Here is a 68,931-nt window from a genome sequence, read left to right on the forward strand (position 1 = left end):
TGGCTTCACTGGTGAATTCTACTGAACATTTAAAGAAGAATTAGTACCAAACGCTCCCGATTATCAAAGGAGAAGGGAACATGTCCCCACTCATTGTGCATGGTGGGAATCACTTACACCCATTCTCGTACAGGTGTCTCTGCCTGCCTCTCCCGAGATGGACCTCCTCATAGGTCTCATTACCCCTTTGCCCCCAGCTACTCTATGCCAGCTGGGGACAGGTGGGCGGAAATTCTCCTTGACTTTATATTTGACCTATAATTTTCTTAAAACTTTTTATTCTGAACTTGTTTCAGACTTACTTGAACTGGAGACACAGCTGAGCTATCAGCAAGCCCCGACTCGCCCGGATGTCTGGAGTTCATCCGCTGTGGGAAGTCCCCACCTCCCTTTGTGCCCTGCAGGAGGCTCGGGCAGGCATGTGGGCCCTGGTGGACAGGGGCGGGGGTTGGGCTGGCTCCTGGTCAAGCCCCAGGCCCTTCCTTACCGAGCTGCCCATTGTAGCAGCCTCCCAGAAGCACGTGGGAATCCTTGGGGTTGTACTCCAAGGTGACAAGAGGAGAGGACGGCTTCAGGACAATTTCAGGCTTGTTGGGGTTTTCTGTAAGACAAAGAAAAAATGGTCCTACTGGGTCTAGAAAGCAAAGGACAGAGTCAAACAGTTGAACCCTTCTAGAGGTAGGAGGTAGGAAGGACAGGGGTCGGGGGTGGGGGGAAGACTGGAAACCCCTCCTGGCTGCCACCTCTAGGCCCCGGTGACCAGCATCTGGCACTCTTCACCCTAGGGGCTCTTCTAGTGGTTTTATTTCTGGTAATCAGGAGCGTGTGTGTGTGTCCATTTTGTGGGTTTGGTAGAAAACCAGGTGTGACCACAAGGTTTTTTACTTAAAGCCAACTCTCCCTGACTTCTCCAAGCCAGTTTCTTTGTCTGTATGGGGGGGGGCTAATGGTGGAGTCGGCCCCCAGGTTGCCGTAAGCATTTGTTGGGTTGCTCAAGAGTGTCATGTGCTCAGTTCTGAGCTTGGCACCTACTCCTACTCGTAACAACTAACGTGTATTTTCACGCTGGGGACAGTGAAGGGACATCTGACAGCGTGTAGCCCCCCATTGCCGGCTCCCTGCCAGGCTCGCGCTCTTGGAGTGAGTCCTTTTGTCAACAAGGGTGTTGCTCCCAAGTGGACCCACAGCCCCTCCCGGCCATGGGTGAAGGACAAATGCCAGGAAAGGTGGGACAAAGGTGAGTCTGTCTGAATTGGGATTTGATGGGGTCTAGTCTTGAATGCCCTGATAGAGGATCTGGAAACAAAGGGAGTTTCCTGCTTCTGATATGGCTCCTGTTTGGCTGCACCTGACCCCAGACAGGGAAGGGATGAGCGGCTTCCTGGGGTCCCTGGTCCTTCCCTGTGAGGGACCAGCCCTGTGAGAGTCCCAGGCCTGTGGCTTCTACCTTCCACTCCTGTGCTCTCCTGGCCTCTGCCTGCCCCCCCCTCAGCTTTCCCGGCCACCCGGACCCCTCTGCTTCTCACCCAGGTCCCAGATGTACGACTCGTGGCTCATGCCCTCAGGTGCCCGTTGAAAATTCAAGCAAGAATATGCCACGGCCAACTTTCTGTTGCCATCAGGGTGCCAGGAGAGATGTGTGGCTGACCGCTTGATCTCCTGGGGATCCCTTTACGGAAGAGCAAGAGGCAGAAGACTAGAATGGAAGTGGAAGACTCCCCACACCTCTTTACCTCTTATTTACTCAATTATTTCTTTATGAAAACTTTTTTCATCTTTCTTTCTTTCTTTCTTTCTTTCTTTCTTTCTTTCTTTCTTTCTTTCTTTCTTTCAGAGAGAGAGAGCAGGGGAGAGGGAGAGAGAGAGAATCCCAAGCAGGCTCCATGATCAGTGCAGAGCCTGACATGGGGCTCAATCTCATGACCCTGAGATCATGAGCTGAGCCCAAACCAAGAGTCAGACACTCAACCGACTGAGCCACCCAGATGCCCCACAGAGAAATTTAGTTTAAGAACAAAGTTTAGAGGACTCCCTTAATAAAAAATCCACTCTCACTAGCCATAAACAGAAGGCAATGATGACCACTAAATCCATGGAAATAAAACATATTAAATTCCAGTCCGATATTTCCATTTGCTGAAACTTTTGAGCCTGAGGCCTGATTTCCCATTGCTATTGACATAAAAGGGAAAAGAGAGGATCCAGCAATCTTGCTCCTCGGTATTTGCCCAAAAGAGTTGCAAACTTTTGTCCACACAAAATCTTGCATGTGAATGTTTCCAGCAGCTTTGTTCATAATCGCCCAGACTTGGAACCAACCAAGACACCCTTCAGCAGGTGAATGGATAAATAAGCCAGGGTCCATGCAGACAAGGGAATATTACTCAGCATTAAAAAGAAATGAGCTATCAAGCCACGAAAAGACAGGGTGGAAACGCAACGCACATCATTAAGTGAAGGAAACCAGTCTGTAAAAGGCCACAAAACTGTATGATTCCAACTACGTGACATTCTGGAAAAGGCAAAAGCATGGAGACAGTAAAGAGATCAAGCGTTGGCCAAGGGTTTGGAGGTAGGGAGGGATGAGTAGGTGGAGCACGGGACTTTGAGGGCAGTGAAACTATTCTGTATGATACATTTGTCAAAACCCACGGAATGTACAACACAAGGAGTGAGCCCTAATGTAAACTATGGACTTTGGGGTGCTACAGGCTGAGTCCCCCCAGGTCCCCGCAGGTTCATATGTGGAAACCTAATCTCCAAGGGGATGGTATTAGGGGGGTGGCTGTAGGAGGTAATTCGGTCCTAAGCCATTCAGAATGAGATTAGCACCTGATAAAGGGCTCCAGAGAACTCCCTCACCCCTTCTGCCATGTGAGTTCCCAGTGAGAAAATGGCCGCCTGTGAACCAGGAAGTGGGTCTTCACCAGACACAGAACCCAACCACCCTGATCTGGGACTTCCAGCCTTCAGAGCTGCTGTGAGAAAGAAACTTCTTCTGTTTATAAGCCTGCCAGGTGATTGTGCTGTATCAGAACGCTGGTTCATGACGGTGACAAAGGCCCCACCCTGGGCGGGGGTGTTGATGGTGGGGAGGATGTGGGGGTGCGGGGCGGACGGGCAGATGAGAACTCACTGTACTTTCTAATCACTTTTGCTGTGGGCCTAAAACTGCTCTGAAAAATAAACTCTTAATTAAAAAAAAAAAAGAGGGAAGGAAGGGGAATGAGCAAGAAGTAGAAAAGGCCCAATCTGAGACTTTGTCCTTGAAGAAATCAGAAGGAATGAAGGAAAGTGGGAATCCGAATAACTTTCTCACCCCCTGATTCCCCCACTTCACTCCTCCCAGGAGCACTGTTAGAGTGAGAGGAGTGCAGCCTGGAATCCAGGAGACCAGAGTCCCATCCTTGATTGGGTCACCCACCCACTGTGTGTCCTGAGCACCGTCCCCTCCCTGGGGTCAGTCCCCTCATCTGTCAAACGTAGAGGTTGGATGGGATGATGTCTAACCCACCATCCTGCTAAGATATCCCTGTGGAAGGTCAGACCCCAGCAGGGCGGGGGCAGCAGGAAGGGCAGCCCCGCCCCGGCCCCTCTCCTGGCAGCCCTTGGTCTTGCTCCACACACTGCGATTCAGCCCTGGATCACAAAAGGGTCCTTCCTAGTTGTGTTGGGACGGGGTCAAGTACTGCCCAGGACCCTCAGCAGGTCATGGTAGCACAATGAATCCCCCAGAGTTGGCATTTGAGGCTAGCCACTCACAAAATCGCAGGTGTATATAATATATATTATGTATATGGATGTATTTTATATATATATATTATATATATAATATATATATAACATATATATATATAATATATATATACATTTTTTTAAACAAAAAATAGAGCTACCCTATGTACTGTTCTGCACCTTGTTTGCTCTGGTTTGGTTTCACAAACTAAATCTTGTCCCAGAACAGGCTGGCGCCTTCATTCTGACAGCTGCGTGGCATTCCACGGTGTGGGCCTACCAGAATTGTTAGGAGTCCCCTACCGATGCATTTAGCTTGCTTCCGGTCTCTGGCTAGCACACGCCCCGCTGCAGTGAATGTCCACACACACAGTGATTCCACACACGCTATGGGAGAAAGCCCTGTTGTCAAAGCACTGTCCTTGGAGGTTACTACCAGGTACGCTCCCGTGAGTGTGGGACGAGGGTCCTGTTTGTCCACAGTGTTGCTGGGGCACGGATGTCCCACACTTTGTACTCATTCTGCCCTGCATGAATCGACCCGGCTTGCACACAGCTTTGCAAATTCCCTTAGTCTTTCCCTTGCCGTCTGCCCTCCTTTTCCATCAACCAGACCTGCCCCCGAGGTAAGCACCAGTGGGCTGCTGGCTGTTCTATTGCTCTGCTCCTTACCAAGCTCGGAGCACGGAGGGCATTGCACCCACGGCATGGGGTGATCGGCAAGGGGTGACCTTTAGAAGCTTGCAGCTGTAGGGGCGACAGAGATTGGCCAGACATCTGCCTAGCTAGAGAGGTACCTGAAAACGTTGATGGTTTTAGCTGAAGGGGCCTCCTCCGTCACCTCCACCGCATCCTCGTCGTCAAAATACTCCTGGTAGATGTCAATGGCATTATTCTGTTTAATGCAGTGCTCCATGATCTGCGGAGGACAGAGCGGGAGTTCTTGGCAGGAAAGGGAGGTTCCTGCAGCCTGACCAGGACTGAGACAGAGTCTGGGAGGGACAAGACCTGTTCAGCGGTCTTTCCCATCCTTCCAGCCCTTGCATTCTCCATGGGGGCACCATCATCTCCAAGGGGTTTCGTGAAAATTGGTTTTGGGGGGTAAAATAATATTACTTGTTATGTATAAAGCACAGATATATATACAGTACATAAACAATGTACATATGGTATTAAAATTTCATGGGGAAGGCAATTAGGAAAAAATGTCTAAAAAGGTTCATTGGGGGACAACAATGAAACAAAGGTGAAGAAACACTTTCCAGCCAAACAGAACTAGTAATCACTCCATATACAGCACCCATCTTCTGGTTCTGCCACCCAGAGGGCCCTCTCCATTTTTCCAGATGTCCAACAAGGAAAACCAAGCTTATGTGCCTCCTCTTCCAGGAAGCCTTCCCTGATCCCTTTAGCATGATATCAAATCTTCTTCCTTATAGAAAAAAATAGCAAGTCATCCCTCATTTTACAGCATGTTTTTCTACATTATACGGAGATATCTCTGTATTTGTCTTTGACCTCCAGTGGATTATAAACTCTGGGGCAGGATGTATATGAACTTTTGCAATTTTTTTTTTTTTGCAACTCATTTTTGCAGTCTCTGCTGTGCCTGGCAGAGGCTTGAAGCTCAGTCCAAATGTGCTGAATGAATGAATGAATGAATGATCCCTATTGGCAGGTGGCTTTTGGGAGGGGTTCTTTGGGGGTCCTCTTTGCTTAAGGGGAGCACTTGTCAGACTCCTCCTAAAGCCTGCCCAGCCCTTGCACCTTCCTGTCTTCCCCTTTGGTCTGCTGTTGTGGAGTGGTCTGCCTGTTTCCGGGTAGAAGGTTCCTGAAGGTAGTCAGTACTCTTGCCCGAGTAGCCACAGGAGCCGAGCACAGCGCCAGGCACGCCCAGGGCTTCACATGAGGCAGGGAGCTGGCGTGATGGCTGGAGCTGAAGGAGGCCTTACCGAGCCGAGCTGCATGATGGCATTGATGTAGTTCTCGTCCTTCTCCACCTTCTTGCGGAACCGGATCGTCTGCTCCAGCTCCAGGGGGTTCACATCCTTGGGCCAGCCCCCCTCAACATGATTAATCCCCCGGGTCTCCATCTCAAACCGCTCCGTGTTGGCCTGAACCAAGAGCCAAGGGTGAGAACATGCCTGCCCCATGTGTAAACACGGGGCCATTTCCGCCAACCAGGATCTTGGGGCCCCCGCCCCCGGGCTCCAAACACTTGGGGATGGACCGATGAGGTGTCCTGGCCAAAGCCACAATACTGTCAGGTTCCAGCAAGGAACTTTCTGGTCCTCAGGTGGTCACAGGTAGCCACGGAAGTGACACCCTACAGAGCTAGCAGCTTTGCGGCTGATGCCAGGGACCCTGGAAAATCCAGGTCTGACTTTATCTAAACCCTAATGGACCAGAGGAGCCCACACATCTGTTCTGTGCGATCCCAAAGAAAAAGCAGCGAAGGAGCCTGCTCTGGCTTACCGTGTACAATGTCACGGGCAGTGACACATGGAAATGATGGAGGGTGGGGATTGCTCTGCCCGTTCTCTGCGGCAGGGCGGATGGTAGATACAGGTGTAGTTTATCCCTTAAACTTGTCACTTTGACTCCTTTCTATTTTCGCCCCATTTTAAAAATTGTGGTAAAATACATATAAAATTTACCATTTTAACCACTGAAAAATGTATGATTCTGTGGCATTAAGGACCTTCCCGACGTTGTGCCACCATCACCACCATCTAGTTCCAGAACTTTCTCATCACCCCAAAACCCAGGAAGCAGTCACTCTCCTCCTCCTTTCCTTCCTAAGCCAGGGCTCGCAAAAGCGACAAGTCTGCACAGGGTGGAGAGGCCATCCTGTTTAGTTGGCTGCTCCGTGGACGGCATCACCCTGGTCCCTGTGACAGCAATGAGCCCTGGGAAAGCAAGGAACTCAGTGCGTTTGAACCGTGAGTTACCCACCCACAAAGCGTTTTTGGCCAAATCAAGTGTGATTTTCACGGGGCTGATTTGGGACCTGACCAAGTGGCTTCTCTCCTTCAAACTAGTTTTCTCTCTGCAGCGTCTGGCATAATCGAGGCGGCTCACACACCCACTTAGACAGGCAGGGAGCTCACACTGTACCATGAGGCTCTGTTCTCCTATCATGGAGGCCCCTCTGACAGAACTTTCCACAGCCCCCTTTCCTTTCCACAAGCTGGGCAGGTGCTTGTAGATCCGAATCCCCACTCCCTCAATTTACCTCTCCCAGCTGTACCACATGCCTGCGACGAATCTAGTAAGAGTCTTCGGGGTGAGACCAGAGCCCACGGGAGAGCGAGCATCCCGAGTCATATTCACCTGCCCAGGGAAGGGCTGGTGCGGCGTCTTTTCCTGCCCCTGGGCACCGTGGTGGGTCATGGGGCCATTCTGCCCTCATACTGGCAGCATCTGTACTGGGCCACTCTCACTGGCTTCCAGTCACCCAGATGAGTCACCCAGGCCCACCCTGCCCGACCACACCTCCACCGGCCCGGGCCCCGGGGCAGGGCCCCACCTCGTGTTCCGACATGCTGGTGGAGCACTGGACGCCCGTGTCCACCGGGTTCCGCTCTACAAACTGCTCGGCCAGCTCAGGGTTGGGCGGGATGTCGATGTTCAGCTCGGCCTGGCGGTCCGAGAAGTTGCATTGCTTCCCGAACTCGCTTCGCTTCTTGACGTACACGTACACGATCTCCATGGTTCCGGTGGCTGTGGGGAGCAGAGGGAGGGTGTGCGGTCAGGGGCCCCCACCTGGCTGCTTCCCGGTCCCCACAGGCCTCACCGGGGGTGCCTCCAGGTTGGTTGACGGGAGGGGTCCTAGGGGATTTGTTCAGAAGCCACATCTGCATTTTAAAAAATCATCTACCGAGGGGCTCCTGGGTGGCTCAGTCATTAAGCGTCTGCCTTCAGCTCAGGGCGTGATCCTGGCGTTATGGGATCGAGCCCCACATCAGGCTCCTCTGCTATGAGCCTGCTTCTTCCTCTCCCACTCCCCCTGCTTGTGTTCCCTCTCTTGCTGGCTGTCTCTCTCTCTCAAATGAATAAATAAAATCTTTAAAAATAAATAAATAAAATAAAAATAAAAAAATAAAAAATCATCTACCGAGTAATGACTATGTGCATTATCTTGTTCCGTTCTTGCATCTGCCCTCCGAGGTGGACAATAACATCGCCATTTCACTTCGGAGGAATCTCATACTTCGAGATGCCCTGCCCAGGACCATATGGCTAATAAGATGTCCAGCCTCTCTGCCTGACTCCATGGCTCTTACTCACCAAATGATAGTGTTCACCGAGCTAATATGTTATTAGGAGGCTGGAAGAAATCTTGAGGCAATTATGTTGGACTAAATCCCATGCCATGAACTGGACCTGGTCATATAGCACACAGATTTGAGAGCCTCAGGCCTCTCTGGGAACTCCCACCCAACCAACCACCTGATTGTCCCCAACTCCCTTCCCAGAGTTCCAGGTTACTGGACCCGACCCTCCACCACTCCCAGGGCCCCCACTGGAGCCTCTTCTGTCTACATCACTCCAACCACGATGGGGCTGGGAGTCTGCTGGAGAAGATGAGAGAGCCAGCCCACCTCCCAACAGGCAGAATAGTTGGGCCTTTGAAAGACTGGTCACAAAGGGCACAGTGGGGAATTGGAAAGCAGGCTGGGCTGGGCGCTGACTTCAAGTTCTGGTCCTGCTATCCCCCAGCTGCTTGACCGTGGCCGGGCCACTCGGTCGGTCACTCCCACACCTGACCACTCAGGCTCTGAGCTGCTGAAACGCAAGGCTTTGGCACACAGAAGGGTTTTCTCATGGATGCTAACTGGAAGCCTTAGAAACGCAGTGGGCAGTTCCCACAGATTGCTCTTCTCTCCACTGACCCCGGTCACGCCAGGAGACTCTGTGATCTGAGAGCTCCATTCTGGCCGGCTATGAGGTCTTTCTATAATACTGTACTATGGAGGTGAGCAGAGCCGCCCCTTTGCTGGCCATTCCTAACTCTCAGAAAGTGCATCTTTGATGGCAAGTCCCCCAGGGCTTGGACTGTGGGTCTGTGAGACTCCTGGGCCTGCACAGAGCCCTTGGATGAGCGGGTGGGAGCCGTGGGAAGACGGCTGGACAGGAGCCTTGCTGTGGTCAGATTTACAACCGAAGGTCTTTGGTCACCCAGAGTTTAGGGTGCTTGCCTGTGAGCAGGGGTTGTTACCTTTGAACGGAAAGGGGAGCTGGTGGGAACGTACTTGGAGGACATGGGTCCTGCTTTCAGTAAAAACCACGAACAAATGTCCAAACTTAGGAAACAGATGAAAATGCAACACAGGTGATAAAGGAGTCCTTCATTTTACCAAGCAACGTTGTACTGGGGTTTTTGCCCAAAATGCCCTCCAGGGCACCCAACTTTATTTTTAAAAATAAAGAAATTTAATGACATGGACTTTTCTAGGAATTCATAGATTTTGTGAATGCCAGATTTCATGCCCTGTATTTATTCTTATAGTTTCCATTCTTTCACTTACTCATTCAGCAAACATTTACTTGAAGCTGAATAATCAGGAAGGCGTGGTACTGGCCTAAGGACGGACGTGTATATCAATGGAATGGCATCAAGAGTTCAGAAATAAACCTTTATATTTATGGCCAACTGATTTCTGAAAAAGGTACTAAGGGAGCTCAATGGAGAAATGATGGTCTCTTCAACAACTGGATGTTCACACAGGACGGAGTGACCATGGACCCCCTACCTCACACCACACACACACACAGATTAATGCAAAATGGATAACAGGCATTAATGTAAGAGCTAAAACTATAAAACTAAGGGGGAAGAACACAGAGGGAATCGTCGTGACCCTGATAGGGCAGATTCCTTAGATATGGCATCAGAAGCATGGTCCATAAAAACAAAAACAAGAATAAATTGGACTTCATTCAAATTAAAAACTCTGTATCTCAAAAGATAACATTGGGGCACCTGAGGGGCTCAGTGGGTTAAGCGTCTGACTCTTGGTTTTGCCTCAGATCACGATCTCTGGGTCATGAGATTAAGTCCATGTTGGGCTGCACACTGGGAGTGGAGCCTGCTTAAGATTCCGTCTCTGCCCCTCCCACCCCCAGCTCACAAACGCACGCTCGCTCTCTCTCTAAAAAAAAAAAAAAAAAAAAAAAAAAAAACGAAAAACATAACATTAAGAATATGAAAAGACAAGCCACGGACTTGGAGAAAATACCTGTAAATCGTGTCTGATAAAGCACTTGCTTCCGGAATATATAGACACCTGTGGGGTTCCCGGCGCTGTGAACAGCAGTTTGCAGGTGTCCTGGCTGCACGCCCCCCACAGCCCCCCAGATGCAATTCTCATTTTGCATATGAAGAAACCAATGCCCCAGAGAGCTTAAACACCTTGTCAAAGGTCACAGCTCTCAAGCTGAGGCAGAGCCAGGGCCCAGGCCCGTCTGGCTCTAAAGCGGTGATTCTTCACCTTGGCTACATGTCTAGAAACTCCTGGAGGGCTTCATGAAATCACAGCACTCAGGCTGAACTGCAGACTAACGAAATTAGAGTCTCCCTGCGGGATTTTTCGAACTCCCCAGGTAGTTCCAGCGTGCAGGCAAGGCTGAGAACCACTGACTTAAAGTAAGGGTTCTTGATATCTCAGCCAGCGTGTCTCAAACCTGGGATGTTCATTCACAGAATGGAGATTCCCAGGCCCCCTCTTGCAAATGCTATGTGTCTGGGGCGCGGCCTGGCAATTTGTGTTTTTCCTGATCCCCCTCGATGAATATTACGACCAGACACCTGTCTAATCTTCCTCCCTTCACCTCCAAAGCTGCAAGGAACCAGACCAGGGCGCCCTGGCTGCGGGCCCCTGGGATATAGGGCCAAGAGCTGTATGACAGCCCAGAAGCACGTGCCTGAGGTGGCCTTGGCCTTGGAGCAGCTGAGGCAGGGGCGGGGGAGAGAGGGTGGGAGGGTTAACCGCTAGGTCCCTTTGCATCCACAGCCATTGTTGCTGAAGACAGCACCGCCCCACCCACTCCCAGCCCCAGAACAGCTGGACCTGAATCAGACTTGCAGAAAACAGGATTTTCGTTCTTTCTCACGGTTTGGAAACTCTCCTGTACCAGGAGAGGTAGAAGCGACGGCTTGGACAGCAGAGGGTGCGAAGAGAAGCACGACTTACAGGAGGTGGTCCTAATGTGTTCATTCTACACGGGCAAGCGTTGAGGGGCCACAGGGCAGCTCCGGGGTCCCCCCAGTCACGGGCTGCCTGTCTCTCCCTCTGTGAAAAGACAATTGCTGAAAAAGCCAGCTCTTTGGAGACACAAGGAGGCCTAAGAGTGTGAGGAAACTCCAGGGGAACAAAAATAGCCTCTTTAGCCCAGACCATATTTTAAACAGCTTTGCTTTCCTTCTTGATGCTTCCCATGGCCAAGGCAGGAGCGAGAACAGAGGCATTGTTTTCTATCTGCAGGCAGACAGAGGGGACATTTAAAGGCTGGCCCGGTGACGGGAAGACAGCTCATTCAGGGACCCAGAGCAGGCTCTTTCTCACAAGCTGGTGGGGCCCGAAGATGAATAGCGAGGTCAGCGCGGGGGTCTCAGGTCTCTCCCCGCTTGGTGAGACAAGCACCACTGGCTGGGCTTCCCCAGGCTGTGCTGTCTGTCTGCAAAGGGAGCTTCCGGGGGATGGGGGCAGGGGCGGTACTGCTGCCCTTTGGGAGTTTGGGGAGGGGGTACCCCACCCGTGGGAACCTAGAGACCCAGGGGCACGCAGGACTCTGTGGGGAGACTCAGACACAAGAACACAGGGCGCTGGAGACCTGCTGGTCCGAACATCAGAACGCCAACTGTCTCCCATGTCTCGGGACGGTCGGAGTGGAACCTTCACCAGTGACCAGCACTCCTCTTGTGCAACGACAATGAGCAAAGTGATTTCTGGAAAGAACCTCCCTGACTTAAGAGCAAGTGTGTTTTCCAAGCGTGGGGCAGGGCTGAGGGAGTGGTGGGGTTGAGCAGCTCAGTTTGGGAGCTTAGTAGGGAGGCAAGAGGACGGTGGCTGCTTTCCCTCCGTGCTGGACTCCACCTAACATAGAGACAAGAACATCGTCCTCTTCCTCGTGGTCCCTGTGCCACGGGACTGATGGTCTCTGCGCAGGCACCTGGCTGGGCAGAGGGATGTGGGTGGAGAGCTTCCTTCCCTCTTTCTTATGTTCTTGTGCACCTTCCAGAACATGGGGTCCTAAGGGCCTCACTCACCTTCAAGTGAGGCAGATTTCCCTAGGAATCTACCCCGCCCCCTACCAGGGAACCCTATCAGGGCAACACGAGGCACACTGGGCTCAACCTGGGGTGGCTCCAAGAACGTGGAGGATGAGGACAGGCAGAGGTGGGAGGAGGTCCCCAGGACCCAAGGGTGTTGCACTGGCGTTTACCTGTTCTCCCCACTACAACGCTCTCACCTGAGGGCAGACTATGGACTTTTCACTCACCCCTGTCCCCAGTGCCTGGTGCAGGAAGGAGCCCAACACTCCCTCTGTCACATGCTCTAGGGCTCTCCCCTAGAACTCTCTCCCCCCTCCTCTTCCATTTCTGATCAGAAAAACAAAGCACAGCTAGGTAAAGATGTGAGAGGGGGGAGCACCGGGTCTGAAAGCCAAGAACACACTTCTGTGGTTCCAGAGATTGTGATAAACTTTGAACGTGTTGCAGGAAGGTGAAACTAAACGTGTGACCTTGAGCGTGGTATCCCAATGGGCATACGAATGGCCCCCTGGGGTTAAGGAGCATATAACGCCATGCATTTAGGGGAACTGCCGCCTAGCCGGTGATCAATCATTATGAATTCCCTTCCCTCCCATCTTATCAGAAAGCCCACCTCCCGCCACCCCAGCCCAGACTGTACTTTCCAGCCAGCCAGCTGTGAACCCTTTAGAGGTCTCCCGCCCCCCGCCCCTTCAGGAGGCTGGTGGATCAGGACCAGACTGACTGGGAGCACGGGGTGTAGGAGGCTAGGTGACCAGAACCTGCAGGGCCCTGTGACTCGGGAGTACTGAGGGCAGCAGCACGGATAGGGCGGGGACACCAGACACCCATCGTCTGGCCGAGCTATCCCAGAAGGCTGCCCCCACGAGAAGCTTCTTGAACCGTCGCTGATTATTACCCTCGGCGGCTTCACTCTCCTCTCCTCTTCAGCCTCCGACTCCTCCCGGCCCGCGCCCTTACCCTCGGTCCTCTCCTGTCACCACCGCCGGGCCGCAAGGGAAGCACCTGAGCCCGGGGCCCCTACCGCCAGCGCTTCTCAAACGGCTCAGACTCGCGGAGTTTACCTGTTGCCTAGCAACCCTGGCCGGGCCAGGACGCGGGGCGGGCCGGAGGGCGCCCCGGAGCACGTGACCGCCCATGCCGCAGCATCTGGTGGAGGTCCCCAGAGTTAGGAGAAAATTTTACCAAATGAGTCAAACACCGGTGCTAATAAACGTTTGTGGGATCTCTGCCAAGGTGCTTGTCCAAGTCTACAAAAATGCGTTGAGCAAGATCCTGAGAAAATGCAAATTATTGTAGTCAGCGCCTCGGAAGTCCTGCGCCCTGGGTGGTGATGCCCGCTCTGCTATTTCTTTGCCTGTGGTCTGGCAGGTTGTCTTACTGCTCCTTCCTTCGGGTTTCTCACCCACTCAATGGGAATTAAAACCCCCAGTCTCCCCTGTGCTACCATATCCCCTGCACATTGCGTAAGAACCACGCCTGACTGCACAACCAGGATAGACACTCCTGGACAGCAGGGGTGGGTGTTTCCACAGCTTGGCTGGTGGTTGGCACATTGTAACCATGTATTAAGTGTTCACTGAATGCATGAATGAATAAAACGAAGTTCTTCCTTGGGTTAAAGCAATGAAGCAAGATAATATAAGCTGGACGCAGGGGGTTGGGGGCTAGTGCACTTGGGTTTGAATCCTGGCTGGGCCATTTACTAATCATATGACCTTGGGAGAGTTACTTTCTTTTTCTAAGACTCAACCTTGTTCATCTACAAAGTGGGGGGACAGTGACAAAATTGGGAGGCCCGACTGAGACAACACGCCGAGTGCCCAGGCTCGTGCTGATGGCAGCGTCTGCACCAAACATAAGCTAGCCCCGGACTTCCCACCTCAGGGCAGCAGGCTAACCAAGTTCAGGGATGGGCGCTGAAGATCTGGACTGGGGTAGGCAGGGGACGTGTCAGCCAAAAAGTGGGATTGGGGGTTGAGACTGGTCCTGAAAAATGGTGATGAGTTGCAGGGGAAGGAGCGGGGAGAGCATTCCAGAGTGGGGGGAGGGCATGGAGTGTGCGAGGGAGGGGTGGTTGCGATGGAAAAAGACATTTTGGGGAGGTGGATGGATCATGGTGGCAGGAGCTGACAGTCCCTGTAGGGGAGGAAATGAGAGAGGAATTTGCAAAGGTCAGCTGGGGCCAGTTGGTGGGGGCGTCCTGAGAGGCAGGTGAAGGCACCTGGACAGCTTCCCGTGGGTTTTTGGAGCTGTAAAATTACGGGAAGAAAGCAAACGTTCCCCCACTCTGGTTCCCCAACTTCTCCATTAATGCGTCTTCACTGCTACCCATCTGCCTTTAACTGGCCAGGTACAACAAAATCCCCAAGATGGCACTTTGTGCAACCATACTAACAAGCCCCAAAGTGACGGCTGCCACCAACAACCCCCCTTGGCTCAAGCTCCCACCAGTGCCTCCAAGCAAAGGGCTCTCCTGGGGTGGGCGCTGAGCGGGGAGGTGGGGGCTGGGTGCAGGAGGGTCTGAAAGCCCCACGGAACTGGCTCTGTGCAGTCAGAGGCGAATCAGACCCAAACAAAGCGTCCAGAAGAAAGAGATCAGCTCCCCAGGGGAGCATTGGCTGGTTGGGACTAGAAACATAGACATCCTCCTCCCCCTCCCCCGAGCCCTGGAAAGCGAAGACCCTCCACGCACACATTATTCCCCGGGTGGGGACGTGGGGCAGTGGGTAGGGAAGAACGGGGAAGCGGGAAAAGTTGAAGGAATCCTTCAGCTACCTTTCTCGTACTATTGCCGTGATTCCTCACAGGTTCCCCACCCCCACCTGCTCTCACAAGGCCTGCATGCTTGCAACGGCCTTGGGCAGCTCTGTTCTCTGGCAAAACAGCCATCACCCTTGGGCAGGCCCATGTCAGCTGCCCTGGGAAGCCAGCATGAGGTCATATAATTAGGAGTATGCCCAGGCATCCGGATAAAAACAGTTTCTAGTGTCTCTCTGATCTCTGCCCAACCACAGGGGAACTGGCTACTGAGACTCTTTGCTGAGAGCAGCCCTCAGCCCTGGCCATCCCCCAGGCCAGGCCACGATCCATTGCACTGCTGTCCACCCCCTCCTATTCTTTTTCCAATTCTTTTCTATTGTGGTAAAATACACATAACACACAATCAATCGCCGTAACCTTATTTAAGAGCCCAGGTCAGTGGCATGAAGTATATTCACACTGCTGTGCTGCCATCACCACCATCCATCTCCAGAACTTTTCCGTCTTGCATAACTGAAACTCTATACCCATTAAACAATAACTCCTCATTTGCCCGTCCCCCAGCTCCTGGCACCCACAGTCCTTCTTTCTGCCTCTATGATTTTGACTACGCTTCATACCTCATATAAGGGGAATCACACATTGTCTTTTTGTGACTGGCTTATTTCACGTAACGTAATGTCTTCAAGGTTCATCCGTGTGGTAGCCTGTGTCAGAATTTGCTTCCTTTTTAGACCAAACAACATTCCATTGTCCGTGTAGATGGCGTTTTGTTTATTCACTCGTCCACTGATGGACACTAGGGTTGTTTCCACTTTTTATGATTGTGAATAATGGTGCGGGGAACATGAATGTACAAACATCTCTTCGAGACTGCTTTCGATTCTTTTGGGAAGTAGAATTGCTGAATTCTATGGTAATTCTATTGACTTCATAGAATTTCTTGAGTTTTCATGTTTTGAAGAGCCCCCATACTGTTTTCTACAGCAGCTGCCCCTTTTTGCCTTCCCACCCATACCGCACAGGGGTTCCAATTTGTTCACATCCTTTCCAACCGTTGTTCTTTTCTGTTTTTCGATAGTAGCCCTCTTAATGGATGTGAGCCAATGTTTCGCCATAGCTTTGATTTGCATTTCCCCAGCGATGAGTGATGGTGAGCATCTTTTCACGTGCTTGTTGGCCATCTGTATGTCTTCTTTGGAGACGTCTACTCAAGTCCTTCGTCCAGTTTTGAATCAAGTTTTATTTTGTTATTGTTGAGTTCTCTATAGGTTCTGAATATTAATCCCTTATCAGATACATGATTTGCAAATATTTTCTCCCATTTTGTGGTTTGTCTTTTTGCTCTGTCAGTGAGTTTTGATGCCAATTTAACCATTTTCATGAATCCAACTTGTCTATTTTTTCTTTGTCTGTGCCTTTAGGGTCAAGCTCCAGAAATCATTGCCAAATCCAATGTAGTGAAGATTTTACCCTATGCTTTCTTCTAAGGGATTCATAGCTTTAGGTCCTACATTAAGGTCTTTGTGCATTTTCAGTTATTTTTTGTATTTCCTATTAGGTAAGGGACCAACTTAACTCTTTTCCGTGTGGATATCCAGTTTTTCCAGCACCATTTGTTGAAAAGACTGCCCTTTCCCCATTGAATGGTCTTGACCCTCTTGTCGAAAATCATTTGACCATGCATGTGACGCTTTATTTCTGGACTCTGTTTTACTCCATTGGTCTCTATGTCTGATGTCATGTCAGCATTACTCTCTCTTTTTTTTTTTAAGATTTTATTTATTTATTCAACAGAGATAGAGACAGCCAGCGAGAGAGGGAACACAAGCAGGGGGAGTGGGAGAGGAAGAAGCAGGCTCATAGCGGAGGAGCCTGATGTGGGGCTTGATCCCATAATGCCGGGATCACACCCTGAACCGAAGGCAGACGCTTAACCGCTGTGCCACCCAGGCGCCCCAGTATTACTCTCTTTTAATTATTGTGGCTTTGTAGTAAGTTTTGAAATCGGAAGTTTGAGTCCTCCAGGTGTGTTCTTCTTTTTCAAGATTCTTTTACCTATTTGGGGCCCAAGGAGATTCCATATCGATTTTATGATGGTTTTTTTCTATTTCTGCAAAAAATGGTATTTTTCAATAGGGGATGTGTTGGATCTATAGATCACCTTGGGTAGCATTGACATCTTAACGATATTAACTCTCCCAATCCATGAACATGGATGTCTTTCCATTTATTTACTTCTCTAATTTCTTTCAGCAATGTTTTGTGGATTTCATTGTACAAGACTTTTGTGTCTTTGGTTAACTCATAAGAGGTTTTTGGGAGACTATTGTAAATAGAATAATTCTTTTGAATTTCCTTTTCAGATTGTTCACTGTTAGTTTTGATTTACAGAGAAGCTGTAAAGATGGTACAAAGAGTTCCCATACGCCCCTGCCGTGGTTGGAATGTTTATGTCCTCCTCAAATTTATATGTTGAAATCCTAATGCTCGAGGTGATAGTGTTCAGAGGTGGGGCCTTTGGGAGGTGATTAGTCATGAGGATGGAGCTGTTGTGAATGGGATTAGTGTTCTTATAAAAGAGACCCCACGGAACTCCCTAGCCCCTTCCACCATGTGAGAACACAGAGACGAGGCACCATGTATGAACCAGGAAGCCTTGCCTCTTTGTAAACTCTATCAAGTCAAGGGCCACAATCGTCTTAGATGCTTCCGTAGTCCCAGAATTTAGAGAAGGTGATGTGCCAGGCCAGGGGCCGGCAAACTATAAATTACAAGAGATAGTAAATATTTTACGCTCCATGTTAAGAAGAAAATCAAAGACATTTTGTAGCTACTTATATGATAAGGGAGAAAACAATCCCCACACATTTTTGATTAACAAAATTCAAAATATTATATTTTGAATATTATATAATCTTTCTGTCATACAGGTCTATTACTGAGAAGAATGGAATTCTTTGGGGGGGCAACACTTTATTTAACTGAGGTTCAGAGTTAGTATTCTCTACTGTCAAAGTCAGTTACAAATATTTGATTTTTTTTTAAAGATTTTATTTATTTATTCGACAGAGAGAGAGAGAGCCAGTGAGAGAGGGAACACAAGCAGGGGGAGTGGGAGAGGAAGAAGCAGGCTCCCAGCGGAGGAGCCCGATGCGGGACTCGATCCCAGAACGCCGGAATCATGCCCTGAATCATGCCCTGAGCCGAAGGCAGGCGTTTAACCGCTGTGCCACCCAGGCGCCCCACAAATATTTGATTTTTTAAAAATCCATTAAAGAATATAAAAGCTATACTCAGCGGCCATACAAGGCAGCAGGTCAGACGAGGCTCACAGGCAGTGGTTTGCTGGCCCCTGTGCTAAGCAATCAATGCATTTTTGAAGGTGGAAAGTAGAAATTTGAAAGGGAGAAGAAAGGAAGGTAAAGGCTCCTGATCTGGGTGTATCTGTCCGTGGGCGCACAGGGCCCCTCGAGTGTTGCCACATCAGCAGTTTAGAGCCAAAAGGCAGCGGTATTGCCCCTGCTGCTTTGAAATATGAGACCTTGAAGCTTTGGAAGAGGGAAAATGCACAGCACAGCATAGTTTAGGACCACTGGAGATGAGTCAGCTTGGGAGTGGGGACCACTCTGTCACTGCCCCACATGGCTGAGGTGGCCCTGAATGACAGCCTCAGACACACACCCCTGTTCCTGGCAGAGGCTCTGCTGCTTACAGAGGGGGCCTGATGGAGTTCATTACTTTGCCCCTGGGAGTGGGTTCCTGGGTCTGGGGTCGAGGCTGTTCAGAGATGTTCAGACACGGTAAGACTGGCAGGTGGACGACTGCATGTTTGGCAGAAAGGCCTATTCCCCCCACTCCTTTCCCTCGAGTGAGAGACTGGTGCACCCAAGACGGGAACGCAGGCCTCGGGATGACACACGTGGGACCCACACCGCCCTCGAGCTTGTGCACGCTCCCACGTGGCCTCCTTCCTATTTCACGCAGGGCCCACCTACAACTCGGTTTTCTCTGCAGATCCTAAAGACAACGAATGCCCCCGAAGTGAATCTCATTTGAGTATTGAAATGCAATTACCTTTCAGAAAATCAGATTTGGAGGGGGAGGCGCCTGGGTGGCTCAGTTGGTTGAGCATCTGTCTGGCTGTTGATTTTGGCTCAGGTCCTAAGATCGAGCCCCACGTCAGGCTCTGCACTCTAGGAGGCGGAGAGGGGGCTCTGCTTGAGATTCTCTCTCTCTCTCTCTCCTACTCTCTCTGCCCCTTCTCTCCTCTACAATAAATAGACAGATCTTAAAGAAAAAATCAGATTGGTTTCTGCGTGGCTCCAAGCCTTTTTCCCACTGCTCTCGGTCTCCTGAGATGAGGGAGAAAGGCGCCTGTGCTGCCAGGTGGGGTTGGGGGGAACATCACTACTTCAGAAATACCCTCATTCTGATGCTCGGCTTTGAGGGGTGAGCAGCTCTGAGCCTGGCATGTTCTGCTGTACCGCCCTCTGTATCAAGCCTCAAGTGCTCCCAAAGGATCCAGGAGCTGCTTCCTTCAGGAAGTTCCTGGAAACATGGTCCATTCTGGGAGCCTAGGCTGCCGCACCCTGTTAAAGTTAACAGGGCGAAGGACCACAGGCACAGAGCGTCTCGGGTGCCCCTGCCCGGAGAGGCGCCCCATGGAGACAGGGTTTAGGTACAGAGCGCAAAGCTGGGGTAGCCGTCAGCCCCACCTGGGGAACGTGGCCTGCCACGTGACTGCCGCCCGAACCCCACAGAATTGTCCAGAGGAACCTGGCTTGGGCTCTGGGTGAGACACCTGGGCTCTGCCACTTGCGCCAAGGCCTGTCTTTTAGTCCTTGCCCTAAATCACTGAGATCCGCGGAGAAGCCCTCCCGCCCGTGACCCAGCCGGCAGGGAGCGTGCGGCACCCTCGTTACGGCCGCGGTGGACGAAGTTAGACGGAGCACGCGATTTAGTACAAGTAGTTTATTTCTCCCCAGGCGAGGGCCCGCATGTGTTGAGCAGAGGCGAGCCCACCTGGCTCCTTCAGGAACCACCCAAAAGATTCTAGTTTAGTTTACATGCATTAAAAACGCTACAGTTGCCAACAGCCAAATGTTAAGAAGCAACATCTTGACGTCGCGGGGTTCCTATCTGCATGCGACGTGACCATACAGAGACGTGTTTATGGTACACGGTACTTCTAGGTTAAAGCAGGTGAGGCAAGAGTCCGGGCTGCCCTGGGGCCCTGTTCTGTCACAGAGGCTTGGCTGGGCGCTGAGAGCCGCCCTGCTGTCGGCGTTCTGATGGGAAAGTGGCTCATCGAAGATGGAAATGGAGCCCTTGTTCCCAGCCAGGTCACCCCGTGTCCCTGGCTTTGGGTGTGCAAGGCTGCGGGGGCGTCAGTGTTGTGCCCTCTGAGTTGACAGGAGACTAGAAGCACCAGAGACCCTAAGCCTGGATTCTCAGCAGGCAGGATGGTGGGTCATTATTCCCTCCTGGCCAACGAGCTCCTTCTCATGGAGCAGGGGCAGCTCAGGGGCCCAGGACAACAGGATGGGTACAGGGTTGGGGGGGGGGTGAGGGAAGAGGCCTGTCTCAGGTCAAGACACGACCGTCCCACTTGGCTAAAACCTTTAAGACAAACTTGCTTGAAGACAAAAGGGAGGGGAGGTTCACCTGGGCAGTCCCCAGAACAGGGGAGTGCGTTCAGCTGTCCCTTTTAGCTTCTCTTCTGTCTTAAAGGGCCTCCCTCCTTGAATGGGATGAAGCCACATCCCCGTCAAGCAGCAGCCTGGGACAGCAGGTCTTACTGACTTTGCTTAAAAATCCTCCCTTCCTCCAGATCTTCAAAGAACTGGCTGACGCCAGCAAAACCTGCAGAAGAACGGTACGCAACCCAGGCGTAAGGAACGAGCCCCAAATCCCTTGTAAAAACTGGATGTGCTAGGAGTTGCAAATCTTTGGATAATCAAAATGTTGAAAACACTGGGGGTGGGGGTGGGGCAAGAGTTAGTGTCGCTTTCAAAGTGTCTATTAATACCTGAGACTGTCCCTATCTGTCGTGAACAAACTCACAGCATCGATTCTGGAATGGAGGAGAGAGGCAGGGGAGAGTGGCAGATGGTGGGTGGACTGTCACCCACACTCCCACCGGGTCCCCCTGCGGAAGCCTGCCGGGGATGTGGCTGTGGCTCCCCCAGCCCTGGAGCCACCCCCTGCACGGCTCTCCAACACCTTTGGCGCGGCCGAGCACCCGGGGGCGTTGCCAGCGTGGACAGGAGGGCAGAAGAGGGAGAGGCCGGCCCGAGTCACGGGTCTTCTGTCTGCCTGGGCCTTGGGTCAGGAAATCTCAGCCGAGCTCAGGCTGATTCTCCCTGATGCCATCTGCAGGCATAGCAGCCCGCTGATCCCGTAGTCCTGCACCCAGCCTCCAGACGCCTTTGGTTTCTAGTAAAGAAACGCAGCTTGTGTTGGCATTCGTTAAAAACCAAAACGGATCAAGGAGGCAGGAACCTTTGCGGCGAGTGTGTTAGGCTGGAAACTCATTCCCGTAGTGTCTCAGGTGTTCATCCGCCACGGACAGGTAGGTGGCCCTCATGCTGGGAGAATACTGTGGGAGACAGGGGGAGGGTACGGTCAGAACAGGGTCACACGGTACAGCTAAACCAGACGCTGTGCTCGCAAAGGTGCGCGAGCTTCTCGGGGAGTGGGAGCGGGGCTAGTTTTTGTCACAGGCATTGTGGAGACGCTAGAGGGGCTTGGGCAGGCTTTGTCGCTGGTGATGCCTCCAGCCCTGGGGCCATCAGGACGCCTGGCTCCCAGCCTCAAATGCAAGATGCACACACAGACCAGCCACCTTCCCCCTGCTATGACTGCTGCGACCCCTCCAGGGCACACCGACGCCGGGGATAGCGTCAGGGTGCACCAGTGCACTCGTGAGTGGGCTGACGGCACAGGGCCCTAGATTCAGAGACCCTCGTTCAAATCCCAGTAACGCAGCTTACATCCCATGACCTGGGCTGAGGCTCTCCAACTTCTGTGAGCCTCCGTTTCCCCATCCACAGGAGGGACCCGGGAGCCCTCAGCAGTCACAGGGAAGGATGGAATGCTATCAGACAGGTGACACCCCTCACACGGCGGTTCTCAAACTTGGCTGTGCATTACAGACACCTGGGAGTCTAAAAAAATCCTGATGCCCAGGCCATTCCCACCAGTATTTTTTTTCCATTGGGGTAAAACCCACATCACATAAAATTCAGCATCTTGAAGTGCCACCAGCATTGTTTTAAAGCTCTTCCAAATGCAGCCAAGTCGGAGAAACAGTTACCTAATGCCAAGTTCTCGACAGATGTTAGCCAGCTGCTGCTTTGGAGGGAGATAGGGCTCCCCACATCACATCTCATATCCCAGGACCTGCTTCTACATTTCTCTCTCTCTCTCTTTTTAAAGATCTTATATATTTATTTGCCAGAGAGAGCGAGAGAGCACAGCGGTAGAGGGAGAGGGAGAAGCAGGCTCCCCACCGAGCAGGGAACCCGATGCGGGGCTTGATCCCAGGACCCTGGAATCATGACCTGAGCCGAAGGCAGACGCTTAACCATCTGAGCCCCCCACGCGTCCCTGCTTCTGCATTTGAACGGGCTCCGGATGCTGCTGGTCTGCTGACATGGAGCAGCAGGGGTCAGCAGGACCCTAAGTGTCTCCTGGCTCCAGGGAAGGTTTGGGGGGGGTTCAGGTCCAGGCCGTTTATACCAGAGGGGGAACACATGCTCCCAGCCAGTGGGCGCTCAGGGGTGGAGATGGTTGCTGGCACTCTTTAACCCAGCGGTTCTTAACCAGGCGTGATTTTGTCCCCAAGGGACATTTGGCCATGTCTGAAGGCATTTGTGGTTATCACAACTGGGGAGCAGGGAGCGGGGGGGGGGTGTTATCAAGGGGGTAGAGGCCAGGGATACAGCTAAACATCCCAGGGAGCCCAGGACAGGCCCCTCCTCCAGTATGACCTGGCCCACCATAGTGTGGCGGGTGAGGAAGCCTGGTTTTCCATGGGGCTTCCCAGACCTGTAGCCTCTGCTTTGCTCGTGAACACGTGAGAAATGCAAAGCCCCGGGTCCCACCCCAGATTTCCCCGAGTCACAAACGGGGCGGGGGGTGGCCTGTGTTGCAACAAGTCCTCCAGGTGATTCTGATGCACACCCGCGTGGAGCATCTCCTTGAAGCGCTATTTCCAAACGTCCTTGATGAGGAGGGTCCTCTGGCTGCTTGATACACTTAGAACTTCCCAGGAGCCTTCCTGGCATCATCCGCTTCGGGGGTTCTGGAGTGAAGTCCTGGTGTTGGTATTTTTAACAATTGCCCGGGTCATTTTTGTCCATCAAGTCTAGGACATGGTGCTGGAGTGGACATGAGGGGTTCCTCAAAGGTAGACCTGGGCGAAGGCACGTTTCCAGCCAATGGAACAGGCCGTTCATTCTGACTGCCTTGCTTGCTATCAGCCCCTGGAGTGAAATCCCCGTGTCTGTCCCAGAAACGGGGCTGGCAGAGGGAGGGATCCATCCAATCGTTTCACACTTGCCACTTGCCCAGTACCGATGAATGTTTAGAGCAGGCGCAGGGGGACAGCAGGGAGTGGCCAGCCGTGCTGTTGTTGGGGTGGAAGTCTGCACGCTTATGCTGGGGGTTCCTTGGTCAGCAGCATCCACCGATGCCTCTTCGTGCCCCTTGCACGGCAGGAGGTGGGGGGGGGTCCACCCCAGGGTAGGTAGAGCTGGGTGGGGCAGGGCAGCCAACTTGGCCAAAGCCATGAGAGTCCCTGAGCAGGTCCTAACTCCAGGGAGGAAAGTGACCTCTGTCCTTGAGCCTTGCAGATAAGGCCAGCTCTCGATGATCTCTGCTAATGGCAGAGAGAGTGGCCTGGATCTTTCAGAACAGACGGTAATCCAAAAATCATTTTTACTTGGCATCACTGTGCACGGAGTAATTCCTCATTCACAGCAGATTTCCCCCTAATTATGTTTTGCTCAGATTTTTAAAATCAATCTGCATTCCTGGGTCTATAGCAGCTGGGGGGAGGAAAAGGAATCCAGGAGGCTTCTGGGTAGAGAAAGTCAAGTTGGGATTTAAGAGGTACCTACTGAGAACTGCCAGCTCCGACCAGCCCCCTGTCCCTTCCTGAGGACCCCAGGAAGCAAGGGCTAGTCCTGGGTCTCGGGCTGTGTGTAAGACAGCAGGTGAGGTGCTCTGGGCAAAAACAGTAAGGTGGGATCATGGCGGGAAAGATGGGGGGCTGGTCAGAGCAGGGGCTCTCAACCACGGCGCTGAGGACATTTGGGGCTGGATTATTCTTTCTGGTCAGGCTGTCCTGTGTGCGGTAGGATGCTGAGCTCTGGCCCCGGCCCCCATCCACTAGATGCCCGTAGCACCGGCCCCCCAATTGTGACAACCAAAACTGCTTACAGACAGGCCAAGGGTCACCTGGGGGCCAAACTGCCCTTGAGTGGGAACCCGCTCAAAGGTGTGGCTCGAAGGCCACCTGCCTGAGCCCCCCCTGCAGGTTGCGCACCTGCTGATGACAGAGGCTGGGTCTCCGCCTCTTTCCCGGGAGCACCACATGTGTTCGGTGCTGACTCACTGGATTTGTGTGCCTTGTTCTCGGGGCCCAGGCATGTGTCACTGACCCCATGTCCTGGAGTCCAGCCCTTCCAGTGCAGCAGCCGGACGGCCCCTTCCAAACCCCCAAATTCAAACGCCTTGTCCAGCCAGGGGGAGGCAGGGGCGCCCCCCCCGACAGACACCTGGCTCCAGAACTCTGTTGCGTACCCATCCCCACCGCAGACGTCCGACCTTGTTTTCCACCCCCACCCCATGCCCATTTCATATAAATACCGTAGCTTGTGGAGAAGGTGGGCGTAAGGACGAAGGGGGTAAAATCAGCATCTCCCTCTTAGAGTACCAGCGGCCTCCCCCCGTTTACAGCGACCAAGATTCCAACGCTCGCCACCATCGTGAGGTGTGTGCTCTTACCATCCCCATTCCACAGGTGGGGAAACCGAGGCACACAGAGGCGAAGCGCTTGTCCAAGGTCACAGAGGTACTAAGCCACGAGCTGGGTGTGAACCCAGGCATTTGGCACGGGAGTCTGTGTCCACATTCTACTGTCTCTACTTGCAGTCCTGTCCCCTGGGACAGGACAGAGCCTTTTCTCTCCAATGCCGCCCCCTCACGCCACCGGCTCCTGCCCCAACGCAGCGTCCCGATTCCCTGGCTGCAGGTGGGCGTGGGCACATTCCTAGGGACGGCAAGAGCCGGGCAGGCTTGAGGGAGGCTGATGTCCCAGCCACCACAGGGGCTCCATGTTGCAGCCCAGGGTGAAGGGGTAACGCCATCGAGAACCTAACAATTTCTCTGGAGCAAAAAGGGACGCTCTCTTCTTAGAATATTTCGTTTAGCAAACTTATTACTGTAAATTATTTCTCAGTCCCTTTGAGATGTATATAAACCTTTTTAAAGGCTAAATTGGGCTCTTGCCAGCTTTACAATCCAGGAATGTTTTCTTAAGGGTCTGGGAGGCATGTCATTGGAAGGTAAGCATCGAGGAGGACTGCCCCTATCACTGTGGCAATTAGGGACACTGATGGCCACCCTAATTAGCAGGTACTTAGGATGGCCTGGTGTGACAAAGGTGCTGTGGAGTCTTGCTTGGGGGCAGGCTGCCCTGGGGTGAGGGCGAGCTTTCTGTCTCTGCAGTGTCTTCAGCGGACTGCCTGTGCTGTGCGTGGCAGTCTGGTCCCATAACTAAACTGTTTCATCTTTTTCTCCCTTTGTGGAGCGGAGTCACCGGATTGGCAGGAGGTCTTATCTTTAATCATTTCTCTACAAGGGCCACAGCTGTGATTTTGCCCGGAGAGCCCAGGTTACCGTGGGAGGAGGGGAGCCTCTTCCGATGAGGGGCACGTTCTCATAGCGTGGGTTCCCGCCGAAGAGCATGGCCTGGTTCCTGCGGGCGGAGGGGAGAGCTCAGCAGGGGGAGGCCTGGGGGTGGGGTGCTCGGGTTTCTAAAGGAGGGGCCCGGGGGTGTGTATGTGCAAGCCGGGGGATGCACACGGGCCACGGAGGGAGTATGGGTAGGAATTATCAGGGAAAGAGCGCTCGGGGAGGCCCGGGGGGGGGGGGGGAAGCAGCCGCTGGGGGGCGAGGGGCCAGTGTGGGCTGGAGAAATGCAGCTCCTGGGCCCTGCGATCTGCCCTGAGGGTCTGTGGTGAAAGGCTTGGCATCTACAGGGGTTCTTCCTCCAGCAGAGGTGATGGGGTGGCTAGATGCACCCCAGAGGCCTTCCCCCCAGGTGCCCTGGGGCTGCAGTGGGGGGATCACTGCTGGCCTTTGATGCCTTCCTCCCAACCCGGCTCTCTGGACCCTAACATTCTGTCCTTGGATCTAGCTCCCTGGGAGGGGGCAGGTGGGGGCAGACCCGGGGAGCCCCGCCGTACATGTACTCGGAGACCGGGGCGTTGGAGATGGTCTGAGCCGGGGGCTGCAGGCTGGTCTGGCTGCCCAGGCCGCTGCTGTAGCTACAGAAGCTGCGGAGCTGCCCCCGGGGCGGGTTGTGAGCGGCGATGCGTCGGGCCTGGGGGTTGAAAGGGTCGTCGCTGTCGATGTCATCATAGTCTCTGTCCCTAGAACCACACACAGGACAGAGTCGGCTGTGAGGGCCGAGGCTCGGAGGCAGCGGGATCCTGGCCTGCTTCCCAGTCTTTGCTCCCAGGACTCTCTGGCCACATGGGTCCCCTTCAGGTTCCTCTGCCCTGTCTCACTCAGATCACTCCACCAGTTCCCAACTTCATGCCCACCTCCTCCAGGCAGCCCACTGTGCTGACCCCATGACAATGACCCTCCCTGCTCTGCTTCCTTTTGTCTGGTCTATCCATAGGCATTGAAACACCATCTCATCTCTACGTCCTCATAGAGAATGCAGGTGCCCCACTAACAGTGCTACAACCTATCCTTGGTATTCTGGGGGTGCCCCTCCAGCACCCAGAGCCCTCCTTATCTCACACCACAAAGTCCTGCAGAGGAAGAGAGGACAAGCAAGAGATGCCTGGTTGTGGTATGACACTGTCACCATCCTCAGCAACGCCCCTTGGAACCTCTTTTTGGGAGCCTATCTGGACTCTCAGGGAAGCTTCTGCAGCAATCCATCCAGCCTCTTGGGGCTGAATACCCGTGCCCCCTGCTGCCATCGTTCATCCCAGATTGTCACCCCTGGGCTCAGTCTCAGAGCAGAGCTTCCTGCAAGCTCTTCCAGGAAGCCCCCGGGCAGCCCACCTGGTAGTAAAGTGCTTCCAGGCCCTCGGCCCCGCGCAGATCATGGTGGAGAAGGCCAGGGCAGCCAGGAGGGAGAAGAGGCCGAGGTAGAGCAACCCCTCGATGCCATCGTAGCAGACGCCAGCAAGGGCGTCCAGGTAGTCCTGCAGGAGGAGGAGGGACACGTGGCTGGAAGGCAGGTCGGGGCACAGCCTGGGGTCCGAGCGGGTCTCCGGCGGCTCATCTCCCCAGGCCAGGGCTGGGGATCGCCTACCTTTCCCCACCCCGAGCACTTTGTACGGCCCATGAAGGGTCCACACTCTTGGGCCCAACAGAAGGGGTTCTTGGGTTCACTCCATAAGCAGGTGCTGACCATCTACTGTGTGCTAGGCACGCGAGGGTCAGCTCTGAGCGAGACAGACACAGCTGCGGGGTGGGGAAGCCAGACGCAGGGGCACTTACCCTAAGACCAGCATGGCAAGAAGGAGTGGGTTGTGCCTTGCGCAGATGAGGGAAGGGGACAAGCGGGGCATGTTCAGGAGAGAAAAAAGGCTGCAGGAGACAGGAGGGAGTGGTGGCAGGCCACGCTAGGCCTCGGGCCTTGCAGGCACGTGAGGAGTTTGCATTTGATCAGAAGGTGATGGGATATGATGGAAGGGATGTGACCCAGCTGGCTTTTCCAAAGACCACTGTGGCTGCTGTGAATGAAAGGTCATGGGAGGTTAAGGGGCAAGAGAAGGGGGGGCAGTCAGGAGGCCATGGCTGTCACCCAGGGGAGCGAGGTGGTGCTCGGATCATGGTAGAGGTGGGGGAAAGAGAGAGAAGTGGACGGATTCAGGATACATTTGAGAGTCTAGACGCTAGGATTTGCCGAAGGATTGGATGTGGGTGGTGCGGAGGGAGCGAGGGTACGTGTTCTTGGCTCCGAAGTCAGAGTGCCAGGGTCCGAAGCCCTTGACTTGACGGCTCTGGAACCTTCGGTGAGCCACTTCATAGATCTATACCTATCTACCTATCTATCTATCTATCTATCTATCTATCTATCTATCTATCTAGTCATCCATCCATCCATCCATCCATCCATCCATCCATCCACCCACCCACACGTGCACACAGTTTCCTTACCTATAAAACTGCCTGGGAAATAACATGTATTTCACAATATTAACAGCGACACCTAATATAAACTGCACAGAACAAGGTGAACACTTGTTCTCAACAAATGGCAGCTGGGATCATCCTACGACCCTTCGTGCTAAATCCGCATGGGCTGTGAGAAGTGTCCACGTGCACTGGCTTACTGCTTGGGGGGAGGGGGGCGCACATATTTCCAGAATGTTCCCTGCATTTGAGGCTGTCTGGTATTCCAAGTTCTTGGAGAGGTGACCCTGGCAATGAGCAGGGGATGTCCACTCGCAGCCAGGGAGATGGACGGGTTGACCAGATGGCCGGGAGTCTGGACACCGGAAAATAGCCTCCGTCATGTAGGTCAGGGTCTCCCTCAGTGTTCTAGAGCTAACCTGATCCAATCCTCCTATCCCAGCCCCCATCCCCTGCTACCTTTCACTGACTCTCCCTGTCTTAGCTACTTGGGAGAATCAAGAAGCCAGACACCCGTTCCGCCTTCCTGTTGTCCGGCTTCAACGTCATGCCGGGGCCCGCAGGGAGCCCCGACAGTCACTCTCCTAGCCCCTACTGGCTGCTCTCTGGGAAAGTGTGGCCTGCCGGGGTGCCCCCCGACCCCCACCACCCCCGTCCCGCTTGCCACCCAGGCCCACGCCGGCACCTTGTGCAGCCCTCGGCAATCCAGCATGGCCGTCAGCTGGTGGAGGCCGGACTCCGACGAGTTTAGCAGGAGCTGGATTCCGAGCAGGTCCTTCTGAAGCAGCAAGAGGCAAACACGCAGAGAGGCCGAGAGGCCGACAGTGTGGCTAAAACCACAGGCAGCAGCGTGTGCAAAGAGGCCAGGGAGCGCGCTCCACAGCCCGGCTCTGTGAAGCCCCGGGGTTCAGGAGGGGTGAGGTGCGGGCAGGGGGAGGGATGTCAGGGTCCAGCTGGGGCGCCCCCTCTTCCAGCACAGATGCTGTGGGAGGCAGCCGCCTTACCTCGGCCGTGGGGAAGAGGGGCACGGCGAACTGCAGCAGGCCGGCCACCTGGAGCTGCATGGTGGTGAGCGAGCGCTGGAAGATGGTCAGCGCCTGGCCGGGAGAGACCGCAGCCCGGCCTTGAGGCTCCGCTTCCCGCGGGAGCTGCTCCCCCGCAGCCCTGCCCCGATTCCTGCCCTGCCCCGCGTCTCTTGGGCTTTCTGAGCGCTGCACAGTCCTCTTGCTTCCTGCTACTCCGAGTGTGGTCCCCAGACTAGCAGCGTGGGCCTCCCAGTGAAGGGACAAGCACCCAGCTACCTACATGTGCCAGGACTTGGGGTCCGGGGGGGGCGAGCTGACTGAGGGGGCTCGGGCAGGGTGGGCGTACCTGCTGGAAGGGGCTGCTTCCGCTCTGACCACAGTGTAGGTAGTAACGGGTCACGTCTGCAAGGCAAAGGCATCAGCATCAGGCGGGAGCTCACAAGTGACCAGGCCCTCACCGCCCTCCGGGGCCAGGCCAGTCCTCAAACTCCCCAAGGAGGGCGCTTCTAACAGACGGCCCAGAGGTCCAGCCGGACCTAAAGTGTGGGGGCTGGGGGTGGGGGTGGGGGCAGGTGACGACAGGGCTGAAAGGTCCGGCCAGCCGTGGGCCTGGTCTGAGTATCCGGAGCGCTCCGACAGCCGAGGCCCCGAGGGTTCGTTACCTGTGCGGATCTGGCCCTCGGTGACATTCAGGATGAAGGTGTCAGGAGCTGAGCAGAAGTCGCCGGTGCCCTGAGCCACGGAGAGACGGGGAGGGGTGGAAGAAAGTTCTGACACCAGGGCCCTGCGTGGAGCTGGTGCCCTCAGGCCCAGCCACTTGGACCTCTCCGCTCAGTCCTCCCTGGGCTGGAATCCTGGTTCTGCCCCTTCCAGGCTCTGTCACTTTGGACAAGTGACTTACTCCTGTGCTCAGCTGCCTCCTTCACAGCACGGAGAGAAAAACACGACCCACCTTGCGGACTGATCTACGCCAAACACGCGGAAAGGTGACTGGCGGAGGGCAGGCTCTCTGCAGCATTAGCTCTTATGCTAGTCCTTTTTTTGTTTGTTTTTTGTTTTTCTGTTTTGTTTTGTTTATAATAATTTTTATTATGTTATGTTAGTCACCATACAGTATATCCTTAGTTTTTGATGTAGTGTTCCATGATTCATTATTTGTCTTACGCTTTTCCTGAATGCTGCTTCTGGGACGGACCTCGGGGGCCCCAGCGCCCGCACCATGCGTGTCGGGGAGTTACTGCACCATGGCCTTTGTTCATCTCGGTTCTATTTTAGGCCTTGTTGTTATCAAGCCCTACATGTTTTCAGGGTGCCAATCTATGAAGCATCCCCCACACTCTCTTCCTAAAGAATTATGTTAGGGCCACCTGGGTGGCTCAGTCAGTGAAGCAACTGCCTTCGGCTCAGGTCATGATCCCAGGGTCCTGGGATCAAGTCCTGCATGGAGCTCCTTGCTCAGCAGGGAGCTCCGACAAATAAATAAATCTTTAAAAAACCCCACTATCAACAACAAAAGAATTACGCTAGCATTGAATCCATCTCTGAGCTTGTGGGTACAGGTCCTGCTCAGGAGGAGCTGGGGGACTGGGAAGAGTGGGGGGGCTGCGAGTTAGGGGACACAGGCTCCGGGCTCTGCTACTGATCAGCTGGAGGGCCTGGACCCCACAGCATGACCTGGAGAAGTGACCGCTAAGGGCCTATGAGCTGTGTGGGAGCAGAAGCCCACCCTCGGACTGGTGGCAGCAAGGACCCATCCTCTGAGTCAGGCCCTTCTCAGGTCCAGCCTGGGGGTCCAGGGGGGCCACCTGGTAAAGGAGGCCTCCCATCTTTCAGAACAGCCAGGGGAAGCTCCGGTCCTCCAACCTGTTCCTCGGGGCTCCCCAAGCAGGGGACCCCTCCCCAGGGCCCTGCAGCACAGCTGGTGCCCCGTCCTCTTTTGGGAGCGGCGGCCTCAGGCTCCACGCTGGAGCTTCACGCGTTCATTCCCTGAGTCAATTAATATTTATTTAGCACCTACTGGATGCCACGTGCTGTTCTCGGCATGAGATACAGGTGCGAGCTGTATCATGGTGCTTATGGTCTGGAACATGTGTGTATGGGGGGTTGGGCAATAAGATGCCCCTCTAGACCCAGAGCTCCCACAGAGCCACATCTGTATACGCACGCACGCATATCCACACGCACGCACACAACCACATGCTCAGGACCGCGGGAGAATTGCTCTACATGCAAATCACTAACATACATCAATCAGACTGATTCATTAGCATAAATCAGAGCCACAGGACCAGCAGGCCTCCCCCTGTCGCTGCAGTGGTGAAGAGGGAGGAGCCAGATCTGAGTGGGGGAATGGGAGGTCTTGGGAAAATAAAGAGGGAGGCTGCCATCTTGGCCTGGGTCACCCCCCAAAAAGTTTGGGATCCGAAGAGGGACAGGAGGTCCCTGTCAGAGAGGTTCCCCAGGGATGCTGCCTCCCACCCCACTCAGGCCAGGTCTGCCCTTCAGACCCTTCAGTGAGGATCGAACTTTCCTGTTCATGGAGACAAAGGCCTGTATGTGCACTACTCACACAGTGGGGATGGGGACGGGGGAAGGGGCAGGGGACACTGAGCACAGGAGGAGAAGCCCAGTGTCAGCCAGCTGAGGCAGCTCCGGAGAGCTGGTGACCCTCTGAAGGTGTCCCCCTGTGCCCCTCACATAACGACATAAACGCATGGCAAACCGATGCAGTTGCTGCTTATTGAACATTCCCTATATGCCTCCCGGGGTCAACCGACCCACCTGATCCACCCACAGTCCTCTGGGCAAGCGCGGCACTTCTCCCCATTTTACACTCGAGGAAACTGAGGTCCGGAGAGCGTCAGAACTTTCCCAGGGGCCTCCCGTTGGGAAGGGGCGAGGTGGGGGGACACGGACCAGGCAGGAAGTTCCAGAAGCCACCTGCCTCCTCCCCCACCCTGACTCAGTGAGGTGGGCCCGGCCTCCGCCTGGGTGGCTGGATTTGCAGGGAGCACTCTGCTCCGTTGCCCCAGTGTGCCTGGATGACCCCTCCCCACTGTCGCCGGCCTCCACTGTCCCCTTCCTTCTTCTCTGGAGCTTTCTTTCCTCTCTGCCCTCAGCTCCTCACCCGGTCAGGGCAGTCAAGCGGGTAGGCAGCACGGCTGGGGTGGCCAAAGCCCAGAGCTCAGCTCCGCAAACTCCTACTACTCAGAGCAGAGCTCCTTCCTCGAGGAGGTCCTCTCTCAGGGACGGGGAGGGATGCGGAGGGAGGGAGGGACTCCGCGTCTGTCCTCGGGCCCCTCTGCACTCGCACTCGAAGGGAGTAGGCCTCCCAGGGCAGGGGCAGCAGGACCACACAAAAGCTCCCACAACAGGCTGTGCCGGCCTGCCTCCCGCCCCACTCGTCCTCACCCCACTTGCCATTAAAATGCAGCACGCTCCACAGCCCTCTCAAAGCGGCATTCAGCTCCCGCACAGCCCTCTCTCACACAGGCCTGACTCAACAATTAGGGAAATGGCCTTCCTCGCCAGCGCGCTGGCAGCCCAGGGCACCCAGCTGGGAGACTAAATCGCCTCTGGGCTCCCTGAACACTGAAGCCAGGGGAGAGGGAGAAGCCCCCACGGGGAGGGAGCTGTCTCCCAAAGGGCCGCTCAAGGTGGCAAGCTGGAAGCCTCCCCTGCTTCCAGAAGGCAGAGGCTGCGCAAGGGGCAGGAGAGCCCCCCGAAAGCTTGCCTTGTGCAAGCTTCCCCGTGCTCACACTGGTCCCCAGAGGGGAGGCCGCCGGCCAGGCAGCTGTGCGTGTGGCTGTGGCCGGCAGCCGCTCCCTTGGACGACATAGCCGCTCAGCTCCCGATGACATCAGGATGCTTTGCAGCGTGACCCGGGCCCTCCTACCCTGCCCTTCCCTGCAGCTGCAGGGGCCCCAGCCCCTGGGACGTAGGCTCCTGCCTGTCTAGTTCTCCCTCGTGCCCAAAGCGGACACCGTGTGGCGGGCGGAGGGAACGAGACAGGAGACACCCACCCCATCTCCCTCCCAGACAAGCTCTGCCAAAGGCTGCTGTGAGCCAAGCAGTGCCAGGGTCTGTCCATCCTGTGGGCACATGGAGGCAGACTGCCCCAGGCCAGAGGGACGAGCCAGCCGCCCAGTCCCTGCGCGAGGTGTGAGTCTGGGCAGGGGGCTTCAGGTGGGGCCCTTGTTCGTTCTTTTATCCCCAATAGCTAAGGCAGCACAGATGCAGGCCTGAATCAGTCTGGGGTCCCCTGAAATCCCCTGGTAAATCCTGCCCCCCCACTCACTCACGCACTCACTCACGCACACTCACCCACACCTCCCTGGTATCCATTCACACGGGTCACGGTGAGCTGCCTACAGACCGAGACGATGTCAAGAGCGAACATCATTGTGAACATCACGGCCTCCTGGTTTCTGGATCCTTGGACACCTGCCGCGGCCGAGCGCCGCAGAGACAGAGGCAGCTGAATGCACGGCTCGTGCACCGCTCGCCTGAGCGTTAGGTCTATTAACGACCAAACATACCTACGCAGGCAGCTTCCAAGGCAAAGGGACGGAAGGCAAGCTCAATGCCACAGCCACATTCCCGATGCCCAGGGAAGCTGGCCAAAGAGGGTGCTTCCGAAGCCCGAGGCTTCTCCAGCCTGACGTTTAGACCCCGCCCATCCCCATCAGAGCCAGTTAGTTCTTCACACCGGCCTTACAAGCAGCGGCTGGGAATGGGCCAATGGGGTGGGAAAGGGATCAGGGATCAGGCGTCTTATCTCGGCTTCGCCCCTACAGCCTCTACCTTTCTCTGGGTCTCGGTCCCCATAGGAAGGGCAAGGGGGCTGGTGCGGACGATCCAAGCCCTTTCGGTTCTGAGATTCTAGTTAGGGACAGAGACCGGAAGCTGGCCCTGCCCTGGGGGCTCTGGACAGGACACATGCACGTGCCACCAGAAAGACGGTCCTGGTCGGACCACCCCCACCCCCACCCCCAACTCACCACTGCTGCAGCACTGTCAGCGGCCAGAGATGTCCAGCTGAGGAACAGGCCCAGCGCCCCACAGCACAGCATCCTAGGAGAGAGGCACGCCAGTGGGTCCAGGCGCAGGCTGGCAGGTGGGAACCCTGTGAGGGCTGTCACCCCACCAACCTCCAGTGCCTTCCTCCGAGCCACCAGCCTGTCCCCTGTTGCCCCTGACCCTCCTGCAGTGGCCCCTCATATCAGCCTGCTGACTGTTGGGCGAGAGGTATGGAGCCCAGTGCCTGCAGCATGGGGCCCTGGGCCAAAGAGACACAGCACGAGCTATGAGGGGGGTTGATTAGAGACCCCAGAGGCTCTAATGCTTGGGCCACATTCCTTCAGCTGCTTAGCAGTCGGGCCCGGGGACGGTGGGGACACACGGAGGCAAGCCCAGTCCTTGCTAGGTATCCAGATGGTAAGTCAGCAGCTTCCGTCTCCCTCGGCTGGGGGCTGAGGAGGGGTCAGATGGCAGCTTCTGGGCCGCTGCCCCCCCCCATGCCCTCCAAGCCTGGCCAGGCCCCTGTCTTTCTCTGATGGTGACGTTGTCACGCTGTCACCCCCCACACTTGTCTGGCTGTCCAGCCCGCAGGCAGGGATACTCACGAGGCCAAGAGACACCTGGAACGCCTGGCCAGTGCCAGGCAGGCGACGAGGCAGATGACCAGGTCCAGGATAAAGAGCAGGAGGTAGGAAAGCCATCTGTGTGGACGGGGAGGGACGGTCACGGGAGGGGGAGGCGTCACCCCACTGGGTGCCCAGCGGGGAAGCCTACACAGCAGCCCCCTGCTCTGGACGGGAAGAACCAGTGTGCACGGCAGATGGGCTCTTCAGGGGCTCCCAGGGCTGCACCCCCAATTCTGCCTGAAGAAAGGGGTCACACTCCCCCACCCAGGCCGAGGGTCTAAACCAGCACTGCTGCCGAGAACTTGCTGCAGTGCCAGGCATGTTTGAGATCTCTGCACTGCCCTCTGTATCTGCCCTGCCCACGCGTGGCTCGGGAGAGCGGACATACAGCTCGTGCAACAGGGGAGACCTAGGTCTCGTCTCAGCTGCTTTTGAGTCATTTAAATCCCACTGCCACGTGTGGCTAGTGGCCGCACGCTGGATAGGGCAGGTCTACGTGGTCTCTCTGCAGCCTCCCCGCTGGATAGGGCAGGTCTACGTGGTCTCTCTGCAGCCTCCCCCAGGCACCTCTTTGGACCCTCCCGCTGCTTCGAGAACGCTCACTAGCATCAGATCAGGCCTGACACTTGCGTCCACAGATCGAAGAGAGCCCCTCAGACTGCCCCTTCTGTGATGAAGGCTCAGCCTGGCCGCCCTGAGGCCCCCCGTCTCGCCCTCCCAGCTGCCTGGGAGCCACTGCTTAGGACACGTAGGTTCCCTTCAGCAACATTTGTGCCGGGCACGGGGTGCCTGCATGTGGGGGGGAGGGGCTCATTCCCAGACCAGCAGGGAGCTCAGGTGGGGCAAGGGAGCCCCGGGCCACCCCTCACTCCTCAGGCCTTGCTGCAAACTCCCCCCCTCCCCGCAAAGGCAGTCACACACCAGCTGGCAGACCCTGCCAAGCTGTCTCCCTCCTTTGGGCCTCAGTTTCCAAACCTTTACCGCTGGAACCTTCTCAGGGTTGGGTGAAAAGTTAAATGTTCACTGAATGCCAAGGTTAATAAGGCATGCCATTGAGGGATCTCAAAGTCCCTGCGTTCCTGCTTCTCCAAAGCATGGCTGAGGAATCCAGCGCGCCTGAATTCCAAAGGCAGGGATCCCATCCCAACCAAAGCCCCGGGAGTTCCCTTCTCTTCCACACGGGATCCCGGGGCAGGGGGGGCTTACAACTGAGCGCCAGCCTCGCCTAGCAGCCACTGCCTCGCAGCCCTGTGGTGCAGGACTGGTGGACACAGGAGGCAGCGGGACAGACAAAATGGACTGCTCCAAGGCCTCGAAGAAGAACGTCTTTGGATCATTATGATTTCTCTTGATGCAAGAGCCAAATAAACTCACAGACCCCTCCTCTCCAGCAATGCTTCAATAACACCATCAGGAGGGTGAGAAGGAGTTTGGAGTGGGGGTGGGGGCAGGGGGGCGCTGGAAGAAAATATGAGGCTCCCAGAGAGAGACGGCATGCTGAAGCCCCCCTGGCAGCCAAGCAAGGTTCTTCCCGCCTTTGTGAGTGGAGGCTGAATGCCAAGAAAGGGGGCTAATGAAGACCCCCAACTCCCTGCCCAGAGCTGGGGCTTGGGGAAAGTGCAGGGCCCTCCCTCCACCAAGGAGCCAGTTTTCCTAGAATCCGAGTCACGGCAGGAAGGGATCTCAGGAACGTCTAGTGCTAGGACCCCATTCTGTAGATTAGGAAACAGGCCCGTGGGAGGAGAGCCTGGCCCAGGAATTCTGGACTCTCCCCCCGTCTGTGAATCTTCCTGCAGGAGACATGGCCAGGCACCAGGCACCTCTCAAAATCCCGGTTTCTTGTTTCAGACCTAAAGGTTTCTTATTACCTCTCTCCCTGCTGTGCACACCAGCAGGGAATCAGGTTAGGATTGCCTCTCACTCACTCTCCAGGATCCCCATTGTGTTTCAATGCGTTTTCTCTGCATCCACACCTTGAGTTGTGAGGAGTTCCTGGAAACAGCTCTGCGAGGCGGATGTGTTTTCCCAGGAGCCCAGCGATGACCTGGGTTGTGTTTCTCACCAAGAACTTGGCTCCAGGAGGAGCGGCGCGGGCCCTTACTCCCCAAGCTCTCCTGGGTCCGGCCTCGGCAGGCGCCTTGGCCACACCCCTTAGGAACCTCTCAGAGAGGCTTGGCTTTTTATTGCTTCCAATACTTAGCCGGGCCTTGTATCAAAGTGCTAAAAACGATGAGCTTAGCTGGATGGCTCTGCTGTAGAATCATCTGGAAGGCAAAGATGGGGAGTCTGTTCCGAGGAGCCCCTAAGGCTGGTTAGCGCGAAAATGAGGCCTCTCTCTGTTCCAGGACAGCCCAGGGGAGAGAAGGAGCCGGCAAACAGCAGAGGGAGGAAGGCAGCGAGCACCACTGGTTTTCAGGGGCCTCTGGTGCTAACATCCTTGGACTAAGACTTTTCTGCCTCAGCCTGAACAAGGGAGATGGGGACGCTGCCGGGGGTGGGGGTGGGGGGTCAGAGGACACCCCTCGGTCACCCACACTGAAACAGCTGATACTGAAACAGCTGATATGCTCTGTCACCACCCTTCCTCCCATTTTTAATAAAGTCACCTTAAAAATAAGTCCCTTTTGATACGTAAACTCTGACTTAGTTCATCTGTTGGTGTCTAAGGCCCATGGGAGGCCCTTGAGTGTACCGAGTCCTGCTCCAGGTCCACTCACAGAGGAAGGCAGGTCAACACGGACACCCACTTTCCACCTGCCCCTGACCCCTGGGGAGCAAGGTTCTGAATGCTCAATGAACGGCCCTCAAATCATAGGACTAATCAGATGCCACTATTTTAGGTCACGAGTCCCAGCCTGTCCTCAGAGTCGGGAGTTTGTGTTGCTGGGGAGAAACGCAGTTCTGAACGTGAGCAAAAAAAAAAAAAAAAAAAATCTGGTGGGAAGCTGGATCCCTGACACCCTGGGCATGCAGGGGCTGGACGGGTTGCAGAGACGGGGAGCGGGGAGCCCCAGGCAGAGCTGGGGGCAGACTTCGTGCGCTTCCCTTGCCAAGGTCCGGCTTTCTCCTACCCGGGGGGAAGGGAGAGCCCTGGACGGGTTGGGGTCCCACCAGAAGCATTTCCTCTGTGTCCTTATTAGTCAGCCTGGGGTGGGGTTTTCTCATAAAGGAGAAGTAAATCCAGAAAACCAGAGTGAATTGTGCAATGGGGCGGGTAAAGGCTCCGACCTTTGCTAATGGCTTGAAGGGGAACCGATGCATTTGGAGGAGGGGGCAGATCCAAAGAGCTGATACTTTCTTTTCGGGACTCATTTATCCGTTACTCTCCAGGGCGCCCCTCCCTCCATGCGAGGCACTGGGCCCTGGTGGCAGAGGGACCTGCGCTTCATGAGTGTAAGTCCCCCTTCGGCCGCGAGCCCCCCAAAGCCCAGACTGCCACCTCCTTCCTTGGCTCTTCACCAAGGAAGGCATGACCTTCACTAGATCCTGCACACGGAGGGAGGCAGCCGGTCCCTGGTCAGCTGGCCTGTGTCCAGAGCCTTCACCTGGAATGGGGTCTGGGGAATGGGGAGGCAGGGGAGACGTACACGGACTCCCAAAGGTTACAGAGGTATGAGTTTGTATTGCTGAGTATGGCAAAGGTGGGGTGGTGCCCTTCCGCCCTCCATCCCTTAGGCTAAGAGGTTGCCATCAGGAAAAGCTCCATGCAGGCAAATAGGCCATCATCCCCCTGCACCCCTGTGGCTGAGTGCAGGTGCAGGGAATCCCGCCCCACAAACCCTGGCAGGCGAAGAACCTATAAACCACTGGCATCTTCCCCAGCACCAGCCACGGATGATGCTGGTCCTGGAGGGCTTCCTGGAGGCCAGCTTCAGCCTCTTGCCCTGGACCTTGGCACGTCACCGCTCCTTTGCCCCTTTCTGGGTCTCTGGGGCCTGCCTGCCTAAGGAGGCCGTTCTACGCACACGCACCCTCCTCTGATCCCAGGAGGGGCCCATTAAGGCCTTCTGGAGGCCCCCCCCCGCCTGGGCCCCGAGATGCAGGCTGCGACGGAGGACGCTGGCACCACCCCCACCGGCCCCCCTGCGGCCCCTCACCTGTAGTACTCCACGTAGCCCGTCTGGTCGGCCAGCTCAGTCAGCTCTGCGGTGACCTCCCTCCACACCGGCAGCCCCGAGAGCTGGACGATGATGTTACCGGCCATCTGCTGCACGAACTTCAGTGTCTGGATGTAATCACCCCGGGCGGCAAAGATCTCACTGAGCCGGGCCAGGTGCTGCTCGAGGTCCACCTTCATCTTCTGGGTGGTTCTGGACACCTGCGGGGGGGCCGGGGTTGTGAATCTGGCCTTCCGGGGTGAGGAAGCCAGGGAGGGACATGTCCTGACTCTAACTCTGGAGGAGAAGGCCTACAGGCCGCAGGAGGACAGAGGCCCTGCCGTCCCCCCTCCCTCACATCCCTGCATCGGTGGGGGGTGGGGGGAGGTGGGGCAGGCCCGATTTGGTCTTCACCAGGACCCAGGCTCCCAGGTGGGGAAACAAAGAGGAGAATCCGTTTTGCTTCCTCGAGGATTCCCTTCATTTAAACACCTTGGATTAGAAAGTCTTTTTCAGCTGAGGGATAGAACGTTGAAGGGAAAAGCTCCTCTGTTGCTACCTGACCTTTTGTTCCCACAATGGGATTTCTAAACGCCTCCGGAGAGAAAGGCTCTGTTTGTGGACCTAGCAACAGCTCCGGGCCCCCGGAGCCGGCTCAGCCGAACAATGACACTTTGAAATGACACAGACGGACGGATCCTGCCTCGGAAGAGCCTGGACGTGCGGCAGGAGGCGATCGGTGCCGGCTCTGGGGGCTCACACTGCCCCCCAGCCCTGCACGGCCGTCCTGCCAGGTGGATGGCCAGGTTCCCTCCCTTGGCTGGGCCGCAAGGGCCTGGAGCTGAGTGCCCGCCAAAGGAAGCAACTTTCTTTCCAAAGGTACAGAGGGAAGGATGATGGCCGCCACTGTCCTTGGCTTTCCAACAAGGAGCCCAAGGAGGGCCTGGCCCTGGAAAGGTGCTTCTAAACAGCCCAGACGCAGGGTCCCCACCGAACCCAGGGACGCAGCCTGGGAACCCCAAGCTCGCCCCTCCAAGCCTGCTCTGAGCCTGTGTGTTGGGGGGGGGGGGGAGAAAGGCTCTGTTGTCACCACTGTCACACCAAACCGACCGGCACTACCGGCTGGAAGGGGGAGAAGTGTGTGCTGACCCTCCCCCGGGTCTGGAAGGAAGATAAGGTGCCCCGGGGAGGGGCGGGAGACTCCCACAGGCAGCCCCGCGAGAGAGGCGGGTGAGATGACACTCCTGGTGGCCGAAGCTGCTGCGTTAGGGAGACTCGAGGGCAACTTTGTGGCCTTTCACATCTGTGCTCCTCTGCGGGCGCCCGGTTCCAGAGAGGAGAATGGCCCTCTTTGTTCCGTTTCGCTTTGTTTTTTCAATGTCAGCAGCTTGTGCCATTTTCCGGCTTGTGCTCGGTTCTTACAAGCTGGGGAAGGACTGATACTCTCGCTTGGGCCTCTTCTAGCTTCACACGGAAAAAAAAGACATCAAAGCAGATTCTCCAGCACCCCAATCAACTCTCCTTTCGGTTCAATAAGACCCACGTAGAAGTGCTCTGTAACCATTGGTCCAGAAGGAAGGCCCATAACCAAGTGCTGAGATCGGGAGCTTTTTATACCCCTGCATTATATACGACCAACTTTAGAGCGAAGGGCCGCCAACCGCGATCTGTAAACTTCTTCTGCAAGACGACTTCTCCTTCCCTAGCTCTACAATTTTTAACTTCTTCATTTCTTAAATCTCTCCTGGAGAAAAACGAAAGCCAATAAACATCTGCTTGGCCCTCTTTTCCCTCCTGACATCCTCCCAAAGGAAACAACAAAAAAAATGAAAACCACGACCTTGACCTACTTACAGCCCCCTGTTCCCCACTCCACCGCGGTCCTCAGAGGGTTACACGGAGCTCTCAAGAGACAGGGCGGCCCCGGAGATGGGGCAGAGTTCTCCCATCGGGGAAGAGCTCTGTGCCCAAGAGGGACAGCTCGGCAACTCAGGCTGGGGTGGGAGTGGGGCGAGCACGCAGGGGTGGAAGCTCTCGTCCCCACAGGATGGAAGAGTGGTCCTCCCGTGCGGTCCCTGGACCAGCATAGCAGCAGGGCGAACGGTGCAAATTCCCAGCCCTGTCCCAGACCTACAGAACCAGAAACTCCGGGGAGGGCCCAGCGATCTTGCTTATCAAGCGCTCCGGGGGATTCAGATACACGAAAACCTCCAGGCGGGGAGGAAGCGTCTCCACTTAGTGAGGTTCCTAGAAGGGCAGCCACACCAGGGGACAAAGGGGTGGAGCCTCCACCGGTCTGGGGAGGGCCCCCATCTCAGACCCTGAAGGGAAGGGCTAAGACCAGGACACCTGGGTTCGGGTTCTTGCTCAGAACACACGAGCTTCCAGCCCTGTGACAGGAGTGCAACCTCCCCGTGCCCCAGATGCCTCACCCAAGGGCTGCCCACAGGCTTCCTGCTGGCTCTCGCACGAGAGTCCCAAGGAGCCACACTGGCCACGGGAACGTGTGGCTCCGATCTGAGGCAGCCAAGCTCCTGGGGCCCTTCAAGCTAAGACCGTGAGTAAGTCACTCACTGGAGCCCAGGCCCCCTTCACTGAAGGAGACGAGGTGGATGGGGGACACTGCACCAGGCAAAGGACCCACCCGGCACTTCCAGTGACCCCAAGTCAAAGTGTGCAGCTGATCCGGAACCCTGCCAGGCGTGCCTGAGCCTCGAGTGGCGGCCCCACCCACGGGAGCCCTCAGGGTATAAGGGTGCAGGTGTGGGGCTTCTAGTCCTGAAGGGGACCCCTGAAGGGTCCACCTTGCTCTGACCTGTCCCCCGAGTCCTGCCCTCCCCACGCCCCACCAGCCCAAGCCTCCTGTCTCCTTCACGGGGATTAGAGGAACAGCTGTAAGGAGAGTAATTATAATAAGGACACGTCATAGTCACCCCCACTTGGGGGGACTTTGCAGATTACCAGGCACTTTCACCGACATCATCTCATCAAACATTCATTTCTCTGGTGTTTGGCCTTGACCCCTGGGATCTGGGGAGCCCTCCAAAATCTGCTGCCTCTCTTGCAGCCCTGGGAACCCAGAGTGTTGGGTGTCTACCCCGAGGCCCAAACCAGCCTCCCAGGTCCCAGCAAGGGCCCAGAGCCCTGCCTCTCTGCCGGAGAAAATGCCTGCTCACCCAGAGGAGGCAGACCATGGTCATCGTCAGGATGGAGGCAGCCCCTAGCTGTCTGGACCATCACAAAACCCTGGGACTCCTGTCCTTGACTTTCAGAAATGGTGCAGAGACGAAGAAAGGCTGACATCCAGGGACACACACAGAACCCTTCCCTTGAGGAACATGAGGGAGTTTGGAGACGTGGGACTTGCTTTGCCATGTCCAGACCTGGCCTGGAGCACTGAGCTCTCGGGGCGGATGGGCCAGCCTGAGGGCTCGTTCTAGCCGTTTCCCTGTACATTCTCACCCCACGGGATGGGACACGAAGAACTCACACTTTCCCACGAGGATGGCTCTGGGGTTCTCCCTCTCCTCAGTCCTTGGGACAGACAAGGGCCATTCCTTATGGTGGTCACAAGTCAAGCAGTGCAGGTCACGGCTCTGGGGTTTCCCAGGCAGGGGACTCTCTTTTCAGGGCTCGGTTCCTCCTCTAGGGGGTCTGGTGCTGGTGGGTGGAAGGAGAGCGGGAGGCAGAGCCTAGAGGCCTGAGCCCCTTCCCTGCCAGGGCAGAGGCGGGGCAGGGGGCCCAGAGGGTGAGGTCTCCCCATGCCTCCAGGGCTGGTCAGGCCATATTCGACCTCCAGGCTGCCCTCAGCCCCCATCCCAGCCACCCCCACCTTGCCCCTCAGAGCTGCCTCAGCCCAGTGTCTGCATGACTCAGTCTCCCAGCGATGGGTACCAGCGGGCAAGTGCTGCAGGACAGGTGGACCCTGGTCTAGCCTGTGACCCTCTGCTCCCCAGAAGGGCTCCCATTGGCAGCCTTCCTGGGTCCTGAGGAGCAGCAGGGCTGTCTCTTTAAGGTGTGCCCTCCCACCCCCACCCCAGGGCTGCTGAGGGATTAAGGCCTTAGAGGAGCTTAGGGAAAAGGAGGGGGCAATGAGGTTGAATCCTCTTCCAGAATCCTCTTCTAGCAAGCACCAGGGCAATGTCCAAATGCTCTGGCTGGGGCTGGATTTTGTGGTTGAGGCTGCCTGATGACACAAACCGGCCATTTGTTGAGGTCATACCCCCCCACCCCCCGCCCCCCGCTGGCGACCTGGTCCAGAGGGGACGGGGAACAGTGTGGATGTCCAAGGACCTGCTTCCCTGAAAACTACCCTTTGCCTTTTCCATGGGAGCCCGACTCCTGCGGGCATGGGGTTTACCTGGAAACTGGCCAAAAACACCTGCCACTTATGGCCAAGGTGACAAGCACCTGGGGGCCAAGGGGCCAAGGTCGGTGTTTGGGAAAACCCTGCTTGGTCTCTCACTCAGGCCAGATGCCCAGCAGAGCAGCTCCTGCCCTAAAGGCCCACACCCCCTCTGGCCAGCCGGCACAATCCTCCACCCTGGGCCGCCAGCCAGAAGCCGGAGCCCGGACGACACCTCGCCACACCATCCCTCGGGCTGCTTCACTTGGTTTTGAAGAGTTTCACACCTTGCCATCTTCCGGACCCCATGAGACTCCATATGTAGCAGTGAGGTGAACAGAACACCCCGTGGGGCTGATTTTCCACGTTCGGGCTCCCCTGGCACAAATGGGGAAGAGCTTAGCCCTCCGGAAGTCCACAGGGCTGGATTCCATGGCCGCCCCCAGGTCCCCCCAGGACCCCGTCAGCCTTTCTCCTTTGGTCCTCACCCCTGTCCTCACCACCCCTCCCTGCCCAAAGAGCAGAAATCGCCTGTTTACTCCCAGCAGGACCAACTGCAGCCCCAAGGGGAGTCCAGCCCCCCCACCCCGGGGCCAAGCTGGCTGGGATGTGACTGGGGCCCTTGTTCCGAGCACACTGACCTCACGGGCTGTGCCCGGCCCGGCCCGCTGCTGCCCGGGAGCCTTACCAGTTCGTCTATCCCGGAGAAGGTGTGGTTCGCGTTGTCCAAGGAGTAGATCAGCTGGTACACCCCATCGTTGGTCTCGCTGTTTCCATAGAAACCAACACCCACCGCGGCACTACAGGCAAGACCCCAAAGTTAGAAGTGACACGCAGAAGAGAAAGTTGTTTGTTGTGTTTGTTTTTAAATACAGTGCTTTTTAGAGCAGTTTTATTTTATTTTTTTATTTTAAGTGGGCTCCAGGCTGGTCTTGAACTTACAGCCCTGAGATCAAGACCTGAGCTGAGATGAAGAGTCGGATGCTTCAGTGACTGAGCCACGCAGACGCCCCTAGGGCAGTTTCAGATTCACAGCAAAGTTGGGCAGAGGGACAGAGATCTCCCATACCCCCCTGCCGCCCTAAAACAGCCGCCGCCACTCCCACCATCTCTCACCACACCGGTAAATCTGGCACATTCGGTCCATGGATAGACCTGCACCGACACGACACTATCCCCGAGTCCCTGGTTCACCCCAAGGATCACCCTTGGTCTGGCACATTCTGTGGGTTTGGGCAAATGTATGGCACTTATCTCTCCACCACTGGAGTATCCTGCAGAATAGTGTCACTGCCCTAAAACCTCCACCTGTCCCTCCCTCCCGCCCGCCCCCACAACCCCTGATCCTTACTGTCTCCATAGTTTTGCCTCTCCCAGAATGTCATATGGCTGGAGCCTCTTGAGACTGGTGTTTTTCCTGAGTGATATGTGTTGAAGGTTCCTCCATGTCTTTTCATGGCTAAATAGTTCATTTCTCTTCGGCGCTGAATAATGTTCCATTGTCTGGATGGACCCCAGTGTATTTACCCATTCGCCTCCTGAAGGGCGTCTTGGTTGCCTCCAGGTTTTGGTGATTATGAATACAGCTGCTATAAATGTCCACGGAAAGTGGGTTTTTGACTAAGGAGCTCTTTCCTGGCGGTATGGGAGGGGAGGGAGTTCGGGCAGGTGCCCCAGGGGCTGGGGGTGAAGGTTCATGGCCACCTTGGCCTTGGCCTGGCTGACCAGCTACAGCACATTTCCTCTGGGCCGGGAACACTACTACCGTATTCTAGTCCAGCAGCTCGAAGGGGGCAAGACCGCTGGCCGGGCCTTTGGGATTCTGCCGCAGTGGCCTAGGACCTGTACCTTCACCAGCTCCCCAGGTGACTGTCATGGGGAGGCTCGGGGACCATCAAGGTCTCTCCTGAAACCTCTAGGAGCCAGGACTCCCCTCCATTCTCTACCCTTTCCCCCTGCTTCCCCACAGCACCCAGGAGGTGGCCTGCCATACTGAAAACTTCCAGCTGGTAGAAAGTTCCTTCCTCCATGGAGCTGAAGCCTACCTCCTAGTGTTTGACTGTCCTTGGGGGCAGCCCGAAATAAGCCTCCAAGTCTGCGGGATGCCCCTCGGATCTCGGAATGTGGCTCCGTGTCCCTCCTCCCTTCTGCTCTCCAAGTCACATGAGTGCCCTGCAGACCCCGGTCCCCGTCATCGCTGTCCCCCAGGTTCAACCCCCCCCTCCAACCGGTCACTGTCACTCCAGCCGAGGCCCCCATGGCCAGGTGTCCATCCAGCTCCGAGTGCTGGGGGCTAAGCCCTGGCACCCCCTCTCCGCCCCGCTAACCCCGTGGTCTACAACACCCCTGGGTTTCCTCGCAGGAGCCGCCGCCAAGCCCAGCCTCTCCTCCTTCCTGCGGCGCTGCACTGATTTTTATTTTGTTTTAAGCAAAAGCAGAACTTTTAAATCTATCCCCGTGAAACTGCATCGAGCTGGTTTTCGTCCAACATTCCAGGCTGGACGAGTCATCTCGGATCTCGCCTACATCATCCGCTGTATTTCATCTGACGTGCACCACCGGGGGGCGGGGGGGGCGCATCTGGAGGTTCGCTAAGCCGCCCCCTGACTCTTCACCCAGAACACTAACTTCGGTGGGGGGGAGAGACACATGCACACGTGCACACACTTGCACGTCTTCTTTTCTTGTTCAAGAGGAAGGATCTAGGATGGAACCCCTGGGAGATTTGAGAGAAACTTCCTCCTAGGGTGGGCTCGGCCCCCAGCTCAGTGTTTCTCAGGAAGTGGTCCGTGGACCCGGGGACAGGGTCACCCGCAGTGCCTGTTACAAGTGCAGGTAAGGGGCGCCACCGCCCCCCCCCCCCCGGCGCCCACTGGAGCCCTGTGCTCTGAGCATGTGCATTTATTTTAAAACAAGGCTCCTCTGTGCTTCTTGTGTGTAACAGAGACATGCGCACACGACGGCTACGGTCTGGTGTCCCGCTGTGTACTCTGTGCATTCAACCAGAAGGTTCCACTGGCTTTGAATCCACTTAACGGCACCACCGTCCAGTCGGTGTTTCTCCACAGCACCCACGGTAACCACACGTCCAGCTGAGATGCTCGTAAGTGAGATCCAAGGTAGTCCTATGATCTTCTATTTAGTGACTTTATTATTATTTTTAAATTGCTATTATGCTCTGAAAACTGCCTCTTGTTTGCTCCTTGTGTTTATAACCTTCTCTAGTTTTCTGCATTGCGATCTAGTGTCTTCTGAGGATTTGGCATCAAGCCGAATCATTTCCATCCCTCGCCCTGTTTTTGAGACCGGAGGTATTCTCATTTTCCGCCTTCCCCTAGTCTGGATTTCTCGGAGCTGGCCCAGGAGGGCACCTCCTTCCAAGACCAGAAATCGCCCTGGCTGTTTAATGAGGGCCTCCCAGCTCCCTCCGGGCGTCATCGGTCCTGCCTGGGCCACACAGACCATTCTGCTTGAGGGAAAAGACAGAATATCTTTCCCAGGTATAAAATTCTGTCTCCCGAACACAGGGATACAAGAAGCTCTCCTCTGACCCCTTTGGCCATTTGGGGAAACCGCTATTGGGACTTTCTTCTATGGATCGAATCTCCCCTCTCCTCCTGGATCCTTACTATCAGAGCTGAACGCGATCTCTCCCTCCTGACCACCCCCTCCCCATCTCACCTGGTCTCCCTCTACTTCTGCCTTTTCTACTTCCCTTCCCTGACTCTCCCACTCAACTCATTCTGATCTGAGCACAACTCCAATGAAGGTGACTGGCGACCATTCCACTTACCGCCGATCTCCAAGACCCTTGTAGCACCCCCCATCCCAGACCCCTCCCCTGTTTTCTCTGTTCCAGCCACACTGGCTTCTTTCAGTTCCTTAAAATGTCCTGTGCTCCTTCCTGCCACAGGGCTTTTGCACATACTCCTCTTGCTTCTGCCTGAACTATCTCCTCTTACCTTGCCCCCACCTTTGCTTGGTCACCCTGTGGATCTCGGTGCCCGTCACCCAGGAGTGCCTGACTCAGGTAGGCCATCGACCTTACACATGCCCCTTTCCTCCCAACTTCCTCCTTAGTCTGTCATTACTCCAGTCAAACGAATGTGTGATTCCCCACCTCTCCCCTGGTAGACCAGCAGCCGCAAAGGCAGAAGCAGTGCCTGTGCTCACCGCGGGCTCTCGCTGGCCTGGCACAAATAGCCTGTGGAATTTTGGAGAATGAATCATGCCGCATATGTCCTTCTGTTCTGAGTTTTCCTGAGACGGCCGGTCATGATTACTTACTGGAACTGACCCCCCAAAGTCATTTTTACTGTTCCAAAGTATTCTTCTGTCATTCGCAGCATTTTTTAAGAAATCTGAGTTCACAGAGAGAGGGCTCGCTGTCTAGTCATCACTACTGGCTTCTTGCTGTCTCCCGCCTCCCCCTGCCCACTCCCCAGCAGGAGGCTTTTACTCCAGTTACTTCGTGGGAGCTCCTCTCTGCTGGGAGTCAGACTCGTCTTGGAGCTCCTGACTTGGGCCAGGACTCCTTCCTTTCTGTTTACGGTTCGGGACCTGGCGGCATGCCCCCTCCCCCAGCCCTAGTGCTCAGCTCTTAGGCATCACTGCTACACCGCTTCTGGCTCCTTCCTGTCTTGGCTTAGATGACCCTTACGCTGCAGGCAGGACGGGATGGGAGCACTCTCTCACGGAGAAGAAACCACAGGAGCGAAGTGAGGCTAAGAGCTCAGGCGTCGCCACTCCCAGCACCGCTGCGCCCCGCCTGCCTCTCGTCCTGCTGCCCAGACAGAGGGCCAAGTCCCACTGTGGGGTCTTGGATGCAATGGACACTTAGCAAGGAAGGTCTCTACCCCTCGAGGGTGACCACCCCCAGGAGCATCTCAGGGTGGATCCTAGGCTTTTGGAAAAACCTCTGTAGACATGAGAACAAGAACAATACGACCAAGTCCCGAAAACAGAGCCAGCATGTGTGTGCACGCTGCCCGGGCAATGGGGGCTCTTGTACGCGGTTAGGAACCCTCATTGGCCATCCAAAGCGAAGAAGGCCCAGCGCATGGCACTAAGAGCTATTGATCTCTTGAGAAGAATGGAACTGATATAGACTGCAGTCGAATTTTCTCTGGCCTCGCAGAGCAGCTGGGAAGATTCCAGGGTGCAAACAGCAGACACCCCCTCTGTCCAGGAATGCTGTCCGGGGGCTGCCAGGCATGCCCCTGCCAGGCTGAGCAGGACTACACCGGGGCAGAGGCACACGGGGGAGACCCCCGTCAGCACCCCACGCATCTGACTCTGTTGCTGGGCAGGGAAAGGACAGCTTTCGCCCTGGGAAAGCCTCTGCTGTCACCGTACCCGGAACTCGGTCAGGAGAATGTGGCCAGACAGCAGAGGAGCCACTTGGGGTTGGCTGTGGGGGCGGGTGGCAGAGGGAGGGGAAGGGGTGTCACGGTCCAGGGGCTAACCACCAGCAAGACCCAGATGGTCAGGCCCACACAAGCTGACATTCCCCGCTGTGGGCACCATAGAACCCCAGAGCCACGCACACTGAACCCTGTGCAGAGGGACACTCACCAGCAGACGAGCCCGGCCACCACCGCCGTCCAGGTGACGCAGCAGGAGTCGCGTCGCTTGGTCTGCACGGCCTCGTCCTGCCGGCAGCAGCATACGCAGACCACGTAAGCCGTGAGGACGATGAGGTTCAGGCCCAGGCAGATGGCGGCCACCAGCCCTAGGAACAGCAGTGACTGAAGAGGAGAGGCCTGGTGTCAGCCCTCGGTCCCATGGCGGGGTTCGAGAAGCACCCTGTCCTGGGGCCCTGAGCTCCCACTGGGGCTATGGGTGGCCTCCATCCCCTCCTCTGCCCTTCCCCCCCCCCTCCCGTGCTTGAGGCTCTGGCCCTTACACACAGGGCCTGGCGCTCAGGCTGGCAGGGGTGCAGGGGTGAGGGCGCTTCGACGCAGACTGCGTGGGCAGAGGCCAGGAGGACAAGTGCATGCTGTGTGGGCAGCTGAGGCGGACGTAAGGGAGAAGGAGCAGCTTGAGGCTGGGCCCCGGCTGGTGGCTTCCACGCCTGTGTGAAGATACGGACCAGGCCCGAAATGCCAGGTGGCAGGGAGGGCTGTGGGTGACGAGCTATGTGGCTGGGGGACAGACACGGGGAGGGACATCCATGAGGGTCCGAGGGCCATGGCCTCCTGGAGGACACCGGGTTTGGGCAGGATGTTTTGGAAGCTGAGAGGAACCTGGGACAGGGCCAGGAAGGGATGCCTGGTGCACCTGCTTCCTCCGAGCCTTGTCCTAGATGCTCGGGTCCCTCCAGAGACACAAGATGCCAGCTCTGAGCTGGAGGGGCAGTGGCAGGGGGAGACATGTCAGAACATGCACTGTGGGGTCCCTTTCACTGCAGCCCGAAAGGGAGAGCCGTCCCCCAGCTGCCAGTGGTAGCAGCAAAGCCCCAAATTCTGAAGGGGGCTGGAAGTGCCGTCTCAGGCCAGCCGAGCACCTCGGGGTCCTGCAAGGCGAGCTGCTGTCTGTCAGGAGGCCCGGAGGCACCCCCTCCTTGGCCTCCAGTCTCTCGATTCAGCCAGATGGACACCAGATGGCACCAGGATTGGTGGCCGCCAGCCAGGGCTGGACCTGGCTGTCAGTCGGGCTCCTGAGCTGCCAGCCTCACCCTGCTCCCCACGTGCCCCCGGGCAGTTCCCGGTCCAGAGCCCCCAGCACTGTAGTCTGGGCTGTGGGGTGGAGGCCTGTTTCAGGGAACCCTAGTGCTGGTCGTAGTGACCAGCAGAGTAGGGTAGATGCTGGGACCTCCCAGTCTAAGGGGAGACCAGACCGTTGGACATGCACACACAGGAGACGACCCTGAAAGACAGAGGCTGGGTGGGGGGGGGGTCTGCAGTCCTCAGGCCAGGGCCATTTTCGGGGGCTGGGGTGGGGGGCGGAGCCTCACAGTGGGGAGGCCCCTGCTGGGTCCACCCCGTCTCGCCCCAGGACTGCGAGGGCTCGGGTTGGCCTTCGGACCCCTGATTCAACCCGCTTTTCTGCTCGCCTGGACTGGCAGGCTTCTGAGGCTCGCGGACAAATGGCCACAGTGGTGGGGACAGCCCAAAAGAGGGCTGGAGAGGTGGCTCATTTGGGAGTGGGGCTTGTGGAGCTGCCGCGGGATGGCTTCACCTCCCTCCGGGCTACACAGGTCACACGTACTGTGGAGGAACCCGCCTCCCCACTCGCCTGCCCCGTCAGCAGCGTGGATGGCCTAGTGACCTGAACGCAGCTGAAGTGTCCCTCGAGTCCTCACGGTGTGGCTAGGCTGGGGTCCTCAGCCGGTCCTGTGACTGAGCCAGGAGGCCCCCGCCCTGCTGAGAAGGTGGCAAGGAGCCGCCACCTTCCCGCCCCAGCCTGTGCCCCGTCACCGGAGGGCCCTGGAGCCCAGGCCAAGACGAAGATGACCAAGGAGGATGGGTGTCGGGGGCTCGCTACTCAAAGGGAAGTTCACCGACCCGGCACAACAGGCACATGTCTTAGAATGCCGGACCTTGTTAGAAAGGCAGGGTCTCAAGCCTCACTCTGGGCTCTTGTGAATCAGAAGGGCGTCTCGAGAGGATCCCAGGAGATCGGGACCCCACAAGTCTGGGGGGCGCTGATGAGTGTCCACAGACTTTCTCAAACCTTTTCCAGTAGCTTAAGCTTTTCTTCAAAGACTCGCTTGGCGGAGCCCCACTCTCCAGGGCCTCCTCCTCTGACTGAGGAGGGGACGGACATGAGACGCTGTGTCCAGGCCACCCTCGTGCAGGTGTCCGAGGTCCCTCTGCTAGCACCCAGGGTTCCCCTGACCAATCTGCCGGCCACTGCGCAACGCGCCTACCCCACGAGCCAGCAAGGCCATGCCTGGTCATCTACCTCACAGAAAGGAGGCACGTGTCCCCCCGGATATGTACATGAATGTCCCCAGCAGCTCAGGACACTGGTAACAGCCCCAGAGCAGAGACGACGCAAGTGTCCACTGACAAGAGAACAGATCCATGCAACGTACTATAGTCAGAAGGTGGAATACCACGCAGCCACGGGAAGAAAGCCACGGGAAGAAAGCCACGGCTGCACACGGCGGCGTGGGTGATCTCACGGAAGCGAGGGTGGGGGAGACAAGCCAGGCCAAACGGCAGACACGCGGCGGTCACGGGAGCGTGCCTACAGTGCATGGCAGGTGCGCACAGGAAACACCTCTGCGAGGGGACGGACTGGGAAGGAGTGTGAGGGGCTCCCGGGGGTCGGGAATATTCTTTCAGGGTGGCCTCTCTCACGTACGTACTCAGCTACACACTTAAAACTGTGCACTTTCTGGGGCGCCTGGGGGGCTCAGTCGGTGAAGTGTCTGCCTTCGGCTCAGGTCATGATATCAGGGGTCCTGGGATCGAGCCCCGTGACGGGCTTCCTGCTCAGGGGGACATCTACTTCTCTCTCTCTCCCTCTGTCCCTCCATCCTACTTGTTCTCGCTCTCTTTCTCTTTCAAATAAATAAATAAATAAATAAAATCTTCTAAAAATTAAAAAAGAGTGTGCACTTTCCTGTAAGCTGTTCCTAATGAAAAAAAAAAAAAAAAGCAACAAAAAGCCAGACAGACCTTTTGTATACACCAGAGTGGTTTGCATCCAGACCTCCTCCCAGCTCCCCTTGACTTCCAGCTGGTCTGGACAGTCCCCGTCTTTCCCCAAACAGGAAAAGCCACGACTCTACCACGTATCCCCACCTGGCAAGGAAGGACCTCCAAGGGAGCTGGTGCCGTGCCGGTCCCCCCAAACCACAGCCAGCTGCTGCCCTCCGTCTGTGTGGTGGCTCCCCTACTTCATGTTCTCAGAGCCCCCCGGCCCCCTGCGAGCCCAGTCCTGAACGCAGGGCCCCCCCCAGCTGGGCAGCTGGCCTCAAGCAGGTGCGGTCCCGCCTGAGAGAGGCCAGGCCGGGAAACCCCAATGCAGGGGTCCTCTAGTTAGCAGTCCACCTCCGGGTCTCTCCCCTGGGGTGCTGGGTGACAAGGGTGGGCAGGCTTGGGGGGGTGGGGCAGGGACGGAAAGGAGGAAGTTGGGGAGGGGAAGGGAGGAGAAAGGAGGAGTTGGAGGGAGGAGGGAGGAGGGAGCAGTAGCCCAACCAGCAGAACCACCCCCCCACCACGTTGGTGTCACCTGCCAACCTCTAATAAGCAATTATCTTCCTGCCCCTAATTAACACTGCAAGTCCCCATGTGTGTGGCAGGTGGGGGTGGGGGAGAGCAAACCTCCCTTCCAGAGGGAGCTGGGAGCTTTGCTCACGCGTCCCCTGCTCTGACACAGCCTGGAAAGTAGCTGCCCACCGCAGCCGGGCCTCCACAGAGCCTGGCAGCCACCCCCTCCCCGCCCTGCCCAACACCATGCCCACAGCTCCACACTGGGGCTCGGGCTCCAGCCTCTGTCCTCAACAAAGTGACTTCAATTAGTTCTGGTTTGCCACTTTGTAATGAGAAACCCAAAGCAAGACACGGGGACCCAAGCTGGGGCGGGACTGACTGATTCGCACACTGGGAACGCTGACCACGAGGGGGCTCTGCCCTAGGCGCGGGTGGGGGCAGCAGCGGGAGACCCCCCACCCCCACCCCAAGAGGTCAGGAGACAGCTAGAGAGTGGGCCAGCCTCAGGGTGAGGCCACAGGGAAGGGAGCTGGAGCACTTGGGAGGGAAGGGTTAAGCCCCCCCCATGGCCCCCCGGCCCCCCGGCAGGGGAGGGGGGCGCAGCGTGATTGTCCGATGACCATGACTCAGTGTGCAGGCTGGATGAATGGGGCTTCCTCATCCAACTTGGGCTCCTCGGCTGGGCTCCCAGCCTGGCCTTTCCTCCTGAGACCTGCCCCTAGGGAAGGGGGTGCAGGGAGCCCTGTGGTTCTGGGGCTAGCCCCATCCTGCCCCTCCCCTGGCCTGAGGACACACACTCGGGACTCTCTGGGGAGCCTAGAAGCCAAACCACCCAGAGTTAACACATGAAAATACACGTCTAAATGTAAAAAGTTAAAAGCATCTCGTCTATCTCGTCACGCGTGTCCTGAAAGAATGGCTGGTCTGCGGAAGCCGGGAAAGGAGCCGTGGAACAGGAAGCACCATGTGGCCCCTGCACGGTGACAGAGGCAGCTGCTAACATCTGCACGGCGTGCTGGAGCTTCCTAAGACATTTCACATTTCAAGCACATTCGTTCATCGGCATCTGGTCTCCCTGCAAGAGAGGGGGAGCGGGGTGGTGCCGGCGGCCCGAGGTGGGAACTCCAATGGCTTGTTCTGGGAAAGCCACAGCTGGATGCACGGTCACGGGTCCTTCCTGGGTCCCCAGCTCCGCCCAGTGGACACCTGGCCAGCGGGGGGCTCCTTCCCAAGCAGTGCAATTTATGACGTGTCAGTCACTGGCCACACGCTTTAGACCCCTTAACTTATTGGGTCCTTTCCTTCTCTCCTTGATGGGAGGGGGTTCTCCATCTCTACCCTTCACCCATCAAAGGTGAGACTCAGGCTGAGAGGTCTGGGCTGCTTCCCCTCTGCACACACACAGCCTGGAGCTGGGTCAAGTCCACTGGCGGGGGTGGTGGAAGGATTAACCATCAGCAGGCTTCCACGGCTCCCTGAGAGTCCAGAACGTGGGTGAGAGCCCTGCTTCCTCAGGAACATTCTGGGAGCTGAATTTGCTCAGGATATTCTGGGTCATGAGGCGAGCTGCTCGTCTACCGAAAGTTTCCACTCTTCTAAGACCCCCTTTTTCTTCTAGATCCCTGCACAGCTCATCCCTCCTGAGCTTTCCTCGGGGCCTGCACCTGCCCCTTCCCATCCCCACTGAGTCTTTGGTGCACACGCACACGCACACGCACTTCTCCACAAGCCAGTACCGTTCATTTGGACACACCGGGCGTGGGTTAGTTCTTCTCTGATCAGTGTCTGTAGAAGAAAATCTCTTCCCTCTGTATCGCCCGAGAAGTACTGTCATTGGACCACATTTCTGAACCCCAAGCCCAGCCCGTCTAATGGTTTGTATCGCTGGGTCCTACCACAAGCTCTGGGACCCTCCAGGTACTAAGCACGTTGCATGGAATGTCTTGTTTAATAACTTGCAGATGAGGGGAAGTGGGGCTCAGAAAGGTATGGACACCTGCCATGACACACAGTAAGACAGCTGGAGGGCAGAGCCCCAGCCCCACCTACTCAGCTGCTGTAGCCTGGAGCCGAGGCCCTGGCAGCCTTGGTTAGCACGGGACTCCACGTCTGGCACTGCATTTGGCCTCAATCAAGTTTGCTAAGTACTCGCATGATTGACAGCAGAAGGTGCTCCATCCATGGTGTTAAGTGGCCTGCCAAGTGGGAGGAAGGGAGCTTTCAGAAGAGACCCACAGTCAGACAATAGGGGGACTTACCCGAACTGGAGCCACCCTAACTAACGCCCAGAGCCAGACTTCCCATCCTGGCCCACCCATGGTCGGGCTGCCCAGGAGCAGTGGCCCACAGGAAGGGGATGCCTTCTGGAGTCATTTGATGCCCGGCACAGTGTGCCAGGGGCTACACCCTGAGAGGAGAGCGGCAGGGACTGTGAGCGGGTCCCTCTGGCTAGGCTGCCACCTCTCCAGGGGACTGAGTGGGTGGGGGAAGTTCAGGCCCCCCGAGCCACAGCTGCTGGCGGGACAGGTGCTGTCTCTGGGGCCACCGGCGTGGGGAAGTGCCCTACCACCACCCCTCGAGCATCTGGAGGTCTTCTTGACCCAGCAGGTTTAGATTTCCTCCCATGGAGAGAAGAAAATTATGGCTGGAGAACCCCGGGTACAGGGGTTAGGGACACACTAACAAACATGGGCATGCGCGGGGGGGGGGGGGCGCGCGCGCACACACACACACACACACACACACACACACACCAACAACACAGCTGTCTCAGAAATCATATCCGCCTCTTTTCATGCATTCATTGGGAGCGGAAGATTCCCTGGAGCTATCCCCAGGCGGCTGCATTCTCAAGGAATGCTGACTTCCAGGGGCAGAGCTCTGGGAGAGGGAGGGGCAGACACAGATTCCAGGGAGCCTGGCTAACCCACCCAACTGCCTCTCAGACAGCAGGAAGGGGTCCTGATTCTCTCCTCTTTCTGGAAGGGCAGGCACCTTGTGCCTGGGGCTTGCGGGCGAAAGGGACACTAGGGGTTATTATTAGACTCCCTGTCCCCGGTGCACTGCACACCCTGCCGGATCAGGATCCCTTAGGCCCTGCAGGAGAAAGGGCTGGCTGGGGAAGGCAAACAGCTGACTGCCGGCTCAGCCTCCCCCTTGGCCTCCCTGAGCCTCCCCCCTTGGCCTGCGCGGACTCAGTAGAGGCCCCGCTCTGCCCTGACCTGTCCCATAGCAGATCATGCCCGAGAACCTGACACTCTGCAGGCAGAGGCCACCAGGGGTCAAAGTCCCAACATAAGTGTCGGTCTCCACAAGTGAGCCCCGTCCTGGGCTTTTCAGCCTGAATCTTTGACCCAACAGTGAATTGACTCAGCTGGGCCACAGGGGCTGGAGCGGGCTTGGCCAGACCTCAGAAGGCTGAGACAATCTTTAGCTGGGAGGTCCGGGGAGCCCCTTCCCCGGGGGGAGTACAGAACGGGCCGAGGGAAGGGCTCTCCGAGCAAGGAAAGGGCAGAAGCGCAAGGATGAGGGGAGTGGCCGGCCAAGAAGCCAAGACCCCAGAAATCCAGGGCCTTGGAGTGTATGTACAGAACAGGAGGGCGAAGCTGGTATGAGATGGGGCTGACCGGGGCACGTCCCTTCGCCAGACCTCCACATGCGGCTGTGGGCTCTGGGCGCACCACAGGGAAGTCACCCCCGCCCCCCACGCAGCCGCCTCCCCCAGCCCTGCAGCCGTCCAGGAGGGGCCCAGGCAGAGGTGCTGCCAGCAGCTCCCACCCTGCAGGCAGGGGCTGGGGAGGAGGAGGGCTGCGGAGTCGAACTCGGGAGACCAGTCAGTTTCTGCTCAAACTTCTCCCAGGCCACATAACACCCGGAAAGAGAGCGCCCGTCTTGGAACCGCAGACCGAAGAAAAGCCCGAGGCGCCCCTGGCATCTCCGCAGCTCGCGCGAGGAAATTACCCGGGTACGGGCACAAAAGCCCCGCTCCCCCGGCGCTCGGCCCCCACGCCCAGCTCGCAGCCTTCGCGCCCCTCCCCCCCCCCCCCCGCTTCCCTTCGCTGGCATAACTCCCGTCTTTCCAGCTTTCCCGGCCCACGAGGTTCCCAGACGGGAGCGCCGTGGCCAAGAGTCCCGGGGGAGAAAGGGAGAGTGGTGACGAGACTGCGGGGCAGGGTGGGGGGCGGGCCGGAGAGGCGTGCGGACCGCGGCGGGCCGGGAGGGGGACGGGGTGGTGCGGGAACTTGGGCGCCGACCGCAGCCCGGCTCGTGGCTGCGCGGACTCACCTCCCGGTAACTCTCATCGCGGGGGTTGAACGTGCTGTCCACCGGCTGCAGGCGCAGGTCCAGGTGCGGGACGCTGTGCAGCCACGCCACCCACCAGGGCGCGACGTACTCCACGCGCGCGGCCGGCATGGCTCGGCCCGAGTGCGCCCGCCCGCTGCGGCCGCCGCTGCCGCCGCCGCCGCCGCCACCCGGACCGGGACGCGCGCCCCGCCCCGCCCCGCCCCGCCCCGGCGCAGGCCCCGCCCCTCCCCACCCCGCCCCGCCCCTCCCGGGCCGGACCCCCGCCCTGGGCGCGCCCTCGCGCTGCAGCGGGTCGTGCTCGGGAACCCGCAGGTTTTTCCTGCTCTGGGTTCTGCCTCGGCCCCGCGCGCGAAAGAGATGGAAGAAGCGAGAAGTGCCCCCAAACGCCCCTGTTTCTTCACAGCCGTCTCTAGGTCCCCGGGCTTCAAGTTACTCATCAAATCAGGATGTAGGCTGTCAATAGTTCTCTTGTCCCGCGAGCAGGGCAGTCCTAGCGCGAGAGGCGAGGCGGCCATTCCTAGGGCTTAAGGTTTAAGCTCACAGTTTGGGGACGGCAGGGATCAACAATCTGCCCCAGGGTCACTAGTTCTAAATTCACTCTCAATCATTTATTGAGCACCCACTGTGTAAACCACGTGGACTCAGAGCAGTAAGACGCGGTTCTGCCCTGAGAGCGCCCAGCCGATCTGTCCGAACAGCTAACTGACGCTGCTTTGGAAGGGCTGGGGACTGAGAAAAGCAGTTCGGTTCTGCCTGGCAGTCGGCACGGGGCAGGCCTCCCGGAGGAAGGGACCCTCGAGCTGACCAGAGGCGGAGGGTACGAGAGCACTGGGAGCGTCCGGAAAGGCGGACGTCTCGGGGAGACACAAGCCTGCCCACAGCGCACATTTACTGAGCACCTCCTACGTGCCGAGCACTGAACAGAGCAGGTGGTAATAGCAGCAGACACAGAACGGTGCAAACGGCTGTCTTAGAAGGGGCTTTGGAGAAAAGCAAAAGCAGAGCAGGGTCAGCGGACCAGGATGCCCTTGCGGGCAGTGGTTGATCCGATAAAGCCTCGTGGACACCTGGCCCTGAGTATGCTGAGCACTCATAGAGGCCCCAGGCCTGAAAAGACTGGTTTTCGGAACTGCAAACAGCAAGGTGTGACCGGGGGCCAGGACAGGGCTGGCAAGGAGAGGTGAGGCTTGAGGCAAGTGCAAGGTCAAGGTAAAGGGCCACCTGAGGTTTAAGGGGGAATGGAGGATTAGGGGTCCTGGTGGATCAGACTGGAGTTGGACACAGTCTAGGGGTGGTCACAAGAGGGGGCAGAGGCATGGGTGACAAAGGGGACTCCAGAGAAACTCCTGAGTTTCCAGCTTGGGGAGCTGGGAGCCATGCCCTGAAAACGTGGCTGCCAGAGGGGGGTGGACCACAGACGTCCCTACCATGACTGCTATCAGAGGTCCAGGGGCCAGGAGAGGGAGTCCCATCCTGTGGTCAGGGTCCCAGTTCTCCAGGCCTGACTGTGGCCATCTCATCTGCGCCTGCCCAAAGCAGAGGCGCCGAGGGGGGCACAGAAGGCCAAAGACCGCTCCTTTTCTCGTAGGGGTTTCCATTAATTCAACAAACTTTGACAGAGCATCTTCTCCGTTCTAGGGAATACAGTGACCAATAAAACACCCGCGCTCCTGTCTGCACGGGGTCTAGAGTTTAGTAGGGGAGAAGAGGCAGCTTTTACCCCAGTGATGAGCCGCAAACCCTGTTCTAGTGCTTTCAAGAGTCTGGTGTTGGTGGGGGGTGGGGGCATGCTACTGGGGGTGACCTGGGCAAGGGTTCTGAGCAGAGAGAGAGTACATGCAATCGCGGACCGGGCCCCAGGTGGGAGTGTAAGGGTGTAGAAGGGGAATCGAGTAAGTACAGCACCGTGGTGGGGGCCAGACTGGCAAAGGAGAGACTGGCAAACTGCAGGGATGGAGAGCAGAGCAGAGGCTGATTGGCCCCCAGGGGTGGGGTGGTGCAAGAGGGAGCTTTCCCAGGTGATGAAACATTGATTGCAGTGGTGTTCATACAACTGGAAATATTTGTCAAAATTCATAAAATTGTACACCAAGAAGGATGAATTTCACTCTAAGTTTTGCCTTAATAAGCCTTACTTTATTTTTTTAAAAAAGATTTTATTTATTTTATAAAGAGAGAGAAAGGGTGTAGGGGCAGAGGGAGAGGGAAAGGAAAACTCACACAGACTCCCTATGTGGGGCTTGATCTCAGGACCCCGAGATGATGACCCCAGCTGAAACCAAGAGTCAGATGTGACTGAGCCATCCAGGCTTATTTTAAAACAAATTATTTAAAAAAAAAAAAAGGAGGGGCAGGGTGGTAGGAGATAGGGAAGGGCCATTTCACACATGGCCTGGTGAGGATTTTGGTCTTTGAGGCGGGCCCTGCTGCCTGCAGAGGAAAATTGACCTGAAGCAAGGTCCTGGGGCCCTTGGCACGCAGGCTCTGACAACTGGCATGAGGACACAGCCTGGCACCCCCTTGATGGGCCCTGCTTGGTGCCACATGCATGGTCCCCCCCCCATCCCTCTCCAGTCGATAGCACAGAAGGCTCCCGCTGTTGATTCTGCCTCCTGAACACCGGAAGTTTGGGGATTTGGCATTCCTCTAGAAGATTAGAGTCACAACAGTGAGTGTCAGTGCTCCAGGGGAGAAGGGAGGGCAAGATCCCAGAGATCCCAAGTGGGACGGTCTGCGGGGGGTGGGGGGGGTGGGTGGGGGTGGGTGGGGGTGTCTTACCCTGGGGATTGACCTTGAACCTGGTCAGGGGAGTTCTGTGAGAGCTGGGGCTCAGCCCCAGAGAGGGAGGTGGGGGCAAGCGGCAGGCCTGCACACAGGCCTCAAGACTACAAAAGCTCACCCTCAGGGCCAGCGCAGCGGCCACCCAGCAGTGAACACCCAAACCTGCTCTGCCAGTCTGGACCCAGCTAGACAGCGATCCCCAGCTAGACAGCTTCTTCCCCAGAGGCCTGCTGACCTGGGCAGGAGAGCCTGCAGAGCAAAGGAGAACAGGAACAGGAGACCCCCCCCACCCCGGGGGCTCTTTAGGGGAGCTGAAGTGAGAAGAGCCCTCCTGCCCATTCCAAACCAGCAAGTGCAGCGCATGCCTCCCGCTCTGCCGGTGGCAGGAACGGGCTCACCCAAGCCGACAGGCGGACCTCAGCAAAGCAGGGGTTGGCCCTGGCCACCCGAGGGCTTAACACATACCTAGGCCTCCAACCAACTTCATCAGAATCTCTGCCATCAGCCTGGGCCACCATGGCGAATTTTGAACAAGCGTCCCAAATGGCTCCAAGGCACAGGCTGGGGCTGGGAACCGTGGCCTGAAAGGGCGCCTTCTTTAAGCGCACGGAGGCCAGACAAATGCCCGCGGGGTTTGTCTCCTAGGAGCTGGGTCCTGTCTCTGCACAATGTGCTGGGACAAAGGGAGCCCAATGGACAAGCCCTCCCTCTTCCTGGGAATCTTGAGCCCCCAGAGAATGGGGAAGACTGGAAGCCCCGAAGGTGCTCCATCTTGGGTTGGTCGCGGAGCGCCCGTGGACCCGTCCTGGAAGAAACCCCTGCTGCTCACGACTGGATTCGAACTCCCTTACAGCCTTACAATTTCTATAGGAAAAAATCCAACTAAATGAATTCAGGCACTAGGCTCCTGGGGAGTGGATTCTACCCAGTAAACCATTTCTAGACCCGCACTGGGGGCTGCTCACTCGTACTGTGGCGCCACCTTGTGGCCTGTCCTGACATGACCCCCATTCATCTCAAAAAATTGCCGGGTGCCAGGAACGCAACCAAACCTTTACTCTTAGCTCTTTCACTCTGATGATAAGACCACTGAAGCATCAATACGCTTATGGGGAATGTGCCATAACCATATGGAAACTCAGGCCATGTTGGGAAAGGCAGTCTCGCGGACCCCACTCAGCCTAAGAACCTGCCTTGCACACAGGATCCCAACACAACTGGTACCTGATCTGCATGTGGAGGCAGCTTTCTCTGCTTAAACAGTGTGCGTCATGACACTTGCCCAACCCCGCGATCTATCCTCGGAGGGGAGGGGATTCTAGGAAGCTGATTGCCCTGGTCCCGCGCAGGGCGACACCTGCTGGCCATGGGGCACCACTGCCTGCCATTAGAGCTGATCTCGGGGTCTCTTCTCTGTAAGCACTGTCCCATCCCTGCTTGACTTTCCCATGGGGACTCTATAGGCAGAGGTCTCCAGTTCTTCCCAGGGGCTGGTACCAGCGAGCACACGGTGCTCCACAGTGAGGTAATCTCTCAAGAGCATGTTAGCTGGCAGGGGGTAGAGCTGCACTTAATCCCCAAGGAGTTGGGGCTGGCTGGGACCTGAGGGGCCACACTCACACCCCCATCCCTGTGAACTCCATGTCCACGCCACTGTCCTGAAGCCTAGGGTCAGATCTCTGGCAGGAACCCAGGCTTCTCCCCCTACTGTCAACTGGATTTATCAACAGACTGGTCTCTCAGTCCCAGGATCTTGTTTCCTGTTGCCTGGAGAGCTTGGCCCATTTTGCTGGGCTAACACTCACCTGCTCATCACACCCCCAGTTCTCAAGCTCCACTTTACCCTGAGCAGCACTCACGAACCAAGCATCTCAGTCTGAATAAAAAGCCTCCGGTCTACTCCTCAAGGAATTCTTCCTCATGGTGGCTCTCAAAGCAGCTCTGTCTGGAGGATGGGGAGGCTCAGCCTGTCGCTATTTCCAAGAAGCTGATCAACTCCACCTTGTAACTACCATTTCCATCATCAGGAAGCTCACTCTACCTGAATGACTTAAATCCCACGAGGGCATACTGGCTTACTTCCGCAAGTATCTGCCTCCTGGTGTGTTTCCATCTTTTTATTTTCAAACTCAGGCTAAAAAAAGGATGGTTTTATTTGTGCACTGAGATCACAGCCGAAGATCAGGGATGCAAGTAAGTAGCAACCAGGACCCCCAGCCTATTCCCAGCAGAAGCCACGACCAAGTAGTATTTCCCTTCCCACCCGCAAAGACAAAGGACATTTAAAAAATTTTTAAAACTTTAATATAGTTCAAATCAGCGGGCCAGGTTCACTTCAGCTCCTTCACTGCCAAACCTAGAGGAAAAGAGACACAAAGTCAGCCGCCCAGAACATACATTTTTATTCAGTTACTCTTGCTTGTCTGGCTTTTGTACTTAAGCTAAAGAGGGTTTAAAAAAAAAACAGAAACAACTCAGAAATTAAGCCATGGTGGTTTTGCTTAAAGTATTAAGTCAATCAGGGTTGTGAGATTGAGCCCCATGTCAGGCTCAGCACTGAGTGTGGAATCTGCTTAAGATTCTCTCTCTTGGGACACCTGGGTGACTCATTCGGCTAAGTGTCTGCCTTCGGCTCAGGTCATGATCCCAGGGTCCTGGGATCAAGCCCAGCATTGGGCCCCCTGCTCAGCAGGGAGTCTGCTTCTCCCTCTCCCGCTGCTTATGCTCTGTCAAATAAATAAAAATAAAACCTTAAAAAAAAACCTCTCCTCCTTACATGCCCAATCTCTAAAGAAATAAAGATAAAAAAAAAATTAAGTCCGTGTTAGCGGCGCCTGGGTGGCACAGTCGGTTAAACACCCAACTCTTAGGTTTCCGCTCAGGTTGTGATCTCAGGGTCGTGACACTGAGTCCCATGTGCAGCTCCGAGCTCAGCGAAGTCTGCTTAGGACTCTCTCTCTTAAAATGATTAAATCTTAAATAAATAAATAAATAAACTTAAAAAAAAAAATTAAGTTAGCTTGATAGTTAAAAAAAAACAACAACAAAAAGCATTCCCCTTTCTCAGCCTTCATGAAGAGGTCTCAAGAAGTTCTCATCATGTCAAGCCACACTGGTGAACTTTCCAGTGTGAAGGGGCAGCCTTTGAGAGCACCCTGCCTCTGGGCCACCCCCCACCCCAGCCCCCACCAGGATGGGCCTTCAGCCTCACTTATGCTCATGGTCTATTTGGTTTTCTGACCTTCAAACATGGGCATCAGTACCAGCACCCAGCTCGTAGGGTTGTGGGGAGAAGGAAGCATTAGCCACAGAGTTAAACGTTAGCTATTACTATTCTGTGTTAGAAAAGCATGGATGGGAGGAAACGGAACTGTTCTCTGGCCAGGGAAACTACTTCTGGAACGGGAGGGACTGAGAATCCCAACTATTCATCCCTTGCACCACCGCCTGTAAGAGCAGATACTTCGACAAGCCACAAAATGGGACTTTCCTAAATCTGGGGACAACTCAAGAAATGAGATGGCGACATAGACATTGTCCACATTTCAGGCTGGCCCCTCAGGACCCCAGGCTCGCTCACCCGGGGGCAGGGACTGCTTCAGTTTCTCTGCCTTCTCCTTGTCCGTGATGACCAAGGTGTAAAGGTATCTGCTGCACCGAACTTTAAACTTCACATTGTCCTTGTTTTTCTTGATCTTGACGGCTACCGGAGAGACCAGAATTCGGAATTAAATTGTATCACAGAAGAGATGTCACGCAGTTCACCTGCTTTTTATTTATGCAAAAAAGCAGCACTTTTGGCCGCAACCACAGTTGCAGGGACTATGCTTACCTCCCTGTACCGTCCCCTCTGCATAAACAGAAAACCAGAGACTTCAATGTTTAAAAAGTGCCGGAAACCTCATTTCCCTTATATTAATATGCCAGAGCCTAGGACTTAATCTTAACTGGTTCACACATAAAAACACAGGTTATCTGATACACGCAACACATCGCAGAACATTCTGTAACCACCTTATTTTTGAAAGGGAAAAAATTAGCTCATCAAATAAGGAGATGGATTATCTGCTGGGATCAAGAACGTTCCACCTCTCTACTTCTAGGAATCCGTTCTCTGCCCCCAGGGCAATGGTAACCGCTTCCTCCAGGAGGCCGTCCCTGGCCTCGCCCCCCCGGGGTTATGCGCGAAAGCTTTTCCTTCAATTTATGAAACCCATTTTCCAGGCTTTTTCCTCTGGCCCAATTGTATCTCAGGACCACAGCTCAGCCAAGAGGCGCCGCAAGCGTCGCTCAGGCTCAGCAGGGCAGGGCTGGGGGTTTTGCTGGTGGCCGGCAAGCGTCAGTGCATTTCCATGGAGCACACGCTCTTTCCCGAAAGTAAGTCATTTCATGGATCCATCAAAACACCTCGTTCTAACTTCAAAAAGAGCTCGGACACTCCTAAGAATTCATTATTATAAACTCACTGAAGTGCCCGTCACGAATCAGGTGGCCGGGGCTGCACGCGGGCTCTAGCGTCTCCGCCCGCGCGCCTGAGCACGGCTGGGCACACACGCACTCGGCAGACCCGGAGGCAGGGCGAGAGTCACTAGGACTTACAACCCTCAACTCCAGCTCTGCCAGTAACTGCTGAAGAAACGAGGCGCGTCACGGGAAGCAGCACCCGAGCCTGCCCAAGGCAACGGCTGCCTCAGCTTAGGTTTTAATAAATTCAGCAAACTGGGTCTTCATTCAAACCAACCTATTTTGCTATCTTAACGTTCCCCTTAAAGCGAAGTATGCTGCAGTGCCCCTAGCAGGTGCCCTACGCCTATAAATTATGCTGAACAATCGTAAGACTCGTGGAGCTGTTTATCCAACACTGGCATACTGTGCAGTACTTGCACGTAAGGGCATACTCGCCAAAGAACCAAGAGTATCTGACACCCGTGTTCAGGGCAACAGGATTCGAAACAGCCGAAAGGTAGAAACACCCAAACGCCCACTGCTGGATGAATAAACTGGCAGAGTCACACAATGGATTATTTGGCCTTAAAAAGGAAATTCTGACAAACGCTACCACATGGGTGAACCTCGAAGACACTGTGCTGAAAGAAGCCAGTCCCATCGGGACAAACACTGCCGATTTCATTTACAGGAGGTTTCTGGAGCAGTCACATCAGTAAAGGAAACAGAATGGCGGAAGCCAGGATTGGAGGGAGAGAATGGCAGGTTAGTGTTCTTGGGTGTAGTTTCAGTTTTGCAAGATCCCAAGTTCAGAAAATGCCAAGTCAACATTCCCAGGGCCAGCGAACTGTACACTTAAAAACAATGTTTTGTTATGCATATTTGTAATTAAAAATATTTTTAAAAAGTTTGCTCAACAAACCCTGAACACTGTGTCCAGGGGACCACAGTGTCTAAAACCAGCCTTCTGACTTCCAACGCAAACGAATCTGGTGGACTGGGCGCCATTTCTTCAGGGTACTCAGGATTCTGAAGGATCCTCTGATGTGAGCCTTGCACCAATCCCGTGGCACAGACGCTATTACGACCCCCACAACGGACGGAAAAGGCAGTCTCGTGTTTTAGCGTCATGTCTGTTGAGGATGGCCACCTCCTGACAGAGCTAGGATTTGAACCAGGCAGTGACGTCAAATTCCCTGCCCTGAACGCTAATGGTCACGTTAACCTCTTTATGGCACGACAGTATAGCAACAGTGTCACCAGTGGTCCCCAGAAGCACTGGACAGGGCAGACACTCCTCCCTGTTCCCACAGATGGCCACCATTTCAAACAGTCCCAGAGAATCAAAGACCACAGGGACACAAACAGGACCTTTCCTTCCCCTGGGAACCCACTAAAATGTTCTTCCCCGAGCTCCCACCACCATTTCATCCTTCCACTGACAGAGCATTAGAACCTTGGCCATCTCAATCCGTCAGCAGAACACAGCTCTGCTTTCACAAATGATCTGATGTTCTCTTGAGGACATATCTCTGAGTGGAAAAGGAAACTCTATGGAGTATTTGATGAGGCAGAAAAATGAGGACTCTGGACTCCCCCCCCACACCCCAGTATGAATTCAACATCTACCCTGTGGGAAGCACGAGCCCCCACACTTCCCTCAGCTATAACAAGGGGTACCAGCAGGACACCCTCTCACATGGGGTACACCCGTGGGAGCACCACGGGCTGGCACTTCACCCACGGAGAGCTTGCTGTTGTAGGCTTCTGATGCAGCCTTCCCTTTTCCTTATTTACGGGCGGAAACTAACTCCTACATGTAAAAAAGGCAGAGGACTTCCTATAGCCCACTGTGCGGGGCCTGGACTCAGGCAGCAGTGGGCCCAGAACCCAACATGGGGCACCAAGGTCAGGGTTCTGAGACCCGCATTTCCAGACTTCCACCTGGTTAAGAACTCTGCTCGGAACAAATACCTCTCCTGAACTAAGAATGGTTTTTAAAATGCTCACAATTAGCCAAAGAAGGGAACACAATGACCAACACAATCTTCCTTCTGAGAAATAGAATAAAATTCCTGCTCCCCGGCAGCCACGCATCCGCTTTAAGAGCCTCCCTTGGTCTGACACCCGGGGGACCAACGCTCCAGGGGACAGTCTAGGGAGGGATCAGGGGAAGGTTCAGGGGAGGGACCGCTCCACGCGCACGCGACCGTCATCACTCACTCCTGCACGTTCAGAGCAACCACTTACATTTGGCGTCCTTTCGCCTGGCCGTGAGCAGAAAGTCCTTGATTTCCTCGATTTTGCGAGGCTGCAACACAAAGTTGTGTTCATGAGCTGCACTGACACGCTTTTTCTGGCCATGACTTGACCACCGCCACCAGCCCCTCCCCTGCAAAAGCACTCCTGCCCCCCCCCTCCCAGAAGGCCCCAGCAGGAGTCATACTCACCATGGCTACGAGGGGCGCAGGGGAGCGCGCGGCCGGCACCTGCGGAAAAGACCGATGTTGGTGTCAGCGGGGCGCGGGGAGCGCGACGACCCTCGCTTCTCCTCCCCACCCTCCCCCCGAAATGCCCACTCCATCGCCCTCCATCCTCCTTTCCCGCACCCTCGGTCCACACCCAAGGCCCCCAGATCTCACCCAATCGTGGATTACCCCGGATTACCCCTCAGTGCCCCGTTTAGCGCCCGAAACACTCACAGCAAGCGGCAAGAAGGGAGGAGAGAAAAGAACGAAACTTCCGTTTCCGGGCAGTTAAATCCGCCCCCGAAGGCAACTAGGTACGGTGTCTGCAAAGGGTCAAGAATTACAGAGGCGTTCGTCCTGCCCATTGCAGCACCTCTGCCCTCTCCTGGCCCAGATTAATAGTGCCGATCAGGAATAAAATCGGCCTCCCTCCTTCCTCCACTCTCTTTTCCTTCCCCACCCCCAACCCCCACCTGGGCTTTGCTAGGCTGTATCTCAGATCCAGTTTAAAGACCGAATACTTATTATCTACTGCTTTTTTTAGATATGTGCATGGAGCATCTACGCAGAGATTTTCCCATTTAAATAAAGGGACCCTCCTATGTACATGTTAGAGCCTCTTTGGAGGGGTTTCTCACATTTCCTTCTGATCGCCTTTTCCGCGGACATCTCATCTGTCATGAGCAAGACCCTCTTTTCCACTTAATGGAGCTTTTCCGCTTCCTCTTCCAATTCCTTTAAGAACTGGTGCACATAGGGTAAATTAATACTTCCAATAGCTGACATTTATGGAGCACTTACATGGGACATCGCCTGTACTAAACCCTTTACCCCTGGGACCTCCGATCTTTAGGTGCACCTGGGAGAAGTGGCTCTTGTTGTTACCCCAGTTTTACCCGTGGAGGAGAATGAAGGCTTGTCCTTTCGGGGAGAGGTGAAGCGGGACTTGAACCCACAGAGGCCGGGCTGATTTGAAGCCCAGGCTCCTGGCCCCTGCTTTAGGAGGCTGTGCACCAGTGACGGGCTGGCAGCTCTGGGAAGGCAGCGATTCCTTTGCCCCTTTGGTCCCTGCCAGTTCCATCCCGTGCCTGACATTGCTTTCTCCGGAGGCTTTTACCCTCAGCTCTCACACAGCGTCTTTTCAGGCAGGCTCTGGGAAAGCTGAGGTTATCGATTTTATTTTTATCTTCCACTTTTATTCTATTTTCAACCTCTCTACAAATGTCTACATTTTATTATATTTGTTTCCCCCAAATTTAATAACTGCACAACAGAATGTGATTGCCTTGTGTTTATTATTACAGAGTGTCCCCCCGCCCAAGAGATAGCACTTCACCGTGAACTTTACTTTGAACTCACTCCCCCCATCCTTCCTTGCTGCCCTCTCTTCCCTTAGAGGAGCCCAGCTCGAGCATCTTCCTCGGAGTACTGGGGACTCAGGGAGGGATAAGCCGACAGTCCTTGCCCCGGGGAGATCCCAAAGTGCTCCAGCTGTGAAGGGAACCTTTTAAAAGAAGCCAAACTGTGTGTGTGTTAACTACAGAGGGATCTGGGTATTAACAGTAGGAAATGTGAATTGGTAGGAGCCTCACTTTAGGTTGTCTGAAGGTCGGGGTCCAGTCCGGGAATCATGGGAGCCTTAGCTCTGACCTGGGAAAAACATCCCCAAATTCCTCAGCCTGACTTTGCCAGTCCTCCTCCATCCCAGGCCATGACTTCTGGTCTTTGGTCCCTCATGGCTCAACCACAAGCAACCACCCTTTCAGCCCAACCGACTGACACTTCCTGGCTCCAGGTGCTTATCTGGGCTGTCCCCTCCGATACTAAGTCCTGCCCAGCTTCCACCTCCCCCTCAGGCAGGACCCTTCACCTCTGACTCCTGTCACTTGTCACTGGTGCAGCAGTCATGCACACACCTCCCAATAAACTGTGTGACAGTGTGAAACTTACAAGACATTTATGCTGACTTTTTCTTGAAGACAAGAATGGGGCTCAGCATTCTCATGATAACTCTTGAAACTCAGTCTATCTATCTATCTATCTATCTATCTATCTATCTATCTATCTATCATAGGTACTTCCTGCTGACATTATAGGGTTCTCAAACTGGACTCCCCGTCTGAGATCACTCACTAAATGAAGGGTAGATGGATGGATGGATGGATGGATAAAGGGATGGACAGAAGGATGGATGGGTAGAGGAAGGGACGGAGCAATGGGGGAGTGAGGAAGGGAGGGAGGGAGGGAGAGGGAGATGGATGGAAGGATGGATGAAGGAAGGAATGGAAGGAGGGAGGGAGGGATGGAGGAATTAATTAGGACAAAGCACCTGGTAGGTCCACAAAATAATTGTTGAGTGAATGCCTCGTGCTTCTGTCCACTACAGGGCCTACAGGACAGGGACAGGGGACAGAGGAGGGGCTGCTCCTCCCTTTTGGCAGTGATCCCAGAGAGACAGATGTTCCCCCTCTTGAGTTGTATAATAAG

General features: G+C 55.8%; 3 protein-coding genes across 6 annotated transcripts in view; all 3 read right to left on the reverse strand.

Annotated features, from left to right (window-relative positions):
• The window catches only part of DNAI2 (dynein axonemal intermediate chain 2), a 21,473-nt gene extending 14,026 nt beyond the window's left edge, over positions 1-7,447 (reverse strand). Inside the window, exons 1-5 of the mRNA XM_045814452.2 lie at positions 7,265-7,447; positions 5,688-5,849; positions 4,533-4,654; positions 1,527-1,669; positions 488-601 (exon numbers count right to left, since the gene is read on the reverse strand). Coding sequence (XP_045670408.1) covers positions 488-601; positions 1,527-1,669; positions 4,533-4,654; positions 5,688-5,849; positions 7,265-7,447 — 724 coding nt within the window. The remainder of the gene's footprint in view (positions 1-487; positions 602-1,526; positions 1,670-4,532; positions 4,655-5,687; positions 5,850-7,264) is intronic.
• A 10,405-nt stretch (positions 7,448-17,852) lies between these two features.
• On the reverse strand, positions 17,853-56,926 carry TTYH2 (tweety family member 2). The gene is made up of 14 exons (XM_045814292.2): positions 56,729-56,926; positions 48,855-49,027; positions 43,969-44,080; positions 38,936-39,156; positions 34,818-34,913; positions 34,194-34,266; positions 29,856-29,925; positions 29,540-29,595; positions 29,173-29,265; positions 28,854-28,946; positions 27,089-27,231; positions 26,254-26,439; positions 25,685-25,763; positions 17,853-21,377 (listed from the first exon to the last, which is right to left on the reverse strand). Exons 1-14 carry the CDS (start codon positions 56,855-56,857, stop codon positions 21,297-21,299), a joined length of 1,605 nt encoding a protein of 534 aa, XP_045670248.1. The 5' UTR covers positions 56,858-56,926; the 3' UTR covers positions 17,853-21,296.
• Positions 56,927-61,817: 4,891 nt separating this feature from the next.
• Positions 61,818-66,752, reverse strand: RPL38 (ribosomal protein L38). 4 transcript variants are annotated; one of them, XM_045814387.2, is made up of 5 exons: positions 66,679-66,752; positions 66,427-66,465; positions 66,227-66,287; positions 63,111-63,233; positions 61,818-61,886 (listed from the first exon to the last, which is right to left on the reverse strand). In XM_045814387.2, the coding sequence occupies exons 2-5, from the start codon at positions 66,427-66,429 to the stop codon at positions 61,861-61,863; spliced, it is 213 nt and encodes a 70-aa protein (XP_045670343.1). In that variant the 5' UTR covers positions 66,430-66,465; positions 66,679-66,752; the 3' UTR covers positions 61,818-61,860. The 4 variants fall into 4 exon arrangements, with proteins under 4 accessions (XP_045670343.1, XP_045670344.1, XP_045670345.1 ...); XM_045814388.2 differs by having other exon boundaries at positions 66,619-66,730; XM_045814389.2 differs by having other exon boundaries at positions 66,644-66,694.
• Positions 66,753-68,931: the final 2,179 nt, after the last annotated feature.

This window comes from Ursus americanus, chromosome 23, assembly GCF_024610735.1.
Source record: "Ursus americanus isolate L20-20 chromosome 23, mUrsAme1.1.p, whole genome shotgun sequence".
NCBI lineage: Eukaryota > Metazoa > Chordata > Mammalia > Carnivora > Ursidae > Ursus > Ursus americanus.

What these genes read in the sequence shown, in the direction of transcription:
- RPL38 (XM_045814387.2), bottom strand. An exon ending in CAGGCGAAAGGACGCCAAAT is followed by an intron (nt 63,234 to 66,226) that starts GTAAGTGGTTGC and finishes TCTCTCCGGTAG; the next exon opens with CCGTCAAGATCAAGAAAAAC. An exon ending in GAAGCAGTCCCTGCCCCCGG is followed by an intron (nt 61,887 to 63,110) that starts GTGAGCGAGCCT and finishes CTTTTCCTCTAG; the next exon opens with GTTTGGCAGTGAAGGAGCTG.
- TTYH2 (XM_045814292.2), bottom strand. Translation starts at nt 56,857, where the DNA reads ATGCCGGCCGCGCGCGTGGAGTACGTCGCGCCCTGGTGGGTGGCGTGG. An exon ending in TCCAGGTGTCTCTTGGCCTC is followed by an intron (nt 34,267 to 34,817) that starts GTGAGTATCCCT and finishes CCTCTCTCCTAG; the next exon opens with GATGCTGTGCTGTGGGGCGC. An exon ending in ATTGCCGAGGGCTGCACAAG is followed by an intron (nt 27,232 to 28,853) that starts GTGCCGGCGTGG and finishes CTCCTCCTGCAG; the next exon opens with GACTACCTGGACGCCCTTGC.